We start from the raw sequence: 72089 nt of genomic DNA, 5'->3' as shown, positions 1-72089 counted from the left end.
TATTCCGTCAGATTTTACCTCTATTAGATTTAGTTACCATTTGACCTCCGTTCATCATACATGGTTGAAATATTTATGAGTGATAACCCAGTGAGTTAGCTTACCAATGCCGTTAGTTTCATGTTTAAAAGTTGTATGGTTTGGGAGAAATAAATAATTTAGTGGACAGTGGTCAGAATGTTCCTGTGCAGTTATGTTTTCGACAAACAATTTTGTAAAATTTATCATTTAATACCTACTTAATAATTTTGCTTGATTCTAACTCCACTGTTTAAAAGAATCAAATATGTTTCTAAATTGATAAGGCACGTTGCAAGGTAAATTTATGACAATTAATAGTGATTTTTACAAGTTGACTTTAGTTTTTGACAAATTGCTGATCGGTTTTTGTTTCGACCCACTGAATTGTAAAAATCTTTATAAAATGATTATTCGAGATTTGGGCTTAATTCTTTTTCTCATGGTTTGAAAACTCTTTATATTTTCTGGAAAGTATAAAAACTCAATGTAGAATGTAACGATTATTTAATGGTGATTTTTGAAAGTTACAGCTTGACTTTGATTTCCGAAAAACGCGAGTTTTACTAAAAGTTTAAAATAAATGTTTTATCAATTTTTAACCTATAATAATTGGGAGGTGAGAGTGATGTTAGGAGGACCTAAGGAGGGTGAGAAAGGACAGAGTTGACCAAACTTTGTTTTGTAAGTATAGAATATTTAAAAATATTGAGCCATCTTTACTCGGATAGAAACTTATGTTGTCTTGTTTTACTTTTATAGAACCATGCCTCCAAAGAGATCTACACCTACACCCTCTACCATGTCCCAAGAGGAGATTGACCGTTTGATATCTATGAATGAGGCTTTGACTGCGGCATTAAAGGCTAAGGATTCAGTTCAGGATCCAACAAAGATGAGTGCTAATATTGCAAGACACAACCTGACGAAATATGACGGATTAGGTGAACCATCTTTACTTGGGGATTGGCATAGAGAGTTCGATAACCTTTTTGAGTTACTGGGTTGTCCTGCGGAATTGCAAGTGGATCAAGCTGCTTATTATTTGAGGGGAAAAGCAGGTTTGTGGTGGAATCATAGTAAGGAGAGTATAAGGGAAGCTTGGAGGGAGAGTGATGAACCTTTTATCACTTGGAGGGGTTTCAAGGAGAATATGAGAGCTGTTTTTGTACCAGAACATATTAGGAGTAAGATGAGAGCTGAATTTGATTCTTTCAAGATGACTGAGGAGATGACAGTAAAGACTTATTATAACAGGTTTATGGAATTGTCAGAATATGTAGCTGATTTAAATTTTAGTGATGAGATGTTGGCACTCACATTTGAAAAGGGATTAACAACCATTATTAAGAAGAGGCTTGCAGCTAGTCAGCTAAGTACCATGGATGATGTGTATCAAAGAGCTGGACATGCAGAGAGAATTGCTGATATGCTGAAGGAGGAGAAGAAGGAGAAGGGGGAGAAAAGGAAGAGTGAGAGTACTGGTGAAGGGAGTGGGAGCGGTAACAAGAAGGGAGGTAGTAATAAATCTCGAACTAGCTCACCAAGAGGATTTGGGAATGGCGGTGGAGCGCGACATGGTAGTGGTTGGAACCGTGGTTCGGAAGTTAGGGTGTATAATTGTAGGGTGTGTGGTAGTAATCATCCGGGTAAGGATTGTGAGGGAAAGTTAGTAAAATGTTATGCATGTAACCGGATGGGGCATAGAGCATATGAATGTAGGAGTACTCCAAGGAATGGAGATGGAGGGGGTAATCATGGGAGCTATAGAAATTCGGGTCAGTGGAGTGATCAACGGAGCTACATTAACAATAGAGGGTATGGCAGAGGCTCATATCAGAGGCAAGGTAATGGTGGTAACCAAAGCAACAGAGGAAAGACAATTGGAGCAGCTAGTACGGTGCAAGGAAATGGAGAGAAAGGTAATTAGTGGAATGATAAGTTGACATTCAGATAGACTAGTAAGTTAAACTTAGGAGATTGATAGTGTATTGGGTGATGGTGAAACTAATAAGTATTTTTTTTTAATAAAGTATTGGCTAGGAAACTTCGGGACGAAGTTTTTTTTTAGGGGGGTAGAATGTGATAATACGGAAAGTTCGTGGTTATGTTTCTTTAAATGATGTGATGTTATGATACTTTAAATGATTAAATCATAGTTATTGTTTATTTTGAGTTGATTAATATAAGTGTTATGGCATGTGGGTATAAGTGACATGTCGTTTTGCGTGACTTCAGTAATATGCCCGAACTTCGTTAACTTCGAGGACGAAGTTTCTTTTAAGAGGAGAAGACTGTAATACCCTGTACTTTTAAATTTAATAATTATTTTAGCAAACGTTTTAATAAAATAAAGGTGGAGTACATTGATAATAATTATAGAATATTATAGTATATTATATCTTATTATTTTATCGGGCTATTAGCTAATTAAGACCATCTTTTAAGCCCCATGTTTCCGTATCCTTTTTGGAAAAAAAAAAAGGAAACCCCAAACCATAAGCAGTATTCGACTAACAAAGTAATCAAATATACTACAAAACATAACCCTTGTATCACAAACTAGGAAACCGTAAAAGAATAGAAAAAGAGAGAAAAGTAGAGCGAGAGCGTGTATTGAGTTCCGGCAACAGAGTCCTTTGTACCATCATCGTCGTCTTCTAAGCATAGTCATCTGTTCATCACCGCGCCCATCGTCCGGGTTCCTAAACCTAACAAGGTAAGCAAGCATTCGTCCTTTTAATGTAGCAATTGTTTTTCGATTGTTTATAGTTGAGATTTAGTGTCGGGTATGATGACGGGTTACCATAATTGATCGTGGTGGTAAGAGGGTTCGGTTAGCGGATATTTGAGCGTAGATTAAGGTCATCTGGGGGCGTGAGATTGCAGGTCGTATACTCTTGTTTTGGGCTCGATTTGGGAGTCGGGTTATAGGTACTTCGCTGTTCTTTGTTAGTGTATTGTTGAGAGTGCACTTGAGGATGTTCTTAATTACAAGTTGGGGTCGTTTTAATGTCATATGACGGGCTGGATAGTAGCAGTAGGGTCTCTGTTTTAAGTCGGTTTCGGCATAGTTTCGCCAAGCCCATTATCCTCATAGGAATCGAGTTATCATATAAAATTTGTACCACAACTTAGTTTCTTAATGGGTAGCGGTAAGATAATGGTCCCGGGCTGTTTCGTTGCCGTCGCGGCGATGCCGTAGTCCTCTGTTTTGTTTTTTTATTCAGGCTGAGGTAATTGAAGTGTAGCGATGTTGGAGCTGGTCGCTAGGTAAGGTCGTGGGGATTGATAATGGTCTTCATGGGCGTCGAGTTACGTGGTTGCTGGCAGTTGAGTGTGCGTGGGATGGTCGGGTTTTGCGTGTGAATTATAAGTGTCGGGCGTGGCTGAGTATAGTGCCATGTAATGGATATAAAGTCAAATTTAGTTTTAATTCATGCTATTGTATGGTAGGGAGTATTAGTATAGAAGGCTGCAATTTTTTTTATATAATCGAGAATTGTACATACATTGTTTATGTGCTGGTAGATAAGGAGGTCTGATATCTAAATAAATAAAGTGATTGCTTTATACTCTAGTAAGATTAAGACGTGATGATAAAGGAGCTAGTTAGTTAGTTATTTATTTATGTGATTTATTATATTGTAGATTTGGATTCGTAAGGGACCGTTGTTACTTGTACTTGGCTTATTGGATTCGCAACTGTCTCAGGTAGGGATTATCCTACTCAACTTATATTTATCTGTTTGTTAATTGTTCATATATGTGGTTGTTTATATATTGCGATTGTGATTACGGATGTGCAATTGAGAACATGGAGTTGGGTTGTTTATGAGTAGTGGTGATTGTCGCACTGTGATGGAAGGGACCAAACTGCTAGTCCTTGTGAGTTATTTATTGAAGGGACCGATATACAGCTAGTCCTTGGTTATTATTTGAAGGGACCGATATACCGCTAGTCCTTGGTTATTATTTGAAGGGACCGGTCTGAGCAACCGCTAGTCCTTGTGGCGTCAGTTGATCACTGGCTGCCCCTCAGAATCTCTTCTCTAGTAGGCTCACTACTAGGGAGATGTGCACATTCGGAGCTGAGGAAGCGTTAAGACGGAGTTTGGTGGAGTGGATGTGAATGGGTATGTTGTGGATAGATAAATGTTATGGGTGCTAGCATAACATGTGAATTTTATTACTAAGCTGGTTTATTTACTGTTATATTAACACTATTGTCTATATTTATGTCGTTAATACCGTTGTTTGCTTAGTCCCTACTCAACCTCGTGGTTGACTGTGTATTCGTGATCACCTGTGATGAACCATAATGGGGAGCAAATTTGACAGGTACTAGAGATTAGCTGACTTGAGAGCATTGGGACGTGAGCACGACTTGGACCATAATTGTTGTCTAGATCACTTAGTTGACTTATACAACTTTATTTATGTAATTTCCGCTGCGTAGTATATTGTAATGTTAAGGTTTAAATTTAATCGGTTGGCAATGTAATAAAACCATTATTTCAGTTAAAGTTATTAAAGTACTTTGGTTTGTTTTAATTTGTATCATTTACCTTGGGCAACCGAGATGGTAACAGTCCTATTTATTGGGAATGTCTTGCTAAAGGCTCCTAAATAAATAGGCGTGTTACACCAGTTGACAGTAAAAATACTTCCCAATTGTATTCTTTTAAAATGAGACTTAAACATGTGATCATCATGATCAACAGCTGTGATCGCATTATTGTCGGAGGACACATATTCCAACAATCTCCCACTTGTCCTCGACAAGTGGGCGTCACCAATTCTCTTGTCCGATTATTATCTCCCACTCAATGCAAGGTGTCTTTCAGGTCGTACTTGCAAGTGATCATATCGAGAGTGGTTTCCTTGATCTGGAGAATAACTGATTGACCGGATTAATCCACCATGGATACAATCCGAGGGAGGCCACGCATTTCCAGTTCATTACTCCTCAAGTGGCCCTGAGATATTTTTATAACCCTGACTAGGGGTGGACAATTCATATCGCACTCATTTCCTTCGACTAGCCACAACCATCATAACACAAAATATGCCCATTTGACCCCATTTACGAAGGTCGTAGTAACACAAATCAAAGTTAATCTGAAACTGTGCCATCTTAGGCGAATAGTCTTTAGTAAAAAGAATCGACTCATTTGAATACTATAGTAGCTCTCGCCACGACCAGGCTATATAAATTTGCCAGAACTCTATAAGCGGTCATAAGGCCCGACAAAATGTTCCTAACAGTCTGCCTATGTGATCGACTAGTCATTTCACATGACTCTATGGCACTTGAACTTGCCATCAATCGCATCACACTCTAGTCACTTCGAGACGTCACCTCATACAAGTGACTATGGGCAAATACTATGTTAATCCGTGTTCACTTTAACGGGGTTCAATTGTCACTACAACCCGTTTGGATGTAACAATGTATAAATTAAGGATAAAAGACAAATGTGATTATGAACATGAACAAAAACAACACTTTTATTTCATTTCAAAATCTAACATAGATTTGGTACACGTTTAAGTCCCATGCATGCCATATGTCCATCATGTTTAGCCTGCGATAAAGGCTTGGTGAGCGGATCGGCTATGTTGTCATCCGTCCCTACCTTACAAATCGCAATTTCCTTTCTTTCAATGAAATCTCTTATTACATGATATTTTATAAGTACATGTCTAGATCTATTACTAGACTTCGGCTCCTTAGCTTGGAAGATCGTCCCATTATTATCACAATAGAGAGTGATGGGATCATTGGCGGTAGGTACTACTCTTAGACCTTCTGTGAATTGCCTGATCCAAACAGCTTCCTTAGCAGCTTGTGATGCTGTAATGTACTCAGCCTCCGTTGTAGAATCCGCGGTTACAGCTTCCTTGAAGATTCTCCAGCTTACGGTACCACCATTGAGCATGAAAACGAAACCAGCTAGTGATTTCATGTCATCTCTATCTGTTTGAAAACTTGAGTCCGTGTAACCATTAACACGGAGTTCGGTGTCTCCTCCAAACACTAAGATAGAATCCTTAGTCCTTCTCAAGTACTTAAGGATGTTCTTGACGGCAATCCAGTGACTCTCACCTGGATTTCCATGATATCTACTCGTCATGCTTAAAGCATACGAGACATCAGGACGTGTGCATATCATGGCATACATGATTGATCCAACAGCGGAAGCATAAGGGATCGTCTTCATGCGTTCAACATCATGGGGTTCGAAGGGAGATTGAGTCTTGTTCAATATCATCCCGGTTACCATAGGTACCAATCCCCTTTTGGATTTGTCCATGCTGAACCGTTGAAGAATCTTATCAACATAAGACTCTTGACTTAGTGCCAATATCCTCTTGGATCTATCTCTATGGATCCGGATACCTAATATGCGTTGTGCTTCTCCTAAATCCTTCATTTGGAAGTGGTTACCTAACCACTTCTTAACAGAAGACAACATCGGAATATCATTTCCAATGAGTAGTATGTCATCGACATACAAGATTAGGAACACAACATTGCTCCCACTAAATTTCATGTATAAACAAGGTTCCTCAACACTTCGAGTGAAACCATTCTCTTTTATCACATGATTAAATCGATGATTCCAACTTCTAGATGCTTGCTTAAGACCATAAATGGATCTCTTAAGCTTGCACACTTTGTTAGTATTTTTAGAATCAACAAAACCTTCGGGTTGTATCATGTACACCTCCTCTTCTAAATGCCCATTTAGAAAAGCGGTTTTGACATCCATTTGACATATTTCATAATCATGAAATGCGGTGATTGCTAACAAAATCCGTATGGATCTTAGCATGGCTATGGGTGCGAAGGTCTCATCATAATGGAGACCTTGGACTTGGGTAAATCCTTTTGCCACTAGCCTAGCTTTGTAGACATCATCATGTCTTTCTATGCCATTTTTGATTTTGAATATCCATTTCCATTGAAGAGGTCTTGCCCCTTTAGGCAAATCTACCAAGTCCCAAACTTGGTTTTCATGCATAGAATCCATTTCGAACTTCATGGCTTCAAGCCATAAGGAGGAATTTGGACTAGAGATTGCGGCCTTGTAGGTGGCGGGCTCGTCACTTTCTATAAGTAACACATCGAGTGTTCCATCTTCCTCGATAAGTCCCACATATCGATCGGGATGGCGAATTACTCGACTCATCCTTCTTAGTGGAGGAGGTACAACCGCGTTAGACGACGAAGGAATTGTTGGGAAATGTGTCCTCAACAATAGTGCGATCACATGATTTAAATATCATTATTAAAATCTCATTTTAAAGAATACAATTGGGAAGTATTTTTTACTGTCAACTGGTCAACATATATCGGTAATGATTGGCTGACTAGAGTTTGACATTACTGTCGTGCGACGGTGGTGATCAGTTGACCCCCTAGGTCATACCTATAGGGCAACACTCTTAATTGATCATTTAATTAATCGTATAATGTTACGAGTTAATTAAATTACTTGAAAAATTGACGGACGATTTTGGAAGTAAAATTTACGTATCACATTGAAATGTGATTAAATGAGATACGGTCTGAGTAATTGAATTGTATCATTACTCGGATGAAATTATTGTTTAAAGAAACAATTAAAATTGAAAGAATTATTATAAATACAATTTATTGTGATTTATAAATGGTAAAATATTTTGGTACAAGTAATTGTGAATTACTAAGTCGATTTTTGTATGTGACGTATTTTTAATAATACGTTGATTTTTAATATGTTAAAAATGCACAACAAATTTATGTAACATATGACATGTGACATAAGTCAAAATTGACAAAAATAATATGGATCCCATATTATGAGTGTACCGAAATTAAGAGGGAATTAGGCTAGAAATTGTGTTGTTTAAATAAGTGGAAAACACAATCATTCATATTATAGCCTAGCCATGCAACCCTAGTTTGCATTGTGAAGGCAAACAAGAGCATGCATTGGGTCTTTCTCTTCCCCCTTTCTTCCCTCCTACCCGGTTTCACCATGGAAAAGGCAAAAGGATTTTTGTCTTATTTTGGTAATACACTACATGCATAAGTGTGATTATCATTCATTCATTCTAACTTATCAAAAATAAAGATTTTAGAAAGAGAAAATCACCTTCCATTCTCCTCTCTCTCAACCGGTTTTGAGAGCAAAACCCAAAATATTTTTGGGTCATTTTTCTACAAGAATTAATATTATATAGTACCTATAATATTAATTTTAATTAAGAGTAAGCCTTGGGTATAATTCCTTGGAAGAGATCCTACACTTGGGTCTTTGTTCATCCAAAAGGAAAGCTCAAGAACAAAAGAGAAGGAGATCTCTTTTGTGCCCATAAGAACCGAAATTACAATGTAAGGATAATTTCTTCTTTATTTTGCTAATTAGTTTGCATGCATAAGACCTTTATTAATTTTATGACAAATTAATTTATAACATATATATTAATATGTAAGTATATAGATCTACTTTTCCTTCAATCGGTATCATGAGCCACGGATGTTTGCATGCAAATCGGTTAAAAGTTTTTCCGAGTTATAAAGAGTAACATATAAAACTTTTAAAATTTGTGTTATTATGATATATCACGAAATTAATTCATGCATGTTAAAATTTCTGGTCCTAAATATTTTAGGATATTTTGGTTAAATTTACGGATTTTTATTGTTCATATTATACCATAATGACATTTAAATATGATTTTATGAGTAAAAATGTCATTTTCGGTCTAAAATTAGCTATACTTCCAATTTTCCAGTGATTTTTGGATATGTTGTCGCATATATTATTTTGAGATAACCTGTAAATTTTCATAATTTTTGGACTTGTTATGCTCGAAAAATGGATTTTTCATTATTAAATTCGGATTTGGGTGAAAAATAGGTTAATATGAGTTAAATTTCGAATCTGGTCATAGAAAATTAATATGTTATCACATGCAATTTTACAAGATGTGTGTAAAATAATGGGCTATAGTGAAGTCTTTTTGCATGATTTATGGATTTTTGAAGAAAAATAGCATAAATAGTGACATTATTAGTGAAAAATTAATAAAACATAATCAATGACTAAGGAAAAACGTCACATGTTGCATTTTATTATCTTTTTCAGATCTAAAATTGAAAAGTTGATGAATAAATTTTTTCTCATGTTTTATGATTATTTTATTAAAAACCGATAAACCGCAACATTGTTTTCCGGAAAAATTTCGAAATTTTTGACCTAAGGTTTTGAACATTATGAGTGTCATGGTATTTTTCCAGAATGTTCATGAGTTTAAATTTCAAGTTTTGAATTTATTTGAAATTTTGTGATTTATTTGAAGTTTATAGCTTATTTTTGTAATTTTTAGTCCATTAATGAACAATTTTATAAATATGAGTTAATTATGGTCAAATTATTAGTGAAGACTAAATTTTGAGTCCTAAGAGGTTAGGGTAATTAACTTATGCATAAATATGAATTTATGTAATTTTTGTGATTAAAAAATGTTGAAATCACGCAAATCCGTAAAAACCGAGTAATATACGATATTGGCTAATTAAAGGCGATTTAGCATAAAATTGAGCATGTTCATACATATTATAATGCTGCATTTTCTTTATGATTGTCATAATTTTAATTTATGTAATTTTGAATTATGTAATTTTACTTAGTATGGCCTTAGATTTTAATCGGTATTTCCCGAAATGTATGGGAATATCGATTCGGTTGTAATTTTATTGTGATCTCGTATCACCGTTTTGTAATTTAATAGATTTATTTTATTTTAGTTACAAATGTATAATAGGAAATTATGTAATTTGTTATGTAATTTTATTCATTCCGGAGTTCCCAAAGACGGATTTCTTCAAGAATGGCGATACATAAAGACGGTGTTACCTCGAGATGCGTGCTACAACCGAAGTTCAAGGGACCAATGGAGTTGGTTTCCGAATATGTAATAGTTAAATAGTTTTGCTATTTTAGGAAAGGCCATACTAGGATTTATTTATTTTTATGTCACATGCATCGCTAAATCGCCATAACTAAAACATGCATTTTCTTTATCGAGTTAATCGACCGTGTCAATTCGAATTATCGTAGTTCACCGCTTTAGTTCACTTAAAACGTGATAGATAATAAACTGACATAACCTCTCGCTAAAACAATCAATTGAGACATAGCCTTACCAAATAGTAGAAACCATGAAAACCTATTTCGCGAGGGAGTGCACTCGGCTACCCCGGGGTACAAACCTTGTTACGTAGGGGAAGTGGGTGATAAATGTCTATCCACCGAATTCATGTTGATGAGGGTTTCATTGGCTACCCCGTGCCTAAGTTAATATGGTTTTGGATAATGGACACATTTATTCGAAATTTGGATTGAACTCAACAAAAGTAATTGATAAGGGTTTCATCGGCTACCCCGTGCCCTTGTTGATGTGTTTTGGGCTATAGATATTAGAGTAATTTTATCGACCAAGAGTTCTAAAAGTAGAATCGATTAAAAGGTTAATCCACCGAGTTATATTGATAAAGGTTTCATCGGCTACCCCGTGCCTAAGTTTATATGAATTTGGGTCTTGGAATCATTTACAATAGTTGGGTAGAGGTCACTATTTAAATGTTCATATCTTGTCAAATTTTGCAAGTATGATTTAAAAAGACAAATGTTAATATTTCCTTTTCCTCCATACTTGTAGTTCATTACAATGAATCCTTCAAATGCTACCGCACCAATAACTATTGAGTCTTACCACAATGTTCTTGACGACATTTGCTCCAACAATGATTTCGACACTACTAGAGAACTTCATTTTGGGATAGGTTCGGATGGAAACCTTAACTTCATCACCTCTTCTAAACCACCCACTACTACTAGACCTCGTGTGAGTCCGTCTCAGGAAGATTACCTCATACAATCTATAGGGTCTTTGTCTCTGGAAGATAAAGATGCCAAAACTAGTGGGAGCTCAAGCAATCAAGTTCTTGCTTCCAAGGGCAAAAGGTTCAAGAAGAAGGGAAAGAAAATCAAAAACTTCAAGCAAGTTAATGATGAGTGCCATTATTGCTATGGCATGGGACATTGGCTTAGGAATTGTCCCGTATATTTGCGACATATAAGGGAAGGAATCATCACTCCAAAAGGTAAAATTCCTAAAGAAATTTATGTTATTGATATAAATTATACTTCCACTACGACATGGGTACTAGATACCGGTTGTGGTTCTCACCTTTGTAATCATTTACAGGGTTTAAGAGATGTGGAGAGGCTTAGCAAGGGAGATGTAGATCTACACCTTGGAAATGGAGCTCGGGTAGCGGCCGAATCCAAAGGAACTTATGTTTTAGCTTTGCCTAATGGATTTGAGTTGTATTTACATAATTGTTTTTATGTGCCTACACTTTCTAAAAACATTATTTCAATCGCCATGCTAGACATGGACGGTTTTTGTTTTGTCATTAAGAACAATCGTTGTACTATTTCTAGGAACGACTTGGTTATAGGCCAAGCTTCCTCTATCAATGGCATTTACATTTTAGAGACCTCAAATCCAACTAATGATATCTATAACATTCAATCAAAGAAACTCAAATCAAGTGACCCAAGTGAAGCGTTCATTTGGCATTGTCGATTAGGTCACATAAACGAGAATCGCATCAAGAGATTAATTTCAACTAATGTGATTACACCATTTGATTATCAATCATATGATACATGCGAATATTGCTTACTTGGCAAAATGACTCGTAATCCTTTTAGTGGTAAAGGGACACGAGCTAGTGAGCTATTGGGACTCATACACACCGATGTATGTGGACCAATGAGTATCACCGCTCGTGGTAATTATGACTACTTTATAAACTTCACCGATGACTTGAGTAGATATGGGTATATCTATTTAATGAAGCATAAGAGTGAAGCATTTGAGAAATTCAAGGAATTTCAAAACGAAGTAGAGAACCAATTGAACAAAAGGATTAAGGCACTACGATCCGATCGTGGTGGAGAATACCTTAGTCTTGAATTCGATTCACACTTGAAAGGTTGTGGTATTATATCACAACTTTCTCCACCCGGAACACCACAACTCAATGGTGTTGCCGAAAGGAGAAATCGAACCCTACTTGATATGGTTCGATCCATGATGAGTCAAACCGAGTTACCGAACTCGTTTTGGGGATTTGCAATCCAAAGTGCAATTCTATCTTTAAATAATAGTCCACTAAAGCCACCGAAAAGACTCCATTTGAAACATGGAAAGGAAGAGTTCCTAATCTATCCTATATGAAAATTTGGGGATGTGATGCTTACGTCAAGGCTAAACCCGACAATAAGCTTGCCCCAAGATCCGAAAAATGCATCTTTGTAGGTTATCCTTTGACCTCTCGAGGTTACTACTTCTACAAACCTCAAGATAACAAAGTGTTTGTGTCTTCTGAGGCTGTCTTCTTAGAAAGCCAGTTTATTTCTAAGAGACAGAGTGGGAGAAATTTTGAACTTGATGAAGTTCAAGAGCCACAAACCGAGGTAGAGACGCAAGAAGATGTTCCTTCGTCGTCTAACGTGGTTGTCCCTCCTCCACTTAGAAGAACGAGTCGAGTAATACGCCATCCCGATCGATATGTGGGACTTATCGAGGAAGATGGAACACTCGATGTGTTGCTTATGGAAAGTGACGAGCCCGCCACCTACAAGGTCGCAATCTCTAGTCCAAATTCCTCCTTATGGCTTGAAGCCATGAAGTCCGATATGGATTCTATGCATGAAAACCATGTTTGGGACTTGGTAGATTTGCCCAAAGGGGCAAGACCCCTTCAATGCAAATGGATATTCAAAGTCAAGAATGGCATAGAAGGACATGACGATGTCTACAAAGCTAGGCTAGTGGCAAAAGGATTTACCCAAGTCCAAGGTCTCCATTATGATGAGACATTCGCCCCCGTAGCCATGCTAAGATCCATACGGATTTTGTTAGCGATCGCCGCATTTCATGATTATGAAATATGGCAAATGGATGTCAAAACCGCTTTTCTAAATTGGCATTTAGAAGAGGAGGTGTACATGATACAACCCGAAGGTTTTGTTGATTCTAAAAATCCTAACAAAGTGTGCAAGCTTAAGAGATCCATTTATGGTCTTAAGCAAGCATCTAGAAGTTGGAATCATCGATTCAATCATGTTATAAAGGAAAATGGTTTCACTCGAAGTGTTGAGGAACCATGTTTATGCATGAAATTCAGTGGGAGCAATGTTGTGTTCCTAATCTTGTATGTCGATGACATACTACTCATTGGAAATGATATTCCAATGTTGTCTTCTGTTAAGAAGTGGTTAGGTAACCACTTCCAAATGAAGGATTTAGGAGAGGCACAACGCATATTAGATATCCGGATCCATAGAGATAGATCTAAGAGGATATTGGCACTAAGTCAAGAGTCTTATGTTGATAAGATTCTTCGACGGTTCAGCATGGACAAATCCAAAAGGGGTTTGGTACCTATGGTAACCGGGACGATATTGAGCAAGACTCAATCTCCCTCCGAACCCCATGATGTTGAACGCATGAAGTTGATCCCTTATGCTTCCGCTGTTGGATCAATCATGTATGCCATGATATGCACACGTCCTGATGTCTCGTATGCCTTGAGCATGACGAGTAGATATCAAGGAAATCCAGGTGAGAGTCACTGGATTGCTGTCAAGAACATCCTTAAGTACTTGAGAAGAACTAAGGATTTTATTCTAGTGTTTGGAGGAGACACTGAGTTGCGTGTTAATGGATACACGGACTCAAGTTTTCAAACAGATAGAGATGACTTGAAATCACAAGCTGGTTTCGTTTTTATGCTCAATGGTGGTGTCTTTGTAAGCGGAGAAGCTTCAAGGAAGTCAGAATCATGATTCTACAACGGAGGTGAGTACATTGCGGATCGTGTCGCTAAGGAAGTCTGTTTGGATCGAGCAATTCACGGAAGGTCTAAAAGTAGTACCTACCGCCAATGATCCCATCACTCTCTATTGTGATAATAGTGGGACGATCTTCCAAGCTAAGGAGCCAAAGTCTAGTAATAGATGTAGACATGTACTTAGAAAATATCATGTAATAAGAGATTTCATTGAAAGAAAGGAAATTGCGATTTGTAAGGTTGGGACGGATGACAACATAGCCGATCCGCTCACCAAGCCTTTATCGCAGGCTAAACATGATGGACATATGGCGTCCATGGGACTTAAACGTGTACCAATTCTATGTTAGATTTTGAAATGAAATAAAAGTGTTGTTTTTATTCATGTTCATAATCACATTTGTCTTTTATCTTTAATTTATACATTGTTACATCCAAACGGGTTATAGTGACAATTGAACCCCGTTAAAGTGAACACGGATTAACATAGTATTTGCCCATAGTCACTTGTATGAGGTGACGTCTCAAAGTGACTAGAGTGTGATGCGATTGATGGCAAGTTCAAGTGCCATAGAGTCATGTGAGATGACTAGTCGATCACATAGGCAGACTGTTAGGAACATTTTGTCGGGCCTTATGACCGCTTATAGAGTTCTGGCAATTTATATAGCCTGGTCGTGGCGAGAGCTACTATAGTATTCAAATGAGTCGATTCTTTTGACTAAAGACTATTCGCCTAAGATGGCACAGTTTTAGATTAACTTTGATTTGTGTTACTACGACCTTCGTAAATGGGGCCAAATGGGCATATTTTGGGTTATGATGACTGTGGCTAGTCGAAGGGAATGAGTTCGATAGGAATTGTCCACCCCTAGTCAGGGTTATAACAATATCTCAGGGCCACTCGAGGAGTAATGAACTGGAAATGCGTGGCCACGCTCGGAAAGTATCTATGATAGATAAGTCCGGTCAAATCAGTTATTCTCCAGATCGAGGAAACCACTCTCGATATGATCACTTGCAAGTACGACCTAAAAGACACCTTGCATTGAGTGGGAGATAGTAATAGGACAAGAGAATTGGTGACGCACACATGTCGAGGACAAGTGGGAGATTGTTGGGAAATGTGTCCTCAACAATAGTGCGATCACATGATTTAAATATCATTATTAAAATCTCATTTTAAAGAATACAATTGGGAAGTATTTTTTACTGTCAACTGGTCAACATATATCGGTAATGATTGGCTGACTAGAGTTTGACATTACTGTCGTGCGACGGTGGTGATCAGTTGACCCCCTAGGTCATACCTATAGGAGTATAGGGCAACACTCTTAATTGATCATTTAATTAATCGTATAATGTTACGAGTTCATTAAATTACTTGAAAAATTGACGGACGATTTTGGAAGTAAAATTTACGTATCACATTGAAATGTGATTAAATGAGATACGGTCTGAGTAATTGAATTGTATCATTACTCGGATGAAATTATTGTTTAAATAAACAATTGAAATTGAATGAATTATTATAAATACAATCTGTTGTGATTTATAAATGGTAAAATATGTTGGTACAAGTAATTGTGAATTACTAAGTCGATTTTTGTATGTGACGTATTTTTAATAATACGTTGATTTTTAATATGTAAAAAATGCACAACAAATTTATGTAACATATGACATTTGACATAAGTGTACCGAAATTAAGAGGGAATTAGGCTAGAAATTGTGTTGTTTAAATAAGTGGAAAACACGATCATTCATATTATAGCCTAGCCATGCAACCCTAGTTTGCATTGTGAAGGCAAACAAGAGCATGCATTGGGTCTTTCTCTTTCCCCTTTCTTCCCTCCTACCCGGTTTCACCATAGAAAAGGCAAAAGGATTTTTGTCTTATTTTGATAATACACTACATGCATAAGTGTGATTATCATTCATTCATTCTAACTTATCAAAAATAAAGATTTTAGAAAGAGAAAATCACCTTCCATTCTCCTCTCTCTCAACCGGTTTTGAGAGCAAAACCCAAAATATTTTTGGGTCATTTTTCTACAAGAATTAATATTATCTAGTACCTATAATATTAATTTTAATTAAGAGTAAGCCTTGGGTATAATTCCTTGGGAGAGATCCTACACTTGGGTCTTTGTTCATCCAAAAGGAAAGCTCAAGAACAAAAGAGAAGGAGATCTCTTTTGTGCCCATAAGAACCGAAATTACAATGTAAGGATAATTTCTTTTTTATTTTGCTAATTAGTTTGCATGCATAAGACCTTTATTAATTTTATGACAAATTAATTTATAACATATATATGAATATGTAAGTATATAGATCTACTTTTCCTTCAGGAATATCTTCTTCCGTCTCTACCTCGGTTTGTGGCTCTTGAACTTCGTCAAGTTCAAAATTTCTCCCACTCTGTCTCTTAGAAATAAAGTCTCTTTCTAAGAAGACAGCCTCGCAAGACACAAACACTTTGTTATCTTGAGGTTTGTAGAAGTAGTATCCTCGAGAATTCGAGGGGTAACCTACAAAGGTGCATTTTTCGGATCTTGGGGCAAGCTTATTGTCATTCTTAGTCTTGACGTAAGCATCACATCCCCAAATTTTCATGTAGGATAGATTAGGAACCCTTCCTTTCCACATCTCAAATGGAGTTTTTCCGGTGGCCTTAGTGGGACTATTATTCAAAGATATAATTGCAGTTTGGATTGCAAATCCCCAAAACGAGTTTGGTAACTCGGTTTGACTCATTATTGATCGAACCATATCAAGTAGGGTTCGAATTCTCCTTTCGGAAACACCATTGAGTTGTGGTGTTCCGGGTGGAGAAAGTTGTGATATAATACCACAACCTTTCAAGTGTGAATCGAATTCAAGGCTAAGATATTCTCCACCACGATCGGAACGTAGTGCTTTTATCTTTTTGTCCAATTGGTTCTCTACTTTGTTTTGAAATTCCTTGAATTTCTCAAACGCTTCACTCTTATGTTTCATTAAATAGACATACCCATGTCTACTCAAGTCGTCGGTGAAGGTTATAAAGTAGCCATAATTTCCACGAGCGGTGATACTCATTGGTCCACATACATCGGTGTGTATGAGTCCCAATAGTTCACTAGCTCGTGTCCCATTACCACGAAAAGGATTACGAGTCATTTTGCCAAGTAGGAAATATTTGCATGTACCATATGACTGATAATCAAATGGTGTAATCACATTAGTCGAAATTAATCTTTTGATGCGATTCTCGTTTATGTGACCTAATCGTCAATGCCAAATGAACGCTTCACTTGGGTCACTTGATTTGAGTTTCTTTGATTGAATGTTATAGATATCATTAGTCTAATTTGAGGTCTCTAAAATGTAAATGCCATTTATGGAAGAAGCTTGGCCTATAACCAATTCATTCCTAGAAATAGTACAACGATTGTTCTTAATGACAAAACAAAAACCGTCCATGTCTAGCATGGCGATTGAAATAATGTTTTTAGAGAGTGTAGGCACATAAAAACAATTATGTAAATACAACTCAAATCCGTTAGGCAAAGCTAAAACATAAGTTTCTTTGGATTCGGCCGCTACTCGAGCTCCATTTCCAAGGCGTAGATTCACATCTCCTTTGTTAAGCCTCTTCACATCTCTTAAACCCTGTAAATGATTACAAAGGTGAGAACCACAACCGGTATCCAGTACCCATGTCATAGTGGAAGTATAATTTATATCAATAACATAAATTTCCTTAGGAATTTTACCTTTGGGAGTGATGATTCCTTCCCTTATATTTCGCAAATATACGGGACAATTCCTAAGCCAATGTCCCATGCCATAGCAATAATGGCACTCATCATTAACTTGCTTGAAGTTTTTGACTTTCTTTCCTTTCTTCTTGAACCTTTTGCCCTTGGAAGCAAGAACTTGATTGCTCGAGCTCCCACTAGTTTTGGCATCTTTATCTTCCAGAGACAAAGACCCTATAGATTGTATGAGGTAGTCTTCCTGAGACGGGCTCACACGAGATCTAGTAGTAGGTGGTTTAGAAGAGGTGATGAAGTTAAGGTTTCCATCCGAACCTATCCCAAAATTAAGTTCTCTAGTAGTGTCGAAATCATTGTTGGAGCAAACGTCGTCAAGAACATTGTGGTAAGACTCAATAGTTATCGGTGCGGTAGCATTTGATGGATTCATTGTAATGAACTACAAGTATGGAGGAAAAAGGAAATATTAACATTTGTCTTTTTAAATCATACTTGTAAAAAGATTTAACAAGATATGAACATTTATATAGTGACCTCTACCCAACTATTATAAATGATTCCAAGACCCAAATTCATATCAACTTAGGCACGGGATAGCCGATGAAACCCTTATTAATATAACTCGGTGGATTAACATTTAATCGATTCTACTTTTAGAATTCTTGGTCGATAAAATTACTCTAATGTTTATCTATAGCCCGTAACACATGCGACTACGGTCACGAATACTTCCGTTGAGTTCAATCCAAATTTCGAATAAATGTGTCCATGATCCAAATTCACATTAATTTGGGCACGGGATGGCCCATGAAACCTTCATCAACACAAATTCGGTGGATAGACATTTATCACCCGCTTCCCCTACGTAACAAGGTTTGTACCCCGGGATGGCCGAGTGCACTCCCTCGCGAAATAGGTTTTCATGGTTTCTACTATTTGGTAAGGCTATGTCTCAATTATTTATTTTTAACGAGAGGTCATGACAATTTATTATCTATCACGTTATAAGTGAACTAAAGCGGTGAACTACGATAATTTTAATTGACACGGTCGATAAACTCGATGAAAGATGATGCATGTTTTAGTTATGGCGATTTAGCGATGCATGTGACATATAAATAAAATGCAAAGCATAAAAATACTAGTATGGCCTTCCTGTTGGAATATGTGTCCTCCGACAATAATGCGATCACGACTGTTGATCATGATGATCACATGTTTACGTCTCATTATAAAGAATACAATTGGGAAGTAATATTTTACTGTCAATTGATCAACATATATCGGTAATGATTGGCTGACTAGAGTTTGACATTACTCTTGTCGTGCGGCGGTGGTGATCGATTGATCCCCTAGGTCATACCTATAGGGCAACACTCTTAATTGATCATTTAATTAATCGTATAACGTTACGAGTTAATTAAATTACTTGAAAATTGACGGACGATTTTGGAAGTAAAATTTACGTATCACATTGAAATGTGATTAAATGAGATACGGTCCGAGTAATTGAATTGTATCATTACTCAGATGAAATTATTGTTTAAAGAAACAATTAAAATTGAATGAATTATTATAAATACAATTTATTGTGATTTGTAAATTGGTAAAATATTTTGGTACAAGTAATTATGAATTACTAAGTCGATTTTTGTATATGACATATTTTTATTAATACGTTGATTTTTAATATGTTAAAAATACATAACTAATTTATGTAACATATGACATGTGACATAAGACAAAATTGACAAAAATAAAATTGATTCCATTTTATGTAAGTACCGAAATTAAGGGGAGGTTTTGGCTAAAATTGTGTTGTTTAAATTAGTGGAAAACATAATCATTCACTAATAGCCAAGCCATGCAACCCTAGTTTGCATTGTGAAGGCAAACCAGAGCATGCATTGGGTCTCCTTTCTTCCCTCCTCTTCCCTCCTACCCGGTTTTACCAAAGAAAAGGCAAAGGATTTTTGTCTTATATTTTTGATATACACTACATGCATGAGTGTGCATTATTCATTCATTCTAACTTATCAAAAATTAATATTTTAGAAAGAGAAAATGCTTCCTCTCCTATTCTCTCCCAACCGGTTTTTGGGAGATTAAAAACCAAATTGTTTTGGGTCATTTTTCTACAAGATTAATATTGTACTAGTATCTATAATATTATTTTTAATTAAGAGAAAGCTTTGGGTATAAATCCTTGGGAGAGATCCTACACTTGGGTCTTAGTTCATCCAAAAGGGAGAGCTCAAGACCAAGAGAGAAAGGTGATCTCTCTTGTGCCCATTAAACCGAAAATCACAATGTAAGAACAATGTTTCTTCCTTATTTTGTTTTAATGTTTGCATGCATAAGATCAATCATTAATTTTATGACAAATTAAATTATAACATATATGAATATGTAAGTATATAGATCTACTTTTCCTTCAATCGGTATCAAGAGCCATGGTTGTTTGCATGCAAATCGGTTAAAAGTTTTTCCGAGTTATAAAGATTAACATATAAAACTTGTAAAATTTGTGTTATTATGATATATCACGAAATTAATTCATGCATGTTCAAATTTCTGGTCCTAAAATGTTTTAGGATATTTTGGTTAATTTACGGATTTTTATTGTTCATATTATACAACAATGGCATTTAAATATGATTTTGTGAGTAAAAATGTCATTTTCGGTCTAAAATTAGCTATACTTCGAATTTTCCAGTGATTTTTGGATATGTTATCACATATATTATTTTGAGATAACTTGTAAATTTCATAATTTTTGGACTTGTTATGCTCGAAAAATGGATTTTTCATTATTAAATTCCGATTTAGGTGAAAAATAGGTTAATATGAGATAAATTTCGAATCTGGTAATAGAAATTTAGTATGTTGTCACATGTAATTTTACAAGATGTATGTAAAATAATGGGCTATAGTGAAGTCTTTTTGCATGATTTATGGATTTTTGAAGAAAAATGGCATAAATAGTGACTTAATTAATGAAAAAATTAATAAAACATACTCTATGACTAAAGAAAAACATCATATGTTGTATTTTATTATATCTTTCAGATCTGTAATTGAAAATTTAATGTATATAATTTTTCACATGTTTTTATGATTATTTTGGTTAAAACCGATAAACCGCAACATTGTTTTTCCGGATAAATTTCGAAATTTTTAACCTAAGTTTTTTTTGAGCATTATGAGTGTCATGGTATTTTTCCAGAATGTTCATGAGTTTAAATTTTAAATTTTGAATTTATTTGAAATTTTGTGATTTTTTTGAAGTTTATAGCTTATTTTTGAAATTTTTAGTCCATTAATGAACAAATTTAGAAATATGAGTTAATTATGGTCAAATTATTAGTGAAGACTAAATTTTGAGTCCGAAGTGGTTAGGGTAATTAACTTATGCATAAATATGAATTTATGTAATTTTTGTGATTATAAAATGTTGAAATCACGCAAATCCGTAAAAACCGAGTAATATACGATATTGGCTAACTAAAGGCGATTTAGCATAAAATTGGGTATGTTCATACATATTATAATGCTGCATTTTTCCTTTATGATTGTCATAATTTTATTTATGTAATTTTGAATTATGTAATTTTACTTAGTATGGCCTTAGTTTTAATTGGTATTTCCTGAAATGTATGGGAATATCGATTCGGTTGTAATTTTATTGTGATCTCGTATCACCGTTTTGTAATTTAATAGATTTATTTTATTTATTTTAGTTACAAATGTATAATAGGAAATTATGTAATTTGTTATGTAATTTAATTTATCTCGGAGTTCCCAAAGACGGATTTCTTCAAGATGGCGATACATAAAGACGATGTTACCTCGAGATGCGTGCCACAACTGAAGTTCAAGGGACCAATGGAGTTGGTTTCCGAATATGTAATAGTTAAATAGTTTTTCTATTTTAGGAAAGGCCATACTAGGATTTATTTATTTAATGCTTGCATTTTATTTATATGTCACATGCATCGCTAAATCGCCATAACTAAAATATGCATCTTCTTTTATCGAGTTTAATCGAGCGTGTCAATTAGAATTATCGTAGTTCACCGCTTTAGTTCACTTAAAACGTGATAGATAATAAATTGACATGACCTCTCGCTAAAACAATTAATTGAGACATAGCCTTACCAAATAGTAGAAACCATAAAAACCTATTTCGCAAGGGAGTGCACTCGGCCCTACCGGGGTACAAAACTTGTTACGTAGGGGAAGTGGGTGATAAATGTCTATCCACCGAATTCATGTGGATAAGGGATGAATCGGCCCTACCGTGCCCGAGTTGATGTGGATTTGGATCATGGACACATTTATTCGAAATTTGGATTGAACTTAACAAAAGTTTTTCGATAAGGGTTTCATCGGCCATACCGTGCCCTTGTCGGATGTGTCTTGGGCTATAGATAATTATTAGAGTAATTTTATCGACCAAGAGTTCTAAAAGTAGAATCGATTAAACGTTAATCCACCGAGTTATATTGATAAAGGATGAATCGGCCCTACCGTGCCTAAGTCGATATGAATTTGGGTCTTGGAATCATTTATCTAGTTGGGTAGAGGTCACTAGAAAAATGCACAAAACTTGTTTAAATTAAAATTTTTACGAGTATTATTATTAAAACGACATTTGTTTTACTCCTTTGTTTTGTAGACCACTTGTTCCTCATAACAAATGGCAACACCAACCCTTATTGCAACGCCTCTCGCTAGTTCATCATGGCTCCGATCCTTCATGGATCGATGTAAACTTGAAAAGAATGGGTCAAATTTCTCCGATTGGGATGCCCAACTCAAACTAGCCGCCCAAGGTGACGACAAGCTTTGTTACCTTACCGAGGCATCTCCACCCGAACCTACTACTAGGTCGACCGCCACCACTAGGGAAGCATATGAGGCTTACCAAAAGGAGTCCGCCGCAATGAAAAATGTCTTGATATTTGCGATGGAGGCGGACCTCCAAAGGAGAGCCTTTAAAATGGGCAATGCTAATGAGATTTACTCCAAGCTTGTGACAATGTTTTCACAAACTCCGCGGATCGTCAATATGAGGCGGCATGGCATTTTTTGATCTCGACTTCAAAGAGGGCCAAAAGGTTAGCCCTCATGTGCTCAAACTCATGGAGCTTGTCGAGACCTTGAAAATTGAAAAGGTTGAAATCCCCAAAGAACTCATTGTAGATAGGATTCTACACTCCTTGTCCAAAGTCAAAGCGTATGTTCAATTCCGGGTGAATTTTAACATGCAAGACAAGGATGTGTCTCTTGAAGAATTGCACAAGTTACTTGTGCAAGCCGAGAGGGACATGGGGTTAAATGTGAACCCTCCAAAAGATGTGCTTAACATAAGCACTAAGAGTAAGGGCAAGTTCAAGAAGAATGGGAGGAAGGGTAAGAAGCTAACTCCCACATTCACCAAAGCTAAGACTTGTGAAGCTAGCACTTCAAAAATCAAGAAGGGTCCTCTTGATAAATGCCATTATTGTAATGGTATGGGACATTGGAAAAGAAATTGTTCCAAATACCTTGGTGATATTAAGGCTGGAAAGATTACTCCAGTAGGTAAATGATTATCCTTCTTTTATGTTTCTAATTCAACTATGGTATTATGATGCAAAGTTGTGATAATGTATCTCCCTTTTTATTGTAAATAGGGCCTCCACCAAGCAAAGACAAGGGAAAGGAAAAGCAAGCATGAGAAACCATCAAGAAGCTAGGGATAGCTTTCATGGAGCTTTGCTTTTCATTGTCTTATTTTAAATTATGTTTTGGATTTTAGAACCTTAAGTTTCCGTGTTCAACATGGAAAGGTATTTTGGATAATGGGTTTTATTTTGGATAATGGTGACTTGGTTTGCAACCCAAGTCACCCGTTTTATCATTTTATCCTTTTGTTCTAAAATTCATGTTTAAATGCTTGTTCTTAGAAACATATAACTTAAAGTGATCTAATAGACAAATATAATGATGGGTTTCATTATATGTCCACATGCTTAAGGCTTGTGTATGATCATTTATAAAGCGATTTTGAGTCTATGAACTCTCTTAAAGGAATGTCAATCAACAAGTACACTTACAAAATCTATAAATATTAGTCAATCTATGAGATAGTTCTCCTTATACTTCAAATCATTATTTGTGTCTCATATGCTATCTTTGAATCTATAGTGTATTTATTCTAAAGATAGAGTGGGAGAAAAATGAGGACACAACACACGAGACAAGATAAAAATTGTGTACTTGTGTAAATGAAGATCTACGCAAGAAAGAATGATTTGAATGAAGGTATATCTATTTACATAGTATACCAAATAGATGAGATCTATGGTAAGTTCTATATGACAAAAGAGACCAAGTGAAGTAATCGAAAGAACATATTCTTATGATAACTGCACGAGGAGACCAAAAGAAAGTTTTGGAACAAAATGACTAATGTAAAGTCTTGACAAATTTTTGACTAAGTTTATGATAAATTTTGACCAATAGTTTCAACCTTGAGATTTACTTAAGAGCCTAAATAAATCAATGTAACATCCTAGTAATAAGCGATATTTATCACTAGAAGTTGCAAGGATTGATATACCGATATCTCCAATAGCCAAAGTTTTAGACCACGCAGATGTCATTACTTAACCTCATTATGAAAATGGATTGGTTAAACATCCTTCTAAAAGGGATATTTTGAAGGATGTGTATTAGATATTACTTATATTTAATAAATGACATTGCCACACATCATTATGACATGAGTGTGTTAGAGATTTAAAATCTCTTTCCGTAAGGTTAAAATGAGACCTCTTCGAAATAGGTATTTTGAAGGGATATGATGGGAACATATATGGTTTTATCTTAATAACTTGGCAATGCAATTTATATTTCAATTCTTGAAAAGTTTCGATTGAGAAGTCAATTTCGAAATATGTGGAATTGAGTGGGAGTTAGGAAATTATCATGTGAAGACATGGAATTTAGTGGGAGCTATCATCCTTTGAATGTTTACAACTCACCACTCATTAAAGAATGACGAGCTAACACCTTCCTTCACAGAGGAAGTTTTGAGTTTTCAATTCTAGATGAAAATGGACTATGATGAATCCTATTAAATCAAGGGATGTTGGATAAGTATTGGGAGATACACATCGGATCAACAGAAACATAGGTTATTCATCTAAATGAAATGGAATTGCCATTAGCAGACATGGTCGTTCCTTGAACCTAAATATAGTTGATGACATGATTATAAGTTACTAATGTTTCCGCCATTAGAATAATCATGCACATGTCCAATGGTGAATCATATGCATAAGAGCATGATGATTCATTGGTAAGCCACAATAGAAACGTCATGAATTCTCAAGTAGAATCCGATGAGCGATTTCGGTGTTTGTCAGAATGCTCTTATATGTGTCAAGAGGTTGCACATATTAATGAAAATCCGAGCACATGTAAGGATTTATGAGAATCCTAAATCTTTCAAGCCTAGAAAGAGAAATAAGAAGTTTTGGAAAGATACTTAGTTGAATAAGAAGTTACTCAAAACTAATCTTTCCTAACTATGCTAGGACTTGTGAGAAGTGTTAGGCTAATCATCTTGTCAAATTGTTGCAAGATTCTGCAAAACATATACCTAGTGCATTGTGTGTGGATGGAGTACTTGATCAGTATAAGTTATATCATTCACCACAAATTCGTTCGTTATGTGATAATCGATAAGGAAGTTCTTTCAAGATAAAGAACCAAAACCGAGGTCGGGAACCTTGATGTGTACTTGGTAAGATTCATACTATGAGAGAGAACATGAATGTAAAGGAAAATGCGATTATAAGAAGGTTGAAGACATGGACACATGGCATGTTAAACTTCTATTGCAATCAATAAGTGTTTACACTTACGATTTGCATCACAAGGTTGTAATATGGTATTGACTACCCGAGTGTGATGTGGACATTTGTCGTTTGAGTTATTATTAACTCACCTTGTACATTGTTATATCCAAAGGGGTTGTGGAGACAATTGAACCCCGTTAAAGTGAACATGGATTAACGTTGTATTTGCCCATAGTTACTTACATGAGGTGACGTCTCGAAGTGACTAGAGTGTGATGCGATTGATGGCAAGTTCAAGTGCCATAGAGTCATGTGAGGTGACTAGTCGATCACATAGGCAGACTGTTAGGAACATTTTGTCGGGCCTAATGACCGCTTATAGAGTTCTGGCAAATTTATATTGCATGGTCGTGGCGAGAGCTACTATAGTATTCGAATGAGTCGATTCTTTTGACTAAAGACTATTCGCCTAAGATGGCACAGTTTCAGATTAACTTTGATTTGTGTTACTACGACCTTCGTAAATGGGGTCAAATGGGCATATTTTGGGTTATGATGGTTGTGGCTAGTCGAAGGGAATGAGTGCGACAGGAATTGTCCATCCCTAGTCAGGGTTATAACAATATCTCAGGGCCACTCGAGGAGTAATAAACTGGAAATGCGTGGCCACGCTCGGAAGGTATCTATGATAGATAAATCCGGTCAATCAGTTATTCTCCAGATCGAGGAAACCACTCTCGATATGATCACTTGCAAGTACGTCCTGAAAGACACCTTGCATTGAGTGGGAGATAGTAATAGGACAAGAAAATTGGTGACGCACACTTGTCGAGGACAAGTGGGAGATTGTTGGAATATGTGTCCTCCGACAATAATGCGATCACGACTGTTGATCATGATGATCACATGTTTAAGTCTCATTATAAAGAATACAATTGGGAAGTAATATTTCTTCACAACTGATCAACATATATCGGTAATGATTGGCTGACTAGAGTTTGACATTACTGTCGTGCGACGGTGGTGATCAGTTGTTCCCCTAGGTCATACCTATAGGGCAACACTCTTAATTGATCATTTAATTAATCGTATAACGTTACGAGTTAATTAAATTACTTGAAAATTGACGGACGATTTTGGAAGTAAAATTTACGTATCACATTGAAATTGATTAAAATGAGATACGGTCTGAGTATTTGAATTGTATCATTACTCAGATGAAATTATTGTTTAAAGAAACAATTAAAATGGAATGAATTATTATAAATACAATTTATTGTGATTTGTAAATTGGTAAAATATTTTGGTACAAGTAATTATGAATTACTAAGTCGATTTTTGTAGATGACGTATTTTTATTAATACGTTGATTTTTAATATGTTAAAAATACATAACTAATTTATGTAACATATGACATGTGACATAAGACAAAATTGACAAAAATAAAATGGATTCCATTTTATGTATGTACCGAAACTAAGGGGAGGTTTTGGCTAAAATTGTGTTGTTTAAATTAGTGGAAAACATAATCATTCACTAATAGCCTAGCCATGCAACCCTAGTTTGCATTGTGAAGGCAAACAAGAGCATGCATTGGGTCTCCTTTCTTCCCTCCTCTTCCCTCCTACCCGGTTTTACCAAAGAAAAGGCAAAGGGTTTTTGTCTTATATTTTTGATATACACTACATGCATGAGTGTGCATTATTTATTCATTCTAACTTATCAAAAATTAAGATTTTAGAAAGAGAAAATACTTCCTCTCCTATTCTCTCCCAACCTGTTTTTGGGAGATTAAAAACCAAATTGTTTTGGGTCATTTTTCTACAAGATTAATATTGTACTAATATCTATAATATTAATTTTAATTAAGAGAAAGCTTTGGGTATAAATCCTTGGGAGAGATCCTACACTTGGGTCTTAGTTCATCCAAAAGGGAAAGCTCAAGAACAAGAGAGAAAGGTGATCTCTCTTGTGCCCATTAAACCGAAAATCACAATGTAAGAACAATGTTTCTTCCTTATTTTGTTTTAATGTTTGCATGCATAAGATCAATCATTAATTTTATGACAAATTAAATTATAACATATATGAATATGTAAGTATATAGATCTACTTTTCCTTCACTTCCTAAAATAGAAAATCTAATTAACTATTACATATTCGGAAACCAACTCCATTGGTCCCTTTGAACTTCAGTTGTGGCACGCATCTCGAGGTAACACCGTCTTTATGTATCGCCATCTTGAAGAAATCCGTCTTTGGGAACTCCGAAATGAACAAAATTACATAACAAATTACATAATTTCCTATTATACATTTGTAAATAAAATAAAATAAATCTATTAAATTACAAAACGGTGATACGAGATCACAATAAATTACAACCGAATCGATATTCCCATACATTTCGGGTAATACCAATTAAAAACTAAGGCCATACTAAGTAAAAATTACATAATTCAAAATTACATAAATAAAATTATGACAATCATAAAGAAAATGTAGCATTATAATATGTATGAACATGCCCAATTTTATGCTAAATCGCCTTTAAATAGCCAATATCGTATATTACTCGGTTTTTACGGATTTGCGTGATTCAACATTTTATAATCACAAAAATTACATAAATTCATATTTATGCATAAGTTAATTACCCTAACCTCTTAGGACTCAAAATTTAGTCTTCACTAATTATTTGACCATAATTAACTCATATTTCTAAAATTTGTTCATTAATGGACCTAAAAATACAATAAAAAGGCTATAAACTTCAAATAAATCACAAAATTTCAAATAAATTTGAAATTTGAAATTTAAACTCATGAACATTCTGGACAAAATACCATGACACTCATAATTTTAAAAAACTTAGGTTAAAAATTTCGAAATTTATCCGCAAAAACAATGTTGCGGTTTATCGGTTTTAATAAAATAATCATAAAAACATGAGAAAAATTATATTCATCATCTTTTCAATTTTAGATCTGAAAAAGATAATAAAATGAAACATGTGATATTTTTCCTTAGTCATAGAGTATGTTTTATTAATATTTCACTAATTAAGTCACTATTTATGCTATTTTTATTCAAAAAATCATAAATCATGCATAAAGACTTCAATATAGCCTATTATTTTACACACATCTTGTAAAATAGCATGTGAAAACATACTAAATTGCTATGACCAGATTCGAAATTTATCTCATATTAACCTATTTTTCATCTAAATTCGATTTTAATAATGAAAAATCCATTTTTCGAGCATAAGAAGTCCAAAAATTATGAAAACTTACAGGTCATATCAAAATAATATATGTGACAACATATCCAAAAATCACTGGAAAATTTTAAGTTTAGATAATTTTAGTCGGAAAATGACATTTTATTCATAAAATCATATTTTAATGCCATTATTATATAATATGAACAATAAAAATCCATAAATTAACCAAAATATCCTAAAAACATTTTATGACCAGAAATTTTAACATGCATAACGATTTTCGTGATATATCATAATAACACAAATTTAACAAGTTTTATATGTTAATCGTATAACTCGGAAAAGCTTTTAACCGATTTGCATGCAAACAACCAAGGCTCTTGATACCGATTGAAGGAAAAGTAGATCTATATACTAACATATTCATATATGTTTTTGTTAATTTACGAATAAAATTAAATAGTGATCTTATGCATGCAAACAATAAAACAAAATAAACAAGAATTAATCATCCTTACATATGATTTTCGGATCAAAGGGCACAAGAGAGTTCTCCTACTCTCTTGTTCTTGAGCTTTCCTTAATGGATGAACAAGGATTCAAGATGAGAATCCCTCCCAAGGAATTATACCCAAGATATACTCTTAATAAAACTAATATTATTATTACTAGAATAATACTAATTTTGTATAAAAATTGACCCAAAAATTATTTGATTTCTCTATCAAAACCGGTTGAGAGAGAGGAAGAATAGAGGAAATTTTTATCTTTCTAAAAACTTGTTTTTAGATGCGTGAATGAATAATAATCACAAGTGAGTATATTAGTGAATATTAGGCAAAAATAAGAAGAAAAACCACAATGGTTTTCTTCCCAAAACCGGGTGGGAGAGGAGGAACAAGGGAGCCAATGCATGCTCATGGTTGCCTTCACAAGAACAAGTAGGCATGCAAGTCTAGTATTAGGTAAACATGATTATGTTTACCACTAATACAATTAACCTAATATTTTCCTAATCCTCTCCAATATTTCGGTCGAGAGGATAAAATGGACTCCATTTTATCTTTGTCAAAATGTCAATTTGTCATATGTCACATGTCACATGTCACATAAATTTATTATGTATTTTTAACATATTAAAAATCAACGTATTAATAAAAATAAGTCATATACAAAAATCGACCTACTAATTCATAATTACTTGTACCAAAATATTTTACCAATTATAAATCACAATAACTTGTATTTATAATAATTCATTCAATTTCAATTGTTTCCTTAAACAATAATTTCATCTGAGTAATGAAACAATTCGATTACTTAGACCGTATCTTATTTAATCAGATTATAATGAGATACGTAAATTTTACTTCCAAAATCGTCCGTCAATTTTCAAGTAATTTAATTAATTCGTAACGTTATACGATCAATTAAGAGTAATATCCTTTAGGTATGACCTAGGGGATCAACTGATCACCACCGTCGCACGACAGTAATGTCAAACTCTAGTCAGCCAATCATTACCGATATGTGTGGACCAGTTGACAGTAAAAATACTTCCCAATTGTATTCTTTTAAAATGAGACTTAAACACGGGATCATCATGATCAACAGTTGTGATCGCATTATTATCGGAGGACACATATTCCAACAATATCGACACACCCGATGATGATAGGACGACATGTATTCTTCAGTTGGAATCGTCACTATTTGTAGCTCGTTTTACGATGTAGAATGTGCGTCATCGATGGATATTTTTAATTTAAATGAAATTTAAATGAATGTTGATTTTTTAAAATAAATTCATTTTATTTTTATTTCTCAAGTTTATTTATAGAAGATAGAATAAGTGTTTTGATGTGAAATTTATTTAATTTAATTTGATAAATCATTTTTAATTTAATTTATTTGTTTTATAAATCGTATTTGAAAAACTCAATTTTAAGACGGTTTTAAACGCGATTTGTAGCTCGATTTTGAGCTCTAATTGGACTCGATTTTTGATGCCAATTTCTACCCATCTCCTACCCATTCCACCCATGTTCGAGTCTCCTCAGCACCTAACCAAAAACCCCTCCTTAAACCCAACCTAATCTCGTCCAACTCAACGCAACACCAAACCCGACACCTTGCTTTTGCCTCCCTAAAACCCATCCCAAACACCTCCATTTCGACTACCACCAACCCCCCCTCACTCACCTCACCTAGGACACATATAAAGCTGTCAAACCAAGCCCTATGACAATGAAAATCCACGTCCAATCCCACGCGAAACACCTGAATAAGAGGCCCCAACCGAGCTCTTCTCTTCTCCGTTTTTCGCGTGTTTCACAGCCCATTTCGAGGCTTCAACCCGTCTCAAACCCGTTTCTCTCAAGCTTAGATATTTTTATTACCCTTTTATCCAAGTAACCTACCTTCTAGAACCTTACAAGCCTCCAAAATATCTCCATTTCACTCGAGCAAACCCTACCCCCTCCTGGAAGAAACCGAGTAAACCCTATAAACATCCTCTTCGCCTATATATACCCCGATTTCTCCTTCATTTGGGGCCCCCTTGGCAAGCGTAATCATAAACAATAAAACCTACACACATCCACTATCAATACTCAAGCAATAACAACCTATAAATCCCTAAAAACGCGACTCGAAATTGCACAAAAAATAGAGCGTGATCTATTTTCGTGGTTTTTCCAGCCGTGACCAGTCGCTGTGTGCCGCTGTTTTCTGTGCCTATACACCCAAAACACCACCTGTTTGTTTAAATATTCCAAATACAAACTCTTCCACGATTCTAAAACATATTTGAAGTAAGATTTTCGTTGAGAAATGAAGTCGCAATTCATGTTTGAAAAACAATGTTCGAGTTTGAAAAACGTGTTTGAAAAGGAATTTGTATTCATCGACGGAGGCCCCTGGAAACAAGATCTACTATCAAATAAGGCAGAAGACTTTGTCAACGATACATGTAGGTTGAGGGTGCTTTATTTCATTATTTTATGTCAGTTTAAGGTCGTCTTACTTTTTGATAAACGAAACTAGAATAGTTTGAGTATGAGTTAAAGTACCATTCTGAAACCCGAGTTGACTCGAGTTTAAAAGGCGTAATTCTTCTAAAGTGATCGATATGCCTTGCTCGTTTACATATCCTCGCGTTGGAAGAGGGCAATTAATTAAAATGAGTTTATTTCGATTCGTGAAACGATCTTTTATACATCATCTTATAAGTCATTTTATTCGACCTCTTTGCTCTTTCTCTCGATTTTTATTAGCTATATTCGTGACACGATTCTCAAGGCATGATTTGCTAAATAACATGTTTGAATCGACGATTTATTTTAACTTATAAACTCTCAAATTAATTAGACATTTTAGGATAAAAAATGAACTAGTTAACATGTAAATGAAATTTACAACTTCTCTAATTATTAATGAATCCATCTCCCTTTAACTAATTTCTTGCTAGTACGGAAGTGTGTGCTTATCAACCTTCCGTTTGCATTTGATGACTAAAAATGGACAAATTTTGACTTGATTCATGCCTCGAAAACCGTGAAGATAACACTGCTTTCTCGTCTCCTTTTTCCGTTTTTTGGGTCTTATAACTCCAATTTTTGACGATACTATTTTCGTAAATTATGGTCGTTATTAGTTTCTTAACATTTTGAATTCGATTTAATTAATACATCGTATTTATTTTGTTATTTTTTCTAACTCGTTTTATAAATCAATTTGCTAACTTAGAATTGGTTAATTTTAACTTGTTTATTTTTTCGAGTCAAATGTTTTTAATAAAACCTTGATTTTATTTAATTAGACTAGGATAACGTCTAATTCTATAAAATTAAGCGATGTGCATGCATTAGGAGGAATGACCCTTGGCCGAGATCTAGGCCATGAGTCGTCCCTCCTTTGGCATGAATTTCGAGGCCTAAGGCCGTGTCCTATGTGATATGTCATAGGTTTTTTTTTATGCGGTAACCACTAACGTTTGCTCATCTATCTTATGCTAATCGTGAGCCTTTCTATCTCTCTCTTTGTTTGCGTTCACTATTTTCGAATGAGCTCACATGCTAAATTACTCGACGATTTATATGCATTAAACTGACTTAGAAACTCAATTCACATGTTAAGAATTAACACAACGGTTGCATTCCTCACATGTGCTCTTAACCAAAATATTCATCCTTTGCCATTAGTAGATGCCGTCATTGCAACGGGCGGGATTGGGTGTTTTTCTTATGAAATTATTTAAACTTCCTAACATGTAATCTCATACGAATCCGAAATCTCTAAAATTGGTTTCTAAATTCCATTTAAAGTTTTAGTGGTGGCTCTTTCAAAATGTAAAAAAAAGTTTTTTTTGAAAAGAAACATTGCGTGGATGAATTTCCCTTGTCCACACTATTCACCACCATTTTCTTAATAGGAGGAGTCTTCTTCGGCTTCTTCTTTGGAGGAACAACTCGAAACCCGACTTCCTCTTCCTTCTTAGTCAAGTACTTTTGATTCTCTCTAGTCACCTCCCGGATCTTGTAATCAACTGGCTCATGCTTCCTTAGCTTCTCGCACTCTTCAGAAGCGCTTGCTTTTGCCAATTGACGTAAGAGTCAGACACCACAAGCATCGAAAACGAATAGGCACATACCACATGTTCCTCTGTGCTTGTGCCAGAGGTGTTTGCGGTACGGTACCAAGCTTTGCAATATTCTGTTTCAAGCTAACTTGTCTCAAGAGCCTCTCCGGGAATATATGGATCAGAAATCCAAGCCAGGAACACGAATTGATCGTGTAGGATCCAGTGATGATACTCCAGTCAAAGCTTTAAGATGGCACCACGAAACAGTCCATATAATCAAGGGTTCCCCCTCACCTTTTAACTTGTTTTCCCAATAGTTGTAAACACGGTTGAATTCGATCATATATAGCCTTTTTCTTAGCACGATTGATCGGGAGCGATATCCGAGCACATCGACTGGGGGCTCGATCAACCATAACCTTTCCCTGAGCCAGAGCTGCAAAAGAAGTCGAGAAATTAGGCACAAATACAAAAAGGAGGCCCACGGTAAAAAAAAATAAAGAGAAATCATTTTAAAAAAGTGCTAACTTAGATTTAATAAGCCCAAAACTGAGGCGCTTTTAAAAAACGCCGCCCAACAACACCGCTATGATTATATTCTACGCGGGACTTGGAAAATCTAAGATCTCAATTTCCCCAAATAAAAAACCAAAAGGAATTTAAAAAAAGCTTCCCCTACTCTTCAAGTCTTCGCCTCCTTCAACATTAAGGGTTATTCTTCCATTAATTGAAGGCTTTATACTGTAAGTTCACATGATAATTGGTTTCTCGTATGATTTCTCATTGCACTTTATATATATTTGTGTTGATTTTGAAGTTTAATTATAATCTTACTTTTATTTGTTCGTTTTCTATTCAAAATTTGGGTTTTCTCCAATTTTACACAAAATTCATTCTTTATGTCTTGTTTCTGAGTGGACATCATTTCCGAACCCAGTTTAATCTCATATTCTTAAAGGTAAAGTATGAATTTTATTCCGGTGTTCTAATTAAATGGATATTTGATCTCAGATCTGTTTCAAGCGAAAAGTTAGAGTTTCTTAATTTTTGTTGATTTTAGTAGATATTGAAATTGGATTTGAATTAATTCATAAATTTTATATTGTACATTAATTGATTCAGTTATAAATGTTATTGTTCTAGTCATTGTTCTACTCATACTACTGATTTTGAGAATGTTTTTGTCTTTGTTAATTGACTAAAATCATACTACTGACTTTGAGAATGTTATTGTTCTAGTCATTGCTCTACTCATACTAATGATTCAATTAGGGATTGTTAAAGATCACAACTTTTAGTACTCATATTATTCTTCTCCTCATCTCAATTGATATTTCCGTTGGTTTGGTGAAAATTAAATAACTTGAATAACAACTACACACTTTGAGGCACAATCTGATTGTTCAAGTTATTGTTGATAGGCTGTGACTAAATTTCTAATTATAAGTGCTCTTTATATTTAGTTTATGTTAAATCCAAATGATGAAAGTGTAGGTAAGACATTAGTTAACTTAGTTTTGATCTTACTGCAGCTTATGAAAATTAAAGTGCTCAACTTGTAGATTGTGATGATGAATCATTACAATCAGGTATGTTTAATATATCGCAAGCGTCAACAAGTTTAGACTTAGTATATTTGCTTTTTCTGTAAAATTTTGTTTGCTCTTTTCTTACTTTATTAACTATTGTAGGGACATTTGATCGTGTTGAATATATATGAGGACTTCTATCCAGAAGCGACATTCAACATCAGGTGAGTCAGGTCAATGTATATAATAACTTACATAGTATTATATGCTCACTGGGTATCTTATATGCTGATAAAATTTGTTGTCATTAGTGAGCTTTTAGAAACATTTGTCAATCTGTTAGATTTTACATACTGGACTGATCAATGTACCATTGCTAAAACTTTCGGGTGATTTCCCTAGTTCCACATAAGATAATTGATATTGTTAATAATTTCCTCTTTTTCAGCTTTAATTTATTTGTTGTAAATAATCTAGATGTGATTTTATTCTTTTCAGGTTACAGTTCTGTATATTTCTACATTATGGAGCGTAATTTGACATCAATTTAACTCCCTTTGAGTTAATACATTCTACTTCTATGGTCCAGGTGGTTGTTTCTGGCATAACCTAATATAGAAGATGGCAATGATGTTCCTCGCTCCTTATTGCATACTGAGTACATGGCCTCATGATAATCATTTATGCTTTCCCATTTAGTACTTAGGTTGTTCTTTTTCTTGTACAACTTTGTACGGTCTTGGATTGCTATCTGTATTTGACATTGTAATGAGTTTGAAATTTTGTATCAAAAAATTGTGAAGATATGTACAATATATTAATAAGTTGTTTATTTGAAATATTGTGCTTATCAAGTATTTTAGTACTGTTGGTAAATGTGGTCTTTTAGCAATCTCAAAAGCTACTACAAGGTTTGAAAGATATATAGCATGACTAGCGCGATGCTTTTAGAAAGCGTTGCTAGGCTTCCGCAACGCTTACAAAGCGCTGGAATTTCACTTCCTATAGCGCCTCGAACATTGCGGCGCTTTTAATTGATCTATACCAACGCTAATAAAAAGCGCCGTAAAAGAGGGTAGCGGCATAGGAAAACGCGGCGTTTTTATAGCGTCGGTAAAATCCATTGCGACGCTATTTAGCGCCGGGACAAACAAATTAAAGCGCCGCAAGAGCACTTTTTTTGTAGTAGTATAGTGAATTCATTCACCTAATTCTTGACTCGGGACTCGAAAATATGCATGATAATTAGAGAAATCTTTTATCTTGAATTTATATATGAGCTACGGATTTCAGTGAAATTTTGATAAAAATACGTTGTATACATACCCTATATATAGTTTCTTGGGTTTCCAAATTTCGCTCAGGAAGAAGAGGTCTGGAGAGCAGACGCAGTAACCGCTCTACCTTTAGGGAATATGGCAGCTACTTCTGCGCCTCTTCCTGGGGGTAATTTTTACCGGCAAATTCCTATATTCGATTTTGGTAATAATCTCCTATTCTTATAGGTTGTTATCATGTAATTCCAGTGTTTTTCGTATCCTTACCAAATTTCTTATTTTTATAATTACGGATTTATGTGCTAAGACGCGATTCAGATTTAAAGACACTCTTTTTAACATTTTTCTGATTTCGGACGTACGATCAATCCTTATTTAAACTCCAAATCACACTTACCCATTTCATTTTTTAGTTTTTTATTTCGTCGCCGATTTTATTTGGCATTTTTCTCTTTTCTTCTCGACTTGCTCATTGCATTTCTGCTATTTTTAGGCCTTGGGTTTTACATTTTCAAATTTTTAATATACAGTTTTTTAATGAAAGATTATTAGTTTACTTTAAACGTTTGGTATTGATTTACGTTTATCTTTTTGCGTGATTGTCGGCGGCATAACAGCTGAAATATTGCCTGGCCAAACCTACTTTGTAAGCGAACCTGTGGATACATTTCGAAATACGATCGACAACAACTAAAGGCACACAAGGCCTTATATATACATCAAAACACATATACATCAAGACTCGGATTCATGCCCGAGAGCCAACTGTCAAATATATAAAAACATGTCCATCCTATACTATATACGAACTGCGGCTAAACGAGCTTGAAGATCGGCAACCATCGGCTCCAAAATGGCGATGTTAGCATATCGAACCTCGAGCTCTCTCTCAAGATGGGTCGTCTCCTCCGGACACTGTGCCAGTTCCGACTCCAACTCACGCTCTTGCTGCCAAAAATGAAAAATGACGATAAAATAATGATATTGTTAAGGACAAACTACATGTTTCTAAAAAAAGGAAGGAGGAAGGGTTCATGCCTATACTCTAGGACCACTAGAGAATGCGTAGACGACCATCGCTCAAAATCGGTTTGCAATCCGCCACAGATCCACTTGCCTCGACGGTGTCACCTGCATTTAGCGTCTGTAATACATTCATAGGTAAAGGAAGAGAATAAAACAAGTCCAAGTTGGGCTCCTACCCTCTTCGCGACATTCAGCAACTCGTCAATCCCAGTCTTCGTCACCGCCTTAGTAAAAGAGAGAACCTTGGTAGACACCGTCGTACCAGCTGGTCCCGCGTACTCCACCGTTTCAAGGAAAGTTATGGGATCGACGCGAGCATCGCCAACTCCTATCATAATTCAAATGATAATAAAAGTTCAAAAAATATCAATTAAATGCTAATCTTCACAAAAAAAAAGTCAAATGCTTACGACTATCAGCCAGTAAGCTAGGCACCTCTAAAAAAACTCGGAGCACTCCTGGTACGGAAGCAAGAGAGCATCGCCGCCCGTCCCAGCCAGGCCCACCGTCCACTCTGATACTGAATGCTCCCTAAACATCATCCGCGGAGGGTCGATGGGAACCACAAAGGTTTCACGAAAGCACTGTCGAGGCAAACAATAACCCAAATATGAAATAGGCCCCATGGGGGTCATTAGGAGTAGTCTACTCGAGCTCCTAGGCCTAAGGACGTCAACCACTAAGGGAGGGGCTCTTGTGTAAGCCTCTCTAGGCTTCGATGTCGACTAAAATAGTAAAAAAGAGATGAGGTCCATAAGACTAAAATAATTGTGAGTAAAGAAAAATAAGTGAATGGGTAGAAGTTTGCTTTCGTTCTCGTTCTTCACAGCATACACATTCCTCTTATAGGTGTCATAAAAGGACCGCTGGCTCTTCTGTCGGAAGATGATCCAGTCTCTCACCACTGGGTACTTTCAGGCCTCTTCCGCCTCCCTCTTGGGAGCAAATTTAAAGTCAGCAAAGTACGAGTAAATTAAGGGCCTTGCCGAGCAAAAAATAATTAGTTCGAGTTATTCAGATATGATCTTCCATTATTTACTAAAATATCTTTCATTTACGATGATCATTCGTCACTTCATTTTAAAAAAAAAAAATCATTTTCGGAGGTTCGTTTTGAAAATTTCTGGTTTAGAAATCAAATTCTTTATTCATAAAAAGAAATATTTTGATCTTTAACTCTTTCAAATTCTTTATTCATATAAAAAAGACACGTTTTGATCATTCAAACATGAAGCTCATCAGATTTCAAACTTTTCAATTATTTGTTCTTAAAAAGGGATGCTTATTTCAAGCTTTCATTCGATGATTTAAAATAATTTTTTAAGAAGCTAATGAAGTGCAAAAAGAAAAATTTCGAGAAATTCCACAAAGAAGATCCAAAAACCAACAGTAGTAGGTGAGGTCCCTTTCTTGATCAGCTCGGGACGGATCATGACTCTTATGAATCATGTGAACCTGAAGACACCTCGTTTCTGCACCTCCCGTCAATCACCCAGTGACGATTAGGCAGCATGTCTGATTATGCGGAGCGATTTATTACATTTCGTAAGTTCGACGACATGTGAGAGCTCCAATAGTCGAGTAAACCTCATGGTCGTCATCTACGCACCGATACAGTCGTTTTGACAGTAATTAGAGTTCATTTGGAGTTCGGGATAATATTCTTAAACCGTCTAAAATTCGAGTCGGAATATTCTGAAATTTTCGGGAATAATATTCTTAAATTTCATCTATTGTCACGGAAATATCTTCCTTGCGGAATGAGGAAGCTTCTATCTTCCCTAATTCCTAAAATCAACCGCGGAAATATTTCTTACTGAGGAGGAAACTGCTCAAGAGAGAACGCATCAGGTACTGCGCCTCTTGGAAAGGTTGGAGTTTGTGTTGCGCCTCTTCCTGGGCTGCTTTTTCTCTAGTTTCCATATTTCCTCAAGATTTCTTTCCAAAGTCTACCCTTTCCATAATTCCTCTATGTGATTAATATAAATAGAGGCTTTCGCCTCACTTATTTTTCACGCGAGTGTCCGCCTTTCTCTTCTCCCTTTGCATTCTAAGACCGCGCTCTTGCTTTTCGACATCTACGTGCTTGATCAATCGACTACATAAGCTCAGATCATTCTGATTACTAGTCACGTTTGCATGACCGAACAATTTGACCACTACACCTCAATCAACTTAATCATCTTTTTCTAAATCCTCTTTAGAGGGCACTGTCATTCTACATCGAGTCGACAAATCACTAATACTACAACTTAGTTAATCTCGCTTCATCAAACATGTAAGTCTGAGGGTGTAAATCCCAATATATTTATTGTATTTTATTTTGTATCAAGTAAGGTACAAGTTTACATCACGAGTATGCCTAAAACCATTTTCAAAAATCATGTTTTAAAACCCTTTTGACGGAACAACAGAGAGACACTATCGAGAAGAAACGCAACAGTTGTTGTGCCTTCTGAAACAGACCTAGCACTTGCTGCACCTATTCCAGATGCTGCTTAGTTGATGTTGCTCTTCTTCTTCTTCTTTTTCGTGTTTTTTCTTCGTTTCATTCGAAGGCCTTTTTTCCATTTTATCCCTCATTCCTTTTCAAATTATCATCTTTTCTCATTTATAAATTGTTTTATATAATACTTTTTAATAATTCCGACTTAAATCCCTTATAATTCGATATTTGCGGGTTTTCATCATTAATTTCAAACCCGGATTCAAGAGGCTCGATTCGTTCATATCAAGTATAAATAACTTCTCTGATCATTAGTAGAGGCCACTATCGAGGCTGGCGGGATTAGGTGTTCAAATAAACGAGCTTCCTAATACGTACCCTCACCCTTTACTCAAGATATATGTTAACATCCGTGTTCATTAGCATCACGAGAGTCATTCTAGACATAGAATGCTAAGGGTAACAAATTTCTTAGTATTCATGTCACTACTTTGTGTCTTGACATGACGCGAAGTATTCAAATGGTTCCAATTTTCCATAAAAAATGGTGGCGACTCAACAAATGCAGGCTTATCAAACCTTTCACTGGTTTCAATTCCTTTCAAATCGGTTACATAGGAATGATACAATTAGACTAAGTCTAGTGTTACCTAGGGTGAAACTTGAACAAGGTTAGGGAATAGTTTATATGAAACAGTTGTCAGTTTTCATTACTCGACCTTCTTAGGTGATGTGAATCGTATTCATGCACATTAAGTCCTCTAACTATCCCCGTTCGTATGCTTTATAGCATGTATTAGGGTTGTTTTGTATCTTTTGCTTTCTATTTTTCATATTCTATAAGGTTTTGTGTCCTTCGTAAAAGAGGAGTGATAGCCTTGCTTATATGGAGCAAACCGGAGTTAAATAGATCGCGTCTAACAACCAAGCAACAAAGACTAGACCAATACTAAGGCCTAAGTCAATAAAACAAGTATATAGGTAATGATGAAGGACCCCCACGACTCCTCAATGATCCCCACGGGCGTCCCAGAGGCAGCTCGAGAGTCCCAAAGAGAAGGACGGGTGTCCCCAATGTAGGACGGTCATCCCACAGAGCAGGATGAGCATTTAACATAGGCAAGTCGTGCATCCCATAGTAGGACTTTCAAGGCGTTAGACTTTTTTTAAGGGGCTTAATCGTCAGTTAGGAACTTAGTTAACCTCATACTTGTACTTAGGGCTTGTTTGGTTGCCCATTAAAATCATGGAATCTTAAACTTCTTAGGAAGTGTAACTCCATGATGTTGTTTGGTTTCCAAAATCATGGGAAGTACAAATTACCACATGAATGTACTTCCTCCATTATATGGGAAGTAACTCACCAAGCCCTCCCTTGGTATTTGAAAGTTCCCATATGAATTAACTTCCCACATGCAAACCAAACACTTTTTGGAAATTCACATGAATTGGAAATTCATGTGAACTTGAAGTTCTCGGGAACTTTAGTTCGCTTATGACAACCAAACAAGCCCTTAATATAAATACTCCCTTGTATTACGAAGTGATTATCAAGTTATCATATATTAAACCAAGTTATTTTAGATTAAATCAAGTTATTTAGCTTATTTACAACTTAATCTTTCTCTAATTATTGTTCAAGTATTCTTAGATCTAGTTGGGTAATTTGAAGATTATTTGGATTTTTTGGAGAATTGACAACTCTTCATCATTAATTAAGTTTTCTTGTATTATTCTTTGCTTTCTATTTGATAATCCTAAGTTATTATAATTTCTTTACTCTTTAGTTAATCCTTGTTTATTTTTTTACTCCTTCATCATGTTTACACTTGTTAAGATGATTGACACCATTGTTAGCATGTTCACCATGATAATGATTGAGTAGTTCCCTAACTAGGGTTAATGGGGGATTAGGGAAGTTAATCATGGGGTAGATCTTTACTTAATAAGTTCATATGAATGCTTGCTTGTTGTAGTTTCAACTTATGCACATGTTATGCTTGATGAAATGCTTGATTGACAACCTAGTATGATTCTCGTATCCTTTCAGCAAGTCTTGTAAGACATAAACCAACTAAAGGCTTGTTAGACCATAGATATAGTTGAATAGGGAGAATTAAGTCATTGTAGGTGTTGTCAAGTTGTGACCGACTCGGCTCCGAGACCCAAAACTTCCTAGAAATTGTAAGATATAAACTAACTCGATTCCATTACAAAACTAAATTCCTTGTATCCATGAAACTTATTTTTGTGATCTCATCATGATTCTCCTATGAACCCATGACACCCTAGTGCTTTAATCAATTATTTACAAACTCTATTTGCCTAATTTGCTTTGCTTTCACTTATTTACTTTGCATTTGTTAAGTAGTTTAATTTGCAAATCTCAACCTCAACCCAAATTGTGACACTAAAGACATAACCATTTACAACCGATAAGTCAATACAATACCCGTCCCTTGAGATCCGACCTTTACTTCCCACTCTTCTAAGAGTAGTTTGTTGAGAATATAAATAGTGTTTGATTGGGAGTATAGACGACATACACTCGACAGATCAAAATGATGTTGTTGCCGGTGATTGTGTTCATCTGAGTTGTTATCATTTGTTGTATATAGTTGTGTCTTTCTTAACCTTGGGGCAGTCAAACTCCTCAAGGTAGTTTTAATTGTTTTCTAGTTGTTTGATTTTTGCATGTCTAGGAGATCACAAGGCGGTCTTTTACCTATTTATTTCGAAATAGATAGAACTTTGACAAATATTAGAAGAACTGTTAGAGGTACTTCATCAATTGTGGGTATTGGAGAACTTGTGGACATTGGTTTCATCCAAACGGATACTGTTGAGTTTACCAACCCTTTTGCAAGACAAGGAGAGGATAACCCAATCCAAAACCAACCACAAAATTAACCTACAATGCCTAAATTTTCATCTCATTCCGTACCAACCGAACAGAACATACGCAATGGTACTCCAACACCACCTCACTTGACCGGTAATTTCATTGCCAAATCCGCATTCATACAATTAGTCAAACGAAGCCAATTTTGAGGGATGCCTAGTGAGGATTCTCATCTACACATTGAGACTTTTTTTAACTATTGTGATGCAATTTCCAAAATGGGGGTAACTCAAGATCAAGTTTGATGGGTATTGTTTCCTTTTTCCTTGATCGGAGCCGCAAAACAATGGTTGAAGAGCCTAGACAAGGCCACTTTTGTAATTGATTCATGGAAGAAGTTATCACTTGCCTTTAAGAAGAAGTTTTACCCTCCGAAGAAAACCAACATGTTAAGAGCCCAAATCGCCGGGTTCAAACAAAGAGATGAAGAATCTCTATATGAGGCATGGGAAATATTTAAAGATACATATCGCTCTTGTCCTCATCCTCGGCTAAGCGAATAGTTTCTAGTCCAATAATTTTGAAATGGGTTGTATGAAGATTCAAGGAATGTACTCAACATGGGTTCTAATGGAAGATTCACCGAGGTAGATGATAACCAGACATGGGCAAAGATATAGGAGATGGCGGTTCACAACTCTTAATATAGTAGGCCAAGAAAAGCTACTAGGGGAGTCACACAATTGAGTGCCAATTTGGGTGCCCAACTATGCTCCCATATTGACACAATGAACATGAAATTTGACAAGGCCATAGCCAAGATGAATGAGGCTTCTCAATCACCCAAGCAACATCAACAAGTCAATACCATGGTGTCAACATCTTCTATTCCAAATGGAGTATGTGAGAATTGTGAAACTTTGGGACATGGTCAACAAGAGTGTAGAGGCACAAATGAGCAAGTTAATGCTTTCCAAGCATACAAGAATGGCACCCCTTACTCCAACTTTTACAATGAAAACAACAAATACCACCCAAACTTCTCAAATAAAAGCCAAAATGTTCAAAATCCACAACCAACATACACCCCACCTCCAATGAGAAATCCTACTCAAAGACCCTTTTTAAAGCAAACACAAGGATTCCAAAACTAACCCTCTTATAATCAATCCAATGACCAAGCTTTTAATGTTCAAAAAGCGGTCCTTCAAATGCAAAAGAGCCAACAAGACTTCTTTGCTCAAATGCAAAGAGATAGCCAAGGCAAAGATACTACCATCAATAATATCCTTGCTCATACTAAGATATTGGAAACACAAATGATCCAATTAGCCTCTTCAAGTTCCCAAAGGCAAAAAGGACAATTACCTCCTGAAGATAACCCTCCTACAAGATATGAAACCATTAATGCCATTAAATTGAGTAGTAGTACACAATATGAGGGACCTAAGGAGCTAGTTGAAGAGGATGTTATTGAGGAAAGTGTCAAGCAAAGAGATGTGATGGAACCATTGAGGAGAAATCCTAGGGTAGTGGAACCAACTACCAATGAACCATTGAAGAAGGGAAATGAAGAAAAGTCCAAAGAGATTTAAAGAGAACCTATTGTGATTAGACTTGCGTTTCCATGTCGCCAAGCCAAGCCTAAGCTTGATGAGCAACTTGGGATGTTCATGGAGGTTGTGAAGAACCTAGAGGTTTCAATCCCATTCACAGAGTTGATCAACCATGTGACGGCCTATACAAAATACATGAAATAAATCCTTACCAAGAAGAAGTCCATTAGGAAGTTAGAGACCATCACATTCACAAAGATAAGTAGTGCAATACTTCAAGGAAATTCCCCACCTACGCTCAAAGATGCGGTAAGTTTCTCCATTCTATGTACCATTGGTGACACCACAATCGACAAAGCACTATGTGATCTAGGTGCAACTGTGAGTGTCATGCCATACTCAGTATGTGAAGGTTAGGAGTAGGAGAACTCAAGTGTACTAATATGACTCTACAAATGGCGGACCGAACAAGAAAGAAACCACTTGGGGTATGGGAATATCTTCCCATGAGAATTGGAAAGTTTTTCATACCGGTGGAATTTGTTATTGTAGACATGGAGAAAGATTCCAGTATACGATCATTCTAGAAAGACCTTCCTACACACCGCCGGAGCGGTGATATACGTAAAGCACGAGATGCTCACACTTGATTTTGGCGATGAAACAATCACCTTTAGTCTTGATAAGATTATGAGAGCTCCCAACTTGCTTGGACCATGCTTTATCATTGATCATTATAGCCGTGAAGGTGACAAGAAGAAAGTTGAATCCCCATTCGAAGGACAAGTCAAAGAAGAAAATCCTAGCAAGGAGGGCAAGGAAACACCGCCCAATTGGAAGAAAGATGTGGATGATATTGAAGTGGCTCTATTCAAAGACCATGAAATTTTTCATAACAATAATGAGAGCTTGAAAAGCTCACCTATCGTGACAAGTATCAATGAAGGCCTCATTGGCCATGTCAACAAGAAAGAGCAGTTGCTCTTGCCAACTCATAATCCTCTCAACATGGGCGAAGAAGCAAAGGAAGTGTTTGGTCTATGGGATGACGAATTTGATGGATTGGTTAATCCTTACATTTGAAATGCTATGACCCTAGATCAAGGCTTTGTAGATCCTTGTCACCACATTGACTCGGATTCCTACACTAATGAAAGAAACTATGTACCAAGGTCTATACAAGACTTCTACTATGAAAATGAGCAAGCCTTTGATTAGTTCTACAATGCGCTGAGAAACATCAACATCGCCCTTGCTTTGCCCCCTTGACATCTCTCAAATGGAGGAGAGTTTGGTGTAGTTCTCCTTAAACCACCATTTGTAAATATGCTAACCTTTTAACTTGCATTTAATTTAATTTGTACATTCCGTTATTTTTGCATTGCATCTTATATGATTTGATTTCGTAATTTTTGTGACGTAAGAGCAAGTGAGGGGGGGGGGGGGGGGGGTTAATGTGTTTGAAATGTGTAGTGTATGATGATCAAGTGTGGGAAAGCAATTGCCTAGGCTAACCAAGCTTATGGAGCGCAACCCAATGACGGAAAATAGGAATTGAAGGATCAACGTAGCGGGAAAGGGATCCCCACAAGCAGACCTGAGCCCGTGGGGATTAGAGCTAAGAAAAGAGGAGCTGCACTGCAATCCGAGCGAGCTGGAAGCAGGACGGGCGTCCCAGAGCTCATCTCGCTCGTCTCTAAGTCAGGACGGGTGTCCCCAAAGAGTAAAGAAAATTCCTGAAGCATAATCCGCCCGTCCCCATATCAGCTCGAGCGTCCCCCCTGCTACTTCAATTAAAACACGGTACTTATTTCTTCAATCCTCATTTCTATCTTCTTCATTCAGAAACACAAACACATTTCCCTCACTACAACACTCAAATCAAATCATCAAAAACCCACAATACTCAACCAAATTCATCAAAAATCGTTGCAAACTTGCTAAAATTCAATTCAAATCACTTCTTTGTCAACATTTAGACCTTCAAACATCAAAATCTTCCCAAAATCAATTAAAAATTTCTAGGGTTAGGACAAATTCGAAAACCCCCAAATTGATTGAGAAATTGATTGAAGTTGGAATAGCGGAAGAGCACTCAAGCATATCAAAGGTTTGTTGACATCAATTACAAGGAAGAATCATCATGGAAAGAACAAAAGGAAACACTCAAGTATCAAAATCCAAAAATCTATCGAAAAGGCAAAAAGTTCTAGCATCAAAAGCTTTGGTGGTGGTGGAAAGAGCTAGAGAGCAAGTAAGGGGGCCTATTGAGGCCATTGAGCTAGTTGCTCCTACAATACCGGAGGTCGAGCAACTCAAGGACTATCCGAAGGTAACATTCTTACCTAATGAGCATTGAATTGCACTTGTATCCGTTGCCAAAACAAAGTCATCGACACAAAGTTATTTTTAATTTTTTTGCTAAAAGGTTAGCTTTTCATTGATAAACAGCATTACATCATACATTTTCCATTACATTCCATTTTCGTAGTGCTTATATTATATAAAATGCACTCTAGCTAACCAAATATTATCCCTGCGAGAGATATTACTCAGTTTGCAACAACGAAATCTATTTCGAATGACCATTCTTATATTTTTCACAATCATTTCAGGTCTCATTACTCTATTCTGCAACCTAGCTTCATTCCTCTGCATCCAAATGAAATACCAGGCTGTCATAACTGCAGCAGTGCATATTGCTTTCCTGAGTTTGCTCTATCTTTTAGCTGCAATCCTGACCAGGCGACTGGAGTATTCCATATCACAACACAGCCAGTCCCCAATTCTCTGCAAAACCTGTTTGCTAGATGAACATTTTGAAAATAAATGCTTATGATTTTCCAGCTGCAACTGACAAATGTAACAGAGGTTATCAGTAGCAACATGAAACTGGAACAATCTGTCTTTCATCATCAAACCATTATAGGAAATAACCCAGGCAATAAAAGAGTGTTTAGGGGCACTCATCTTATTCCAGATAGCTTTTTTCCACCTCACATCAGGTTGCGTGTCTTCAATCCAATTGTAGCATCTTTTAACCGTATACCCCACAAACCCTATACTCTAGTCACTATCTATGACACCTCCTTCTTTTTGATCTCTAACTTTGCAAATTTCCTCCCAATACCAGCTGATATCGCCACAAAGTTTGTTTGCCATGATAATTTGGAAAAATTAGGAGTGCTTGATCAAACAAAAGCATTCTTCGAGTCTATGGGGTTATCTACACTATTGGAGATGAATGAATAGACTTACCTCTCCTTCACCTTGGAATTTATTAGTTCTTTGAGGGAGTATAAGATTGAGACTCCAAGATATGTTGAGTTTCGGCTTGAGAACCAAAGTATAAAAATGATTAAGGATCATTTCGGTAAGGTATTTGGACTTCATGACCATTGGGATTTCTTCAAGAAACCTCTTAATTTTGATGGCAAACTCCTATGGAAGGCAATTGCCGGCAGAGAATTGACCACATTTAGAAATTGCAATGCCTTGTATATCCACCATCCGGGTATTCGGTATTGGCATAGGTCTATAAGCAATACCTTGATCGCAAGAAAAGAAGCAAACCACAAGACCGAACTTGACCTTGCCTACTTGGAGTCTAAAATGAATGTCCATGGAAAGTCCCATAATGATTACAATATTCTCCAATTGTTGTTAGAGAGATGGATGGACATCAAAGAGGGAAAAGAAAAGATGGCTTTTATTATTAATGGAGGCTTAATAACAAGGTTGGCCAAACACTTTAACCCAAAATTCAATGAAACCAAAGCTTAAAAGCCGGTTAAAGGTGGTAATCTCCTTGATATGAGAACATTGATTCACAAATTCCATTAGGTGAGCCATGATAACTCCGCCCTGGGATATGAATGGATAATCAAGGGAGCCGACTCTATTGTCTTGCCAAGGAAAATTTGCCGCATTTCCACTCGCTGAAACAACTATCTTATCCTTGTTTCCAAACTTGCCAAAAACATCATCAACCAACAACAAAGTTAAAATGAAGACCCTCCTCCTTTGTTATACCACCCTATCCCTTTGCCTTTGAAGAATTCAGAAAAATGACCCAAATGTTATGGAAGGCAATGATTATTTGACCAAGTTAATGAAGCAAATCAATAGAGAGGCCTACAAGGATTGAGTGAATGCCTACTATGCCCAATATCCACCACTATATCATCTTGCTAGGCAAGGACTTCTTGACCCTAATAGTCCTTTGCCGGATTGGGTGGATAAGAAGGTATTCTTTCCTCAAGCCTCTCAAGATGAAGAAAGGGACATCCAGGTTGCTAGGAGTGAGGAGAATGTTGATGCTGAGGATGGGGAAGGTAGTGAATCAAGCCATGATGACAATGAGCAAATTTCAAGTAAAGATGATGATGGTGATGCCTCCGGTTCTTTGGAGGAGGAGGATGATGATGATGATATCACAATGAGTGATAGTTTATGGTTGAACAAGTATGTAAGAGGACGACGCAATTTAAGGGTTGATGGCTTCCATAAGCATCTCAACCAACCATTGTGAGTCTCCTACCCCTCCTTTTTCTTTGATTTTATCTCATGATTACAAAACTTGTATAACATGTAGTATAGAGCATTAAGAGAGTCATATTGGACTCTTTGATGGGTAAGAGTTTTTGAGTCCTTGTAATACTATGATTTTCTATGCTTGTGGGTACTCTATCGAGTGGGGCTTACTCTGTCCAGTAAGTTAGTTTGGATTTCGAAACAGTGTTCTGAAGATGGGTACTCGATCGAGTAAGTATGGTACTCGATCGAGTAAAGGTCACTCGATCGAGTAAGTCGGTTCTGCGGGTTATTTTAGCCGGGTTTTGTTAGCAACGCGTGATTGATATTTAAAGCATTCCGTCAATTCCTTTCTCACGTTTTATCTTTTCTAAAACCTCTCAAGATAAAAACAAGTTACGTTACTTCCTTTCTTCGCGTTGCTATCAAATCCCAAAGGCTAGGGTCGTCGGCTCGCCGTGTTCTTTGTGCCGTTGAGTTCGTCGTGTCGTGGGTAAGATCCTTCTATAGTTGTTATACCTTTTCATTGATTTTGTTTAAAACCCTAATTGCGTATTTTAGGGGATTTTGGGAGTATGATATGTATTAGATAGTGATGATATGATTATGTGATTATAGGTGGTGGTTTCGTAGAGGAGCAATATTGAATAGCTGTTTTGTGACGATCTGGTGATTTGCTTATTCCAGGTAGGGTTTCCCTACTCGATTATTGGTTACATAGTTGTTGGTGATGGTTTTGTTTATTGTTGATCTTTAACGTATTGGTATTGTATTGGTGTTGTTATTGTATAATTGGTTGTGTGATTGTCTGTGGTTCGCGAGGCATGTCCTCGGCTGAGTGGAGTCACTTGTGGGAGTGGCTTCACGCCCATAATTCGCCCTCTGTGGAACCCGCCACAGGAGGGGATGTGCATATTAAGGAACATGAGTTTCGCTCGGAATAGATGAGCAGGGATTTGGTGGGTACGGCTACGGTCCCCCACTGGCGGCGTGGACTATCTATTGCAATGGGTATTCTGGAAGGACTACACTTTTTTGTGTGTAGTCAGTTGTGTGGAGATATAATGGAGTTGTGAGTTGTGTGTTATATCTATATTGTGTATCTTGTTTTATGTAATCAGTAACTGACCCCGTTTTAAATGTTTTGAAAACCGTGGTGATCCATTCGGGGGTGGTGAGCAGTTATTAAGCAGGTATGAGATGGCTTGCGCGAGGGATATGTGGGATGGAGTAATCACATGTGTTACTCGAGTCTTCCGCTGTGTCTTGAACTTAGTTTTCTTTTCAGTTGGTTTGTTTTTGGAACATTTGTATTTACTTTACAGTTTTTGTTTTGGTTTGTAATCACTTAAACTCATTTACTTAATTAAGTATGTTTCTTTATGGTCTATTTGATATACATTGCCTCGGGTAACCGAGATGGTAGCATTTCCAAGCATTAGGTGATCTTGGTAAGGCACCTTGGTGTGTGGGGGTGTTTCAAAGTGGTATTAGAGAGACAATTTTGGAACCTGTAACCAATGAACTCAACTAATCTAGGGAGTCAAAATAAAATGAACCTGGGTAGGAGTTGTTAGGAGCTAATAAAAAGGCTTGGGATACGTCATAGAGTTGGGAACTCGCCCTACAACTTTGAACCGGTCACTATGGGGTGTCATGGGATCGTTATGTGTTTATTTAAGCTATAATGCATATATATATTAATTGATGTGTTGTATGTATTGGTGGATAAATAAATGTGGAGAATGGAGAATGTGGTGGTAAAAGGTGAGTAGTTTGTATGATTATATGTTGATGTGAATAATGAAGTTGCATGATGTTGATTTATAACGTGGTTTATTAGAAACATATGAATAGAATGTTGCGTTGTTGTTTTGTGTGTGTATATATATATATATATATATATATATATATATATATATATATATATATATATATATATATATATATATATATATATATATATATATATATATATATATATATATATATATATATATATATATAGTTGTTGTTGTGAAAAGTAGTTAAGTTGAGCATGCGGGTGGCTAACGAGTCAGCATGACTCGATCGAGTAGGTTGGGCTCGATCGAGTGGGCTGGACTCGGTCGAGTATGGTATTTAACGTTTTTGAACAATCGCTGCTGTTTTGGGCCACTCGATCGAGTAAGTTGGGGGCTCGATCGAGCGAGGGCTACTCGATCGAGTAAGTGAGGGGCTCGATCAAGTGTGTTATGTGATGCTTTTTGGTCAAGTTCTGGAGTTTAGGTACTCGATCGAGTAAGTGGCCAACTCGATCGAGTGACCTCAACTCGATCGAGTGGGATGAGTTGCTCGGTCGAGTGGGGTCTACACAGGTTATATACATGTTTAGTTGTGGGATATGTGTTTATGTTTACCTCTTTTCTTATATAGTTCAAAGATGCCACCAAAGAGACCAGCTTTAAATGCTAGGGCTGAGTTGATGAGTGTGGATGAAGTTGCCAAGATGCTTGAGCATGAAGAGGCGCTTACTGAGGCCTTAAAGAAGTTTGGGAAGGACAAAGAGGCTTGGGGTAGACTTCGGTAAGCTGACTACTACCATAGCGCGTTTCAACCCAAAGGAATACATGGGTACCGGAGCGCCAATTTTGCTCGACAATTGACATAGGGAGATGGAAAACATCTTGAAAGTGGTTCACTGTCTCGAGGACTTCAAAGTTGAACAAGTTGCGTTCTACTTGAGAGATGGTGCGGGAGAGTGGTGGGATAAGGTAATGGAGAGTGCTCTGAACTTGTGTGTGAGGCAAGGGAAGTCAGCTATACCGTGGAGCGAGTTTAAGAGAGTTATGCGCCGAGGGTTTGTGCGTGAGCATGTTCGTAGTAAGCTGAGGGAAGAGTTTGATGATTTCAAAATGACTCCAGATATGACTGTGGTTGAGTACTATCATAATTTTAATAAGAAGTCTAGGTATGCAGAGGATATGGGGTTGAACCAGGAGAACTTAGCGCTAAGATTTGAGATGGGCTTGACCTACAAGATAATGGAGAAGTTACCGGTTGGGGTTCTTACAGATGTTAAGGAGGTGTATGAGAGAGAAGGGAAAGCTGAGAGATTGATCGAAATGGCCAAGGAGAACATGGAGAGAGGTCTCGAGAAGAGGAAGGCTAAGAGTAAGGGTGGTGGTCAGTCCAGTTACAAAGAGGGGCACCCATAACCAAGCGAGGGCTTACTCATCGGGATCGGGGTTTAGCAGTGGAGCTTCCTATGGGCGTGGTCGTGGTGGTGGTAGTAGCAGCTGGGGTATATCTTGTTACAATTGTAGCGGTATGGGCCACAAGAGACATGAGTGTAATAGTGCTGTGGGAAGGGGTTTTCAGAGGCCATCACAGGGAAGTTTCTCTCAGGGTCAGTCTTAGAGTTATGCTAGCAACAGGCCGGCTGGGTCATAGAACAAATAAGGTGGTCAGAGTAACAACAACGGAGGATCTAACCGCAATGGCGGTATTCTTATCAGAAACCGGCAGCTAACAACAACCAGGGGTCGGCTGCCAAGCCATCTACTAGTGCTAGTGCCGTCCAGGGAGGTGGACAAAAGACCAGTGGCAAGTTTTTCATGATGGACAAGAAAGCTGCTGAGGATGATGCTCACGTGATCACGGGTACTTTTCTTGTTACTTGTGTTTTTACCTTTGTTTTGTTTGATTCGGGGGCGTTACACTCTTTTGTATTGTCGAGTCATGCTAAGCTTTTTCGTTTAAGAGAGTTTGAGTCTGTAAAAGATGAGGTTTTGATACCGTCGGGTGAGTCTGTATCTTGTGGGAGGTTGTTTAAGGGCGTATCTATGATAATGGGGCAGGTTGACCTTCTAGTGGATTTGTTAGAGTGTTCTACGGATGGTTTTGAGATGATAGTTAGTATAGATTGGGTGGGTAAGTACAAGGCTAGAATAGATTGTCACCAAAAGAGAGTCTCTTTAAAAGGTCCCAAGGGAGTTAGTGTGTCTTATCGTGGGTTTGTTGTCAAACCCAAAGTCAAAGTGATTGCAGCGGTGACATTGAAGTCTTATCTGACGAAGGGGTGTCCTTTGATTCTATACCATGTGAGAGACCATAGTAAGGTGAGTTCGGCAGCTGATCAAATACCAGTGGTGGGAGAGTTTCCAGATGATTTTCCGTAGGAGATACCAGGTGTGCCACCAAAGAGGGAAATAGATTTTAGTGTGGAGCTAAAAACCAAGGACGGGATCAATCTCTAAGTCCATGTACCACATGGGTACTAAGGAGTTGGAGGAGCTAAAAAAACAGCTGGATGATTTGATTGATAAGGGATACATTAGACCTAGTGTATCGTCGTGGGGAGCACCAGTTCTGTTTGTGAAGAAGAAAGATGGGAGTTGGAGGTTGTGTATTGACTACAGAGAGCTGAATAAGGTTACAGTGAAGAACGAGTATCCTTTGCCAAGGATATATGATCTGTTTGACTAGTTGAGTGGGGTAGGAGTCTTTTCCAAGATTGATTTGAGATCAGGTTACCAAGTGAGGATTCGGGATGAGGACATACCAAAGACAACTTTTACATCGCGGTATGGTCACTATGAGTACTTGGTGATGCCGTTTGGGTTATCTAATGCACCCGCAATTTTATGGATTTGATGAACCAGGTCTTCAGTCAGTTTTTGGATTAGTTTGTGGTGGTGTTATAGATGATATCTTAGTCTATTCCAAGACTAAGGAGGAGCATGAGGAGCATTTGAGGTTCGTGTTACAGGCTTTGCTTGACAACCAGCTGTATGCAAAGTTGTCTATGTGTGAATTCTGGCTCGAGGAAGTTGCCTTTCTTGGGCATGTGATTTCCAAGGATGGTGCAGCTATGGATCCGGAAAACATAGAGGCATGTTTGTGGACGCGGGCCCACGGAGGCGAAAAGCGAGCAAGCTTTTCTTGTGCATTTGTTGAGTCGCCAACAATTTATTGTGGAAAATTGGAAACCGTTCGAATACCTCGTACCATGTCAAGACACAAAGTAGTGACATGAACACCAAGAACTCGTTACCCTTATCATTCTATGTCTAGAATGACTCTCGTGGATGCCAATGAACATGGATGTTCACAGAGATCTGGAGTAAGGGGTGAGGGTACGTATAAGGAAGCTCTTTTGATCGAGCACCTAATCCCGCCCGCCTCAATAGCGGCCTCTACTAATGATTTGGGAAGTTATCTATACTCGATATGTTGTCGATTTATATGCATGCAATGCAACATTCATTAGATTAATTCTAGTATGTGAGAATTAATACTAAGTCGGTTATCACGTAATTTAACATGCAATTGAGTCGAAGTAGGAATTTAAGATCGATTACATGTGAGAGCATACAAGCAATACGATAAAAGAAATACAATAAAAATACAATGAAAAAATTTACAATAATTACATTGGATTAATTGATTTATGTCGAAAATACATTTAAAACGGATAATTTTAGAAAAGAAAGAATAAATAATTAAACAAACAGAAATTAGGTGATAATACGATTAATAGTAAATTAAATACGTAAACAAATAAACTAGATCAAGGCAGAAACGGGAGTTCAGAGACAGAACTCAACCAGGGACAGGCGCAGCAGAGCTGCGTCCTTTGGAAGAGGTGCAGCAGACGCTGCGTCTGTTCCTGAGCTCAATTCTGGCTGTGAAGCCGGAATTGTAAATCGTTAATATTCATTGGTGATTTTAATGCTTGATTATATTATTTGACTCGGATAGAAGTGTTTTAACAGATTATTTACATGTAATTGAGGTCATAAAATAATAAAACATGGATAAAACTAATTAGGATGAATTATTTACAAGATTAAAAGACTAATTATGAGAATTAATAACACAAATTAAACTAACTAAACAAATTAATTATTAAAGAGGTTATTAATGACGAACTAATGATGGCAACGATAAATAACGAATGAAAATATATCAAAGATTAATTCCAGAGACTCAATATGGATGAGTCGAACCTCTAAAAACCCGAATTGATTTAAATGACGAAAACCCGCAAATATGTACTACAAGGGATTTAAGTCGGGATGTTAATGATGATAAGTTATGAATGAATTAAAGGTTAGACTTATTATATTAGAATTATTGTGTTGAAAGAAACATGAACAATTGAAAGCAAAAATAAAACATACAGACGAACAAAAGACGAAGGAAGAAGGAAGAAGAAAGGAAGCAGGAACTGCGGCAGCCTCAGGAAGAGGCGCAGCAGGCGCTATTTTGGAATATGTGTCCTCCGACAATAATGCGATCACAACTGTTGATCATGATGATCACATGTTTAAGTCTCATTTTAAAGAATACAATTGGGAAGTAATATTTTACTGTCAACTGGTCCACACATATCGGTATTGATTGGCTGACTAGAGTTTGACATTACTGTCGTGAGACGGTGGTGACCAGTTGATCCCTTTAGGTCATACCTAAAGGGAAACACTCTTAATTGATCATTTAATTGATCGTATGACGATACGAGTCAATTAAAATATTTAAAATTGACGGACGATTTTGGAAGTAATATTTACGTGTCTTATTGAAATTTGATTAAATAAGATACGGTCTGAGTAATCGAATTGTTTATTGCTTAGATGAAATTATTGTTTGAGGAAACAATTACATTTGAATGAATAAATTATTATAAATACAAGATGTTGTGATTTAAAATTGATAAAATATTTTGGTACAAGTAATTATGAATTACTAAGTCAATTTTGTATATGACGTATTTTTTTTAATACGTTGATTTTTAATATGTTAAAAATACATAAATATTTTATGTGACATGTGACATGTGACATGTGACATATGACAATTTGACAATTTGACAAAATGGAACCCATTTTACCTTCATATGTGCCGAAAATAAGGAGGGGATATTAGGCATATTTGTGTTAATATTGTTCAAGTGGAAGGCTTAATCATAAGCCCTAACTTATAGCCTTACATGCCTACTTTTATGGGTAAGAGAAATGCCATGCATTGGCCATACCAAACCCTTCCCACCCGGTTTTTGATGGAGAAAAGCCAAGAGTTTTGCTCTATTATTTACCTAATATTCACTATGATATTGACTAGTGATTATTATTCATTCAACACATCTAAAAATAAGAAGTTTTAGAAAGATAAACACTTTCCTCTTCCTTCTCTCTTGGCTGAATAATAGAGAGACCAAACTATTATTTTGGGTTAATTTTACACTAAGTTAATATTGTTCTAGTAGTCATTATATTAATTTGATTAAGAGTTTGCCTTGGGTATTTTACTTTGGGAGGGATTCTACACTTGAATCCTAGTTCATCCATTAAGGAGAGCACAAGAACAAGAGAGTAGGGGAACTCCCTTGTGCCCTTAAGATCCGAAATAGCATTGTAAGAATGAAGATTTCTTCCTTATTTTATCTATAGTTTGCATGCATAAGATCACCTTTAATTTTATGACTAAATTAAAATACTACATAATATGAATATGTTGAGAATAGAGATATAGATTTCTAACAAGTGGTATCAGAGCCTAGGTTGTTTGCATGCAAATCGGTTATAGCTTTTCCGAGTTATACGATTAACATATAAAACTTGTAAATTTGTGTTATTATGAAATATCACGAAATAAATTTATGCATGTTAAGTTTCTGGTCCTAAAATGTTTTTAGGATATTTTGGTTATTTTATGGATTTTTATTGTTCATCTTATAATATAATGGCATTAAAAATGTGATTTTATGATTAAAATGTTATTTTCGGACTAAAATTAGCTAAACTTCGAATTTTCCAGTGATTTTTGGATATGTTATCACATGTATTGTTTTTAGATGACCTGTAAATGTTCATAATTTTTGGAGTTTTTATGCTCGAAAAATGGATTTTTCATGTTTAAAATCGGATTTAGATGAAAAATAGGTTAATATGAGATAAATTTCTAATCTGGTCATAGAAATTTAGTATGTTGTCATATGCAATTTTACAAGATGTGTGTAAAATAATGGGCTATATTGAAGTCTTTATGCATGATTTATGGATTTTTGATAAAAAATAGCATAAATAGTGACTTAATTAGTAAATAATTGCTAAAACATACTCCATGACTAAGGAAAAACGTCACATGTTACATGCGGCCCAATCATCACCGGGTGGCTTGGGGGAGGTGCAGAAATGAGGTATCTACAGTGTCTAAGTGGGAAGCGCTGAAGAACGTGGCAGAGATCAGGAGTTTCTTGGGTTTGGCAGGGTACTATCGTCGGTTCATGAAAGACTTTTCAAAGATTGCCAGACCTATGACAGCGTTGATGAGGAAAGATAACAGGTTTCGTTGGGATTAAAGTTGTGAGACGGCGTTCTAAACATTAAAGGAGCGTTTGACCACAGCTCCAGTCTTAGCTTTACCCGAAGGGTGTGAGAACTTTAAGGTATATACAGATGCTTCGAAGAATGGGTTAGGATGTTTGTTGGTGCATAATGGGAAAGTAATTGCCTATGCTTCTAGGCAATTGAAGCCTTATGAGGAGAACTATCCGACACATGATCTAGAGTTGGGTGCAGTTATGTTTGCTCTCAAGATTTGGAGGCACTATCTTTATGGAGCGACCTTTAAAGTGTTGTCAGATCACAAGAGTCTCAAGTATATCTTTACTCAAAAGGAGGTGAACATAAGACAAAGGATATGGATGAAGCTGATAGGGGACTATGACATGGATATCATATACCCTGAAGGGAAATAAAACGTGGTTGCCGATGCGCTCAGCAGGAAGAGTGTGCATTCTCTATGCACAGTTATTGTAATACTCCGTATTTATGAGTCTTTGGGTACTCTATCGAGTAAGGGTAAGTTGCGTTTTAGAAAAGTTTCTGACCTGTTGGGTACTCGATCGAGTAACTAGGATACTCGATCGAGTAAGGGGGTACTCGATCGAGTACCTTGGGTACTCGATCGAGTAGCCGGTTTACGGGGAGTTTTTCTCGGGTTTTGTTAATTATGCGATTAAGATATATAACCTTCGTCGTCATTATTCTAAACACTTTTGCAAAACCTAATTTACTGATAAAGAGAGAAAGCAAGTACGTTCTTAATCCTAATCGCATCGTTAGCAAATCCCGGAGTTTGGAAGGTCGGTTCTCATCGTTGGTTATACCGTTGAGATCCTTGCGTCGAGGGTAAGATCTATGTACCCTTTTTGTTGTCTTTCCTATGTTTTGGTTAAACCCTAATATAGGGATTTGGGGGTTTTTGAGTAGTATGTGATTTGGTAGCATTTGTATGTTGTATGATAGGAGGAGGTTTCGTAGAGGAAGCTTTTTGATACAGCAGTAGAGATCGTCTGATAGTGTGTTTTCCAGGTAGGATTTCCTACTCAGTATTAGTCCCATAATGGGATGTTTGTTGATGTGTTGAGATTGATTGTTTGATATAGTAATTGTATTGTGACGATTGTGATTGTGATTGTGATTGTGGTCTATGGTCCTCGAGGCGTGTCCTCGGCTGAGTGGGGTCACTTGCGAGAGTGGCTTCACGCCCTGGTTTCGCCTTCTGTGGAACCCGCCACAGAAGGGATGTGCACATTAATGGACAGGGTTATCGCTCATTATGAGGAGCGGGGATTTGGTGGGTACGGCTGCGGTCCCCCACTAGCGGGGTCCAAAGGGGACGATCGATGATTGAGATGATTGGAAATTGATGTGGTTGTGTGTGTGACAAAAAAGTCGTCTTTTATCTTATTGTTGTTATATATATATTGAATTGTGTGATTAGTACTCGACCGGTTGTTGTTTTATAAACTGCGGTGATCCATTCGGGGATGGTGAGCGAGATATTGAGCAGTATGAGATAAGTCTGGGATAGCTGGGATTGCCACGATATGATGATAGAAGTCTTCCGCTGTAGCTTAGTAGTTTCTTTACATTTCAGTTAAACGATGAAACAGATCGGTTTGAGGACATGTATTATACTTTTGGTTTTGGTTTTGAGAATTGTAACCCTTCACTAAGTATTTCTATTTAAACGTTGTTTCTTTATTGTTTATTTGATTATCATTGCCTCGGGTAACCGAGATGGTAATACCTTCATACCTGAGTGGTCCTGGTAAGGCACTTGGAGTATGGGGGTGTTACAAATGGTATCAGAGAGACGATCCTGAAACCTGTAACCAATGAACCTAATGAACATAGGGAGTCAATTAAAATGAACCCGGGGTAAAAGTTGTAGGAGCTAATGCAAAGGCTTGGGAGACGTCCTAAAGTCGCGAACTTGCCCTACAATTTTGAACCGGTCACATGGGGGGTGTAAGTCAAGGTCGTATGTGTTGTTTGGTTAACTTGTGTGTGAATGTGATTAAGTGTGTGTAACTGTTGGAGAGGTAGAAAGCTGAGAATATGAAAGAAAGGTTGATGATATATGTAGACTTCTTGTTGGAATGAAAACATGTTGGATGTTTACAATGTGGCGTTTAATGGCATGAGATAATGATTTCGTGAATCGTATGAAAGGATGCGTAGCATTGTATGACAAGTTATGTTATAACGTTGATTTTATAAAGTTTTAGCATGTTAGCATATGACATAGCATGCGGGTACCGTTTCTTAGTTAGCATGACTCGATCGAGTGGGACTGACTTGATCGGGTGGGTTTTTGACGATTTTAAGTCTAGAATCGTGTTTTTGGGCACTCGATCGAGTACCTCGGGCAGTCGATCGAGTAGGGGGTCACTCGATCGAGTAGCCTAGCTACTCGGTCGAGTATGTTAGAGACCAGAAGGTCTGTTCGGGGTCTGGTGTTGGGGCACTCGATCGAGTATGGTGGGCACTCGATCGAGTAGCCCGGTACTCGATTGAGTATGTTTGGGAACTCGATCGAGTAGGGTCCGGGTAGTTTGTTTTCGTGTTTTGAGGTTTTAGCGCGTATGTTTATATCCACCCCTTTTCTGATATAGATTCAAGATGCCGCCCAAGAAGACTGCTTTGTATGCGAGAGCTTAGCTTATGACCATGGATGACATCGTTAAGATGTCGGAGCATCAGGATGCTCTTACTGAGGCTTTAAAGACTGTGGGGAAAGATAAGGATTAGGATAAGGAGAAGGAGGTTGATCATTCAAAAATCAGCCTCTATATAGCGAGGTTTAACCCGAAAGAGTATAAGGGAGTTGGGGAGCCTAACCTTCTTGATAGTTGGCTTAGAGAGATGGAGAAGATATTAGATTTGGTTCCTTGTCCTGATGAGATGAGGGTGGAACAAGTCGCGCGTTCTATCCGAGGGAGGCAAAATGGGCAAGTGATGGGATACATGAAAGTGAGTGCTAAGGAGATATATACAAACCAAGGTTTACCCGCTATACCTTGGGAGGAGTTTCGTAGGGCTGTGAGAAAGGAGTTCGTACTGGAGCATGTGAGGAGTAAGTTGAGAGAAGAGTTTGACAGTTTAAGATGACCGCCGAGATGTCCGTGGGCCGAGTACTACAGCAGCGCTTCAATGACAAGTCTAGGTATGCTGAGGATATGGGTTTGAGTGAGGAGAATTTGGCGTTGAGGTTTGAGAGGGGGTTGACCCCTAAGATTATGGATAAGTTACCCGTGGGAGTCCTTACTAATATTAAGGAAGCTTATGAGAGGGGGTCCGGGAGAGCCGAGAGGTTGGTGGAGATGGCTCGGAGAGGTCGGTGGTGAGAAAAAGAAGTCTCGAGAGCGAGGGTGGTGGCCAATCTAATCACAAGAAAGGCAACCACAATCGATCCTAAGGGGTTTTCTTAAATTCGTGGTTCGATCTTTGGGGCTTCCTTTGGGCGTGGCCGTCGAAGTGTTAGTGGTAGTTGGGGAGTGACCTGCTATAGCCGTGGTGGTGTAGGCCACAAGAGACATGAGTGCACAAGTGCACCGGAACTTTCCGAGACTGCGCAGCTACGCGAGCAATAGATCGGCCGGATCGTGGTCAAACCGGGAAGTCGAGTTACCAGTGGAGGCAACCGCAACGGCGGTAATTCTTATCCGAAACCACCAACGAACAACAACAACAATCAAGGGTCGGGTGCTAAGCCGACCACTTCACCAAGATCTTGTCCCAGGAGGTGGACGAAGACCATGGAAAGCTATTCATGATGGAGAAGAAAGCAGCTGAGGAGGATGCACACGTTATCACCGGTACATTCCTTGTTAATGGTATTCATACCTTTGTTTTGTTTGATTCGGGGGCTTCTCAGTCGTTTGTATCTTCGAGTCATGGTAAACGGTTGGGTTTGAGGGTATATGAGTCTGTTAGTGAGCAAGTTTTTATACCATCGGGTGAGTCTGTATCATGTGGGAGGTTGTTTAGAGATGTATCTATGATAGTTGGGCAAGTTGATCTACCTGTAGACTTGCTAGAGTTTCCTTTTGACGGTTTTGAGATGATAGTCGGGATGGATTGGTTAGGAAAGTATAAAGCTAAGATAGACTGTCATCAAAAGAAAGTGTCTTTAAGAGGTCCTAAGGGCGTTAGTGTGTCTTATCGTGGGTTTCTAGTCAAACCCAAAGTTAAGTTGATTGCAGCTGTCACCTTGAAGTCTTATCTGAGGAAGGGATGTCCTTTGATCTTGTGCCATGTGAGAGATGACCGGGTAGAGAGTCCGACAGTTGATCAGATACCAGTGGTGGGAGAGTTTACAGATGTTTTTCCAGAGGAGATTCCGGGGTTGCCACCGAAGAGGTAGATAGATTTCACCGTTGAGTTGAAACCGGGGACGGGGCCAATCGCTAAGGCACCGTACCGGATGGGTCCTAAGGAGATGGAGGAGCTCAGGAAGCAGTTAGATGATCTGATAGAGAAGGGATACATTAGACCTAGTGTATCGCCGTGGGGAGCACCAGTTCTTTTTGTGAAGAAGAAAGATGGGAGTCTGAGGTTGTGCATAGATTATAGAGAGCTGAACCGAGTGACGGTGAAGAACAAGTATCCTTTACCAAGGATAGATGACCTGTTTGATCGTTGAGTGGTGCATCGCCTTTTCTAAGATTGATTTGAGGTCGGGGTACCATCAGGTGAAGATTAGAGAGGTGGACATACCAAAGACAGCTTTCACGTCGAGGTATGGCCATTATGAGTATGTGGTGATGCCGTTTGGGTTGTCTAATGCACCGGTAGTGTTTATAGATTTGATGAATAGGATCTTTAGACAGATTTTGGATAAGTTTGTAGTGGTGTTTATCGACGATATCTTAGTCTACTCCAAGACTAAGGAGGAGCATGAGGAGCATCTGAGAATCATGTTGCAAACTTTGAGGGAGCATGAGTTGTATGCTAAGCTATCCAAGTGTGAGTTCTGGTTAGAGAAAGTTGCTTTTCTGGGGCATGTGATCTCTAAAGATGGGGTAGTCAGGGATCCTAAAAAGATAGAAGCAAAGGACAAAGTGGGAAGCACCAAAGAATGTTGCTGAGATCAGGAGTTTTCTGGGTTTAGCTGGGTACTACAGACGGTTCGTGAAAGATTTCTCCAAGATAGCTAGACCTATGACCGCGTTGATGAGGAAAGAGAACAGGTTTCGTTGGGATGAGAGTTGTGAGACGGCGTTCTAAACATTAAAGGAGCGTTTGACCACAGCTCCTGTCTTAGCATTGCCTGAAGGGAGCGACAACTTTGAGGTTTATACAGATGCCTCAAAGAATGGGTTGGGATGTGTGTTGATGCAGAATGGTAATGTGATTGCCTATGCTTCTAGAAAATTGAAGCCTTATGAGGAGAACTACCCTACTCATGATCTGGAGTTGGGTGCGGTGGTGTTTGCTCCCAAGATTTGGAGACATTACCTTTATGGAGCAATCTTTAAGGTATTTTCTGATCACAAGAGTCTCAAGTACATCTTCACTCAAAATGAGTTGAACATGAGACAGAGGAGGTGGATGGAGTTGATTGGCGATTATGACATGGAAATTATCTAACATGAAGGGAAGGCCAATGTAGTTGCTGATGCTTTGAGTAGGAAGAGTGTACATTCTCTGTGTACAGCTCTATCTTTGATGAGGCTGAGAGATGAGGTAGCGAGGTTTGGGATACATATGATACAGAAAGGAGATGCCATGGGTGATATGACAGTACAACTTGAGTTTTATGATGACATTTGAGGTAAACAGGCGTTGGATCCTAAGATAGTGGAGTGGAGAGTTGGAGTGGAGAAAGGGACAGTGTCCCGATTTTCTATTCATACAGATGGTAGTTTGAGGTTTGATGGTAGGTGGTGTGTCCCTAATGATGAGGAATTGAAAGACAACAATGACAGAGGCACATAGTACACCATATTCAGTACATCCAGGTGGTGACAAGCTATACAAGGATTTGAAGAAAACGTTTTGGTGGCCTGGGATGAAGAAAGAGACAGCTGAGTTTGTGTCCCGTTGTTTGACATGCCAAAGAGTTAAAGGGGAACAGCGATGACCACAAGGTAAGATTCAGTCTTTAGAGGTACCTGAGTGGAAGTGGGAATCCATTTCTATTGATTTTATTGTGGGTTTGCCAAAGAGCCAACAAGGTAACAACATGATTTGGGTAATAGTGGATCGATTGACCAAGTCAGCTCACTTTGTTCCAATGAAAGATACGTGGACTAAAGCACAATTGGCTATGGCCTATCGAAAGAACGTGATTAAGTTAAATGGAGTCCCTAAGGACATAGTGTCTGACAGAGATGCGAGATTTATATCGAGGTTTTGGAAAGAGTTGCAGGAATCGTTGGGAACAACTTTGAAGATGAGTACAGCATTTCATCCTGCGACTGACGGACAGACTGAGAGAACAATCAAGACTCTTGAGGATATGTTGCGAGCTTGTGTGATGGATTTTAGTGGTAGCTGGGAACAGAGGTTGGACTTGATAGAATTTTCTTACAATAACAGCTATCACACTAGTATTGGGATGGCACCGTTTGAGGCTTTGTATGGGAGGAGATGTAGGAGTCCGATTTGTTGGGACGATAGTGCTGAGGCAATGGTTTTAGGACCAGAGATGGTGCATGAGATGGTGGAACAGATTAAGATGATCAGGGAACGGATGAGGGCTCGGGATAGATAGGCAAAAGAGTTATGCGAGATCTACATCGCCGGGACATAGAGTTTCAAGTTGGGGACAAGGTTCTTTTGAAAGTGTCTCCTATGCGTGGGGTTATGAGATTTGGGAAGAAAGGCAAGCTAAGTCAGAAGTTTATAGGGCCTTATGAGATCATAGAGCGAGTTGGGGAAGTTGCATATCGTCTGGCTTTACCAGCTGCGTTAGAAAGAGTGCATAATGTGTTTCATGTATCGCAGCTGCGGAAGTATGTGAGTGACCCGTCATATGTGTTGGAGGCAGAGAGCTTAGAGCTAGATGAGTCCTTATCATATCTTGAGGTGCCTAAGCAGATTCTTGACCGAAAGGTTAGGAAGACTAGGAGTGGCGAGACAGTTTTGCTTAAGATCCTTTGGTCTAACCACGAGACTGAGGAAGCTACATGGGAGCCAGAGGAAGCTATGAAAGAGCGATACCCTTTTCTGTTTGATCAGGTATGTATGGTTACGGGGACGTAACCTTGTTTCTTTTAGGGGGGTAGGAGATGATCGCGACGAGTTTTTTTAGAGTTTTTAACCGTTTTATACCCTTTTTGTATGTTGTGTCGGTATGTATGTCGGGATGAGTTGGGTTAGTACCATGTTTTATGATTGATTTTGTTTTGGTTGTTGAGTCGGGAGTGTTAGGGGAGTACCTTTGTTTAGTAGTGGTTTGAACTTCGGGGACGAAGTTCTTTTTAAGGAGGAAAGCCTGTAATACTCCGTATTTATGAGTCTTTGGGTACTCTATCGAGTAGGCCTTACTCTGTCGAGTAAGGGTAAGTTGCATTTTAGAAAAGTTTCTGACCTGTTGGATACTCGATCGAGTAACTAGGATACTCGATCGAGTAAGGGGGTACTCGATCGAGTACCTTGGGTACTCGATCGAGTAGCCGGTTTACGGGGAGTTTTTCTCAGGTTTTGTTAATTATGCGATTAAAATATATAACCTTCGTCGTCATTATTCTAAACACTTTTGCAAAACCTAATTTACTGATAAAGAGAGAAAGCAAGTACGTTCTTAATCGTAATCGCATCGTTAGCAAATCTCGGAGTTTGGAAGGTCGGTTCTCATCGTTGGTTATACAGTTGAGATCCTTGCATCGAGGGTAAGATCTATGTACCCTTTTTGTTGTCTTTCCTTTGTTTTGGTTAAACCCTAATATAGGGATTGGGGGGTTTTTGAGTAGTATGTGATTTGGTAGCATTTGTATGTTGTATGATAGGAGGAGGTTTCGTAGAGGAAGCTTTTTGATACAACAGTAGAGACCGTCTGATAGTGTGCTTTCCAGGTAGGATTTCCTACTCAGTATTAGTCCCATAATGGGATGTTTGTTGATGTGTTGAGATTGATTGTTTGATATAGTAATTGTGTTATGACGATTGTGATTGTGATTGTGATTGTGGTCTATGGTCCTCGAGGCGTGTCCTCGGCTGAGTGGGGTCACTTGCGGGAGTGGCTTCACGCCCTAGTTTCGCCTTCTGTGGAACCCGCCACAGAAGGGATGTGCACATTAATGGACAGGGTTATCGCTCATTATGAGGAGCGGGGATTTGGTGGGTACGGCTACGTTCCCCCACTGGCAGGGCTGGTCCAGTGGACAGTCAGTGATTGAGATGATTGGAAATTGGTGTGGTTGTGTGTGTAACAGTCAAGCTGCCTGTTTATCTTATTGTTGTTATATATATTGAATTTTGTGATTAGTACTGACCCCGGTTGTTGTTTTGTAAACCTGCGGTGATCCATTCGGTGATGGTGAGCAGATATTGAGCAGGTATGAGATGAGTACTGGGACAGCTGGGATTGCCACGATATGATGATAGAAGTCTTCCGCTATAGCTTAGTAGTTTCTTTACATTTCAGTTAGAACAGTAAAAAGTCAGTTTGAGGAGATGTATTATACTTTTTGTTTTGGTTTCGAGAATTGTAACCCTTCACTAAGTATTTCTATTTAAACGTTGTTTCTTTATTGTTTATTTGATTATCATTGCCTCGGGTAACCGAGATGGTAATACCTTCATACCTGAGTGGTCCTGGTAAGGCACTTGGAGTATGGGGTTGTTACCGTTATGTCTTTGATGAGGTTGAGAGATGAGGTGGGGAAGATGGGGATACATGTGATACAAAAAGGGGATACTAGAGGAGACTTAACAGTGGAGCTAGACCTTTATGATGATATTCGCGGGAAGCATGCTCTTGATCCTAAGATTGAGGAGTGGAGAGCTGGAGTAGAGAAAAGTACAGTGTCTCGTTTCACTATTCATACTAATGGGAGTGTTCGGTTTGATGGGAGATGGTGTGTTCCTAATGATGAAGAGTTTAAAATGATAATAATGACAGAGGCTCATTGCACACCGTATTCAGTACATCCAGGTGGTGACAAGTTGTATAAAGATTTGAAGACAACTTTCTGGTGGCCTGGGATGAAGAGGAAAATAGCTGAGTTCGTGGCACGATGTTCGACTTGTCAGAGTGTTAAGGGAGAGCAACGACGACCACAAGGTAAGATACAGTCTCTTGAGGTACCTGAGTGGAAATGGGAATCTATCTCTATGGACTTTATAGTGGGTTTACCGAGGAGCCAGCAGGGTAACAACATGATATGGGTGATAGTTGACCGTTTGACTAAGTCAGCTCACTTTATTCCCATGAAAGATACATGGTGTAAGGTTCAGTTGGCTAATGGGAACAGGAATAATGTGGTGAGGTTACATGGAGTCCCTAAGGATATTGTGTCAGATTAGGATGCAAGGTTTATTTCTCGATTTTGACAAGAGTTACAGGGGATGATGGGAACTACCTTGAAGATGAGTATTGCTTCTCATCCCGCATTAGATCGGTAGACAGAGAGAACTATCAAGACCTTGGAGGATATGTTGAGAGCTTGTGTGATGGAGTTTGGTGGTAGCTGGGAGGATAGGTTGGATTTGATTGAGTTTTCTTATAACAACAGCGATCACATGAGTATTGGGATGGCACCGTTTGAGGCTCTTTATTGGAGGAGGTGTAGGAGTCTGATTTGCTGAGATTTTGGATAGTGTGGGAGAGGTTGCTTACCGGTTAGCATTACCAGCGGCTATAAATCATGTGCATAATGTGTTTCATGTTGCTCAGTTACGAAAGTATATGAGTGATCCCTCCCATGTGCTAGACGTGGAGAACATAGAGTTGGATGAGTCCTTGTCTTATCTTGAGGTGCCAAAACAGATTCTTGATCGCAAGGTTCAGAAAACAGATTCTGGATGAGTCCTTGTCTTACCAGTTAGTTTTCGAATATGTAATAGATTATTTGATTTTCTATTTTAGGAAGGCCATACTAGGAATTTTTTTTATTGCTTTGCATTTCTTTTAATATGTTACATGCATTGCCAAATCGCCATAACAACAACATGCATATCATATCGAGTCATCGACCGTGTCAATTACAATTATCGTAGTTCACCGCTTTAGTTCACTTAAAACGTGATAGATAATAAATTAACAAGACCTCTCACCTTTAATAATTGAGAATTAGCCTTACCAAATAGTAGAAACCATGAATCGCAATTTCATAAGGAAGTAGATTCGACTCACCGGGGTACTAAACTTGTTACGTTGGGTAAGTGGGTAATAAAATGTTATTACATCGAAATTTGGATTGAGCTAAACGGAAGTATTCGTGACCGTAGTCGCATGTGTTCCGGGCTAAAGATGAAAATTAGAGTAATTTTTATCGACCGAGAGTTCTAGAAGTAGAATCGATTAAGAGGTTAATCCACCGAGTTATATTAATAAAGGATGACTCGGCTCACAGTACCCGTATTAATATGAATTTGGATCTCGGATTCATTTATAATAGTTGGGTAGAGGTCACTATATAAATGCAATACTTGTTTACAAGTATTATTAAAACGATAGATGTTAATTATTTCCTTCATTTCCGTTTTTGTAGTTAATTATACACAATGAATTCATCTAATACTCCTACACCAATCACCTTTGATTCATGGCTCCAATCATTTGATGAAAAGTGCTCCGAGTATGATAATGATACGATTAGAGAATTACGCGTTGGCATTGGTCAGGATGGAAATTTTGCTTCTTTACCACTTCCACACCACCCACTCCAATATTAATGCCCACCACCTTGGTAAGAAAATCTTGTGAAGAAAATCTCGCTAAACCTAAGGCATCCTTGTTTTAAGAAACAAGGAGAAGTATTAAATTCAGTGGGAGTTCTAGCAAGAGTGTCCTTGCAAATGAAAGGAGTATTGGTATTATTAAAGGGAAGGCAAAGATGGGTGAGAAACCCAAACCTGATAATGAATTGGAAATGGGTAGTGGGACTACCAAAACCAAGACCAAGAAGGGTGCCCAATCATATGAGGAATGTCATTATTGTAATGTCATGGGCCATTGGAAGCGAAATTGCCCCAAGTATTTGGGAGATATCAAAGTTGGACTTGTTACTCAAGTGAGACATGGAAATGTGGAAAAGCTAAACAAGAGTGATATAAATCTCCGACAAGGAAATGGATATAGGGTAGCCTAAACTTCGAGAGGGACTTGTGTACTTGTTTTTGCTAATAGCTTTGAGTTGTAATTTACATAATAGTTATTATGTACCCACCTTGTCTAAAAACATTATTTCCATTTCTATGTTAGACGTGAAAGGATTTGTATTTTGTTGAAAATAGACATGGCTGTGAGCCATGTCACTTATCTTTATGATATACAAGTTTTAGACACGTCCAACTCAAGCAATGATATCTTCATAATACAATCTAAAAGACTCATAACTAATAATCCAAATTATTTGTACATTTGGCTTTTTTCGAGTAGGTCACATTAATGAGAAACGCATTGAAATCTAGTGTCAACTAGATTTTATGAACCATTTGATTCTCAATCATATGGAATATGCGAATCTTGTAACCTTTGCAAAATGATTTGTACTGCCTTTAGTGGTAAAGGGACATGAGCAAGTGATTTGTTGGGACTAAAACATGCCGATGTATGTGTTCTAATGAGCATCACCGCAAAGGGAATTTATGACTACTTCGTCACTTTTACCAATGATTTAAGTAGATATGGGTATATTTACTTAATCAAATATAAAGTGAAGCATTTGAGAAATTTGAGAAATTTCTAAATGACGTAGAGAACCAATTGAACAAAATACTGAAGCATTACGATTCGATCGTAGTGGCAAAGATCTAAGTAATGAATTTGATTTATTAAATATGGATTATGACCAAGTGTCACTACCCATAAGATCAAACTAAAATGAGTCTGTTTGAGTTATTGAACTCAATTTAGGGAATTTGCAATCCAAAACGGACAAGTAATTCTAAACGGCTGGTCAACCATGAGATACCTAAAATAGAGAGTCTATTAAACAGATGACAAGGATAAGACTCGCATATCACATGAATCAAGCTGCCATGTTAGGGATGGACTTTTGAAAGCTAATGCATAGTCTAGATAAACTCCTGAATACTCCACCATACATGTTTGTATCTCACAAAGCTATCTCTCTAGAAGATAGATGTATTTTTGAGAGATAGAGTGGGAGTAGATTGGATCGTTACAAACATGTCTTATAGTGTTACTTTGTGAAAGTAATGGAACTATAGAGTGGGAGTATAGTTAAACTATAATCTATAAAGATAGATTGGGAGCATAGTTCAGTGGGAGTTTATCGCACATGTCTTATTGGTTAAAATATTGCTTTATGAAAGTGATAGTATTATGACCTTGACCCAAATCGACCTTGTTACATACGACCCATAGCATTACAATCCAAAAATTGTTACTCAAGGGTAGATTTACTTTAAAGTGAGGGTCTCTTTAAAGGTAAATAGAGCTTTAGAGTACTCAAATGCATAAGATTGACATTAAGATGTTGATCAAGATAAATTATGTTAGGAATTGCCGCATTTCATTTCACTGAAGAATGGCAAATGATAATTAAAATTCGCTTTTCTAAAATGGGAATTTAGAGAAGGATGTGTTTGGAACACAAAACTTTAGATGAAGATCTAAGAATCCTAACATATTATGCGTAGCTTTCTTAAGTGATCCTAAAATGGTCTTAAGCAAGCATCAAAGGATTATATTTTTTCGTTCATGTGATAATAGTGAATGGTTTCATTTACATGATTGAAAAATCATGATTATACATGAAGCTAAGTGGGAGCCAGAATAATTTCTCCATGTCTTATATGTTGACGACATATTATTTATTGAGAATAATGTACCAATGCTCTCTTCTGTGAAAGACTAATTGGAGACTTGAAAAAGGGTGCAAAGTATTCTAGATTTTTGAATCTATGAGAGAGAATATTGGCATAAAGTTGAGAATCTTATGAGGATAAGATCTTTTGTATCTGTTGTGCATCAACAAGGTTGAATAGGCTGTTCATGTTGATGAAAGTGGAATTACTATGATGGAGTCATAGTCGTTCACTGAACCTATTAAGTTGTTGATTACATGAAATCGATTTCTAATATTTCCGCTATTGGAATGATCATGTATGCCAACAGACGCACATGCCATGATGTATCATATGCCTAGAGCATGATAAGTAAATAACAAGATAATTCCCATGATATGGCTTATGAAAGCCTGAAAACACATCCTTAAGATTCTTGAGAAGAATGAAGGATTCATTCATATATTTGGATGATAAACTAAGTTATGTGTTGAAGGGTTGCACAAAATTTAGTTTCCAAACCCACAAGGATTTGTTGAAATCCTAGGATGTCTTATTGACTTGGGAGTAAAAGACTGGAAAAGTGTTTTAGTTTCGCGCATTGCAAATTCTACAAAAGGAATGTAAGTAAATTGTGATAAAATGGTCAACGTAGGGATTAAGGGTGAATCCCTCTACAAATGACTTTATCACAAGTTATGTGATAACAGTGGGAGCATCTTTCAAGTTAAAGAGACCCCGCCTAGTAAGAAGACTAGACAAATACTTAGAGATAAATTTAAGTTATTGGAAATAACATTGAATAAAAGGAAATAGCAATTGAGAAAGTTGCAATATATGGATATAGGGTATATCCACTTGCCAAGCTTTTATTGCATTTCGACTAGTGTAAAAGGTACACTAAAGATTATAAGATATGAAGTAGTAATAGTGTATTGACTATTCATATATGATAATCACATTTATCATTTGAGTTTTATTAAACTCACCCGTTACCTTGTCATATCCAAATGGGTTGTAGAGACAAATTGAACCCTATTAAAGTGATCTGGATTAACATGGTATTCGCCCCTGGTTACTTATATGAGGTGACGTCTCGAAGTAACTAGAGTGTGATGCGATTGATGGCAAGTTCAAGTGCCATAGAGTCATATGGGATGACTAGTCGATCACATAGGCAGACTGCATGGGACACTCTGTCGGGCAGTGACCGCTTATAGAGTTCTAGTAATTCATAAAGCCTGGTTGTGGCAAGAGGTACTATAGTATTCTTATGAGTCAACTTTTTTGACTAGAGACTATTCGCCCAAGTTGGCACAAATTTCTGATTGGCTTTGATTTATACTCTTACGACTGTCATAAATGAGGTCAAATGGGTATATTTTGGGTTATGAGGAACTGTGGCTGAACAAAGGGAATAGTGCGATAGGAATTTTCCACGCCTTGTCAGGGTTGTTTGAAATCTCAAGGCCATTCGAGGAGTAGTGAACTGGAAATGCGTGGCCACACTCGGAAGGTATCTATGGTAGATAATTCCGGTCAGACAGTTACTCTCCAGATCGAGGAAACCACGCAAGATATGATCAAGTGTAAGTACGACCTGCAAGACACCTTGCATTGAGTGGGAGATACAAATAGGACCAGAGAATTGGTGACGCACACTTGTCTCGGACAAGTGGGAGATTGTTGGAAAATGTGTCCTCAACGATAGTGGGATCACATGATTTAATATCATAGTTAAATCTCATATCAAGAATATGAAAGGGATGATTCTTTATATAGTCAAATTATCATCATTAATCGGTAATGATTGGCTAACTAGAGTTTGACATTACTGTCGTATGACGGTGGTGGTCGGTTGATCCCTTTAGGTCACACCAATAGGATGAGGCCCAAATAGATATTTAATTAATTGTATACGATACAGATTAATTAATTCCTTAATTACGGGAGTTGGATTTTACGTCTTAATGTAATATGATTAAATAGGATTTAATTTAGTAATTAAGTGTTAAGTTACTAAATTAGTTGAGGTTTTATATAAGTTTTGAGGTAGAGGTAATTGGTTATTTAAAGTTATAAGGAATTGTAATTTTAATTAACTACCAATTATAGGACCAATTATATATTGATATAATGGTAGTATACTACTCAAAAGTGGAGTGTATATTATATTATTAATTGTAATATTTAAGTGTTAAATGATTACATTAATAATTAATTATGTGAGATAGTTAAACATATGACTTATAAGCATTTG

The 72089-nt window shown here is 37.2% G+C and overlaps 1 non-coding gene across 1 annotated transcript; it reads right to left on the bottom strand.

Annotated features, from left to right (window-relative positions):
* Positions 1–42929: 42929 nt before the first annotated feature.
* LOC141603816 (small nucleolar RNA R71) lies at positions 42930–43036 on the bottom strand. The gene has a single exon (XR_012525664.1). It is a non-coding gene; the product is annotated as a small nucleolar RNA R71 (small nucleolar RNA).
* Positions 43037–72089: the final 29053 nt, after the last annotated feature.

The sequence above is a fragment of the Silene latifolia genome, chromosome 9, assembly GCF_048544455.1.
Source record: "Silene latifolia isolate original U9 population chromosome 9, ASM4854445v1, whole genome shotgun sequence".
NCBI classification, from domain to species: Eukaryota; Viridiplantae; Streptophyta; class Magnoliopsida; order Caryophyllales; family Caryophyllaceae; genus Silene; species Silene latifolia.
This window is presented reverse-complemented; position numbering and strand designations above follow the sequence as displayed.